Raw genomic sequence first — 69,931 nt, forward strand, 5'->3', positions numbered from 1 at the left:
GGAGGACACACAAACGCTCACATCAGACCGAGTCCGACAGACAGAAGTGTTGAATGATCAGAACGAAAATCAGCCTGAGTTCAACGGATTGGTTTGTTTCCAGGTTTCATTTGGATCAGACAGCAGCACAGTTTCTACGACGACCTAAAAACAAATAACACTCTATGATTCCTCCAAAATAAGAGCATTTATTATCTATCTTCACACTCTGACGTTCAGGAGCGTCTTTAAATGATTCCATAAACTTAATATCAATGGTCTTTGGAAATAACAACCTGCAATCAGCTGTTTCCTACTGACATGAATCAGCTGTCTGCACGTCTCTACTGTCCAGCGTTTTGTCTTCTTTCTCACTGCATGTCTTTTTCTCATGATGAAAAGTGGACATTACTTTCTGTTTCTTATTTAACTAAAAAAAAAAAAAAGCTGAAAATGTAAAAATGAGACACACTCTCCTTGTTATCTTCTTTTTTCCATTAAATTTGCTTTTCCTGGCTCACCTTCATTCCTTCCTTCCTCTTTTCCCTCTCCTGTCCCCTTCTTCCCTCCTCTACGTCCTCCTTTTCTATCCTACTCACCCTCCTCACCTCCTGTCTTACCTAAAGACATCAGCAGCGACAGTAAAGGTCACGGCAGCTGAGTCACTACACAAACTGGATAATCTCTCGTCGGTAAAATAAATCATATTGTGACATCGCAGCAGTTAAAGTGAAGTTTAGAGAGAAGAAAGTCAACACATCAGTCAGGATCCGTCCTTCCTCGTGTCCTCTGTCCTCTGCAGAGGTGATTCTCTGCCTGGAGGTAACGTTGAGACGAGGACTGCTTTGTCTCAGCCAGCAAACTTTACAAGAATTTACCGAATGTGAGCAGCTCAACGACATACAGACAGCTTTTGTCTTAGCTTGTCTGTAACAACTCGCTACTAGCCGAGCTAGCATGCTAACAGCGCTGGCAGATGACAGGCCGCAGACTCACTGAAGTACGACTTTTCCACATGTTTGCATGTTCGTGCTCGTTGAACAGGTGCACTGATGTCGTCTCTTCGCTCTCTGAAATGAGCTGGAGGAGCTCGGCCCGACACAGAGAGCAGAGGAGATGCTGCAGCACGCTCACACCATTTTACAGCGAAACATGAAGAAGTACAGACTTCTAAGTACTATTTTAATAATTCAGTTTGTTTAATACCAGGTTTCGCTGCCTCATACATTCTGCAAACTACACAATAACAAACTGTAAATATCAAAGTGATTTCAGTCGTTTTCTAGAAGACTCACTTTTGGTCCTGACTGTATACGCTCATCACTAAACAGCCAAATTCAACCGTTCCAAACAGCCGATGTGTACATCGTGTACGTATAAATGAAAAAACGGATATTAGAGTACCTGTGTACGTTGCCTCCTTCACTCCATAAGCCAGAGCTCCAGCACCGATCAGCAGTTTGACACCGATGCCTGCGCCCCGAGGTCCTGACGACATCCTGCCTGCTATCTGCCGCAGCTGCTGCAGGAAACCCTGAAACACAAACAACACGGTTTCAGACGAGCAAAGCAGCTCTTGAACAGGTTACAAACCAAACATCACAACACACAGTGGGCTGATTTTAAGGTAAATACCAGTGTGATTCCGTTTCAAATGGAGTTCTTACTGGACACTGGTGACCTTCGTACTGGGAGGCTGACCCTGTTTAACACCTCCCAACAATTTTACTAACTAACTACAAACTCATCCCCACATGTGCAGAGGACCTGCCAAACTCCATTCAAAAGTCCGTGGTTTCAGTGTTTGCCAGCACAAGCAAATGATGGCAGTTAACGTTAGTCAGCAGCGATGGCCTTTTCTTATTTCGTGAGCTCTATTCTGCAATTTGTCTGCGACATAACCTACAGAATATAAAGAATAGACCAACATTTCTATTTGCTTGCTTGTAGTGTCTTCGGATGTCAACCGCCGTGTGAATAGCCTGAATAACATTAGTGGATTAAGACGCAGCTAGTTCGATTATCCTCCTGATTTTTGAGTTTTTTGTACAATTTTAAACTGCTCGATGTATTGTATGTAGATACACATATGCCGAATTGAAGAGGACATTCTACAAACGTCTACAGAGTCTTAAAGCATTATTTCACAATGCGTGTTCATATGCCGATAAGTGGGCCACATTAATGAGCTGGATTTTTAGACGGACACTGGGATCCCTGCTACCTGACGGAACGAAACTCCGAGACGACCTTACATATTCCTGCAAGACTGTTCATGAAATGTGAGCCAACCAACACTAATTATCTTTAACACATCCCCCATCTTTAGTATCAATCTTCATCTTTGACTTGAAGCTTTCTGAATCCAGTTTAAATAACATCATTTTAACTGTAAGCTAGCTTACATCAGCTCGACTCACGTGTGTGTAGCTAACTGCTGTTTTAAACACGCTAATGTCGCGAGCCGGCGTACAAAGAGCGGGAAGCAGCAGATCCGTTTAACCGAACTGAGTGCAGAAATGTGACATATATTCACTTAATACACAATTAAAAGCTAAAAAATCACTTACACCGGGCTCTTTATTCGCCATGCTCGTCCTTTCCGTCTAGTAGAATACCAAGTGAAGAAGAGTACCAAGGTCAGGCGTGATGACGCACTTCCGTGTGTGCGGGGAAACATGGGAAATGTAGGATTTTAGGTATGAACCCCTTTATGCTACACATACATTTAACGTAGGCCTGTGTACAAATAATAAATTAGAACGGAAATACAAATAAAACAATATACACACATGCTGACATAGATACAATATAGAGCTTCTGTACACACGTACACACTCAGAAAGTATGAGCAGCATGACTCTTCTTTCCCTTGCCTCCTCCTTTCCTTGAATGTGCCTCCTCCTTCCTATAACTTACCTTCCTGACCTCTTGGTTTCCTAAATCTTACCCTTCTTTTCCTTCCGGCTCTTCCTTTCTTTTTACTTCCTCTCTTCGGAAGAGACTCTTCCCCATCTCCTCTTTTCATTCCCTTCCACTTTCCTTGTTTTTACTTACTTCCTCCTTTCCTCTCACTTCTTTTAATTAAACTGTGCTTCTTTTGACGCCTGTATAAAAACAGCTGTTTTGTGAGTGGAGTTTGATGCAGTGGCTCTCACTGATGCTGCTGCTTCCTGCTGTTACTGCATCAACAAGATCTGCATCTTGTTTTCATAAGACAAGAAAATCCACCGTGAGCCAGAGAAGTTTGAACAAAGAAAAGTCAACGTAAAAACTTCAGCAGTGTATTAAAGATGTTTAAGAACAACTTCCTGTTGTGGATCTTGTGAAGGAACACCAAAATCACAGTGCTGTGGAAACACACTGTCCATATTTATACGTTTCACTGGTGACTCAATCAACATGACTGTAAATGATAAAATGAAATATCTTTATTTTCCCGCATTATAAAACCACACGAGGTTAAATAGTCATGTAGTAACAATAATAAAAACTATTTGAAAGAAAAAGTGAAATTCTGTTTAATCACTGTAAACACAGAATGTACTGCTGCTGTACGCTGACACAAGATGATTAAAAGTCGAGTGATTTATATTTGTTAATTATAATTTAATCATGTATGCCTTTATAAAACACTTTACAACTCAAATCAGCAGCTGAAGTCGATCGATGGATTCTTCATACTGCAGAACACACACCTGCAAGAGTGTGTGTGTATGTGTGTATATGTTTATATAAATGTGTGTGTGCATATGTACATATATTTGTGTATATGTATGTGTGTGTATATGGGAATATGTGTGTGTGTACATGTGTGTGTTGTCAGCTGTGTGAGGTGCCTGCCCTGAACGCAGCTGCTGCCTTCGCGGCCCTCTGATTGGCTCGGGGCTCAGTTCCTCCTGAGGAAATCACTCCTTTTATAGTTAACGGAGCGTCGAGCGGCTGTTTTCCGGGTTCAGACTCACTCAGCATGTAGAGGAGGCGGACCGCCGGGAGACACCTGGACCACCGCGGACGCGCCGGACCCGCACACACGCTATCGATCCGCACTTATCGATTAGCCATCAGTGAAGGTGAGGAGCGCGACGGGTCGCGTTCGGGGCCGGGAGGGGGGAGTCTGGTGGATCCGGAGGGGGGTTCCGTCCTCTCTGGGTGGATCCTGGTCTCAGATCAGACATGTCAGGTCCTGTAGACTCACCAGGAAAGAGCTGATCTGATTTCAAAGTTCAGTTTGACTCTTTATTGTGTTTATTACGAGGCCCGAGGAGGCGGCCTGCACGGCTGCTCTGAGATCAGATGTTTGAGAAGGTCTGAGCCGAGGCGACACACACACACACACACACACACACACACACACACACACACACACACACACACACACACACACAGTGTGAGGTAACGAGCAGCCGACAAACCTGCATTTAGCAGGTAACTGCAGCTCGGAGGTAACTGTACTTCAAGTACTCCGTCAGAGTTTGCAGCCTGAGGACAGAAATGATGAGAAAACTCAGCAGAGACCATCAAAGCAGAAATATTCAACAAGTATCAGTACCTCAAAGCAGTACCAGCAAACAGCGGGGGAAAGTACTGTACTTGAGTAAATGTACTTCTTTTTTGAGTATTTCCACTTTATGTATCTGTGTACTGTGACTGCTCATCTCACAGGGAAGTGTTGTACTTTTACTCCCTCCACGTTTATTTGACACTGTACATAAAAACATACGATATGTGTATAAGATATGATGCAGTACTACCTATACTACACTACGAATCTACCCACAAGTACACAAAGTATCTAAAATTGCTCCATATTGACAAACTCACACGTTAAAGTGTTCCGATGTGTCTGTGATGAAACACAATAGTGAATAAGGAGTAATAAAACTGTGCTTTTTCTACTTTTACTTGAGTACAGGATCAGAGTACTTCTTCCAGCACTGAGAGTATCTCTGTGTATCTTCAGAAGTATCGATACCATGAAACAATCTGAAGTATTTTAACACTCTGGTATTAATGCTTTCATCTGAGTAAATGCTGAGTACTCCTCCTCCGTCACGGGCGTGATGCAGACCGCCCGGCTCGCCGTGACGCCTCCATCATGTTTCTTCTTCATCGTGCTTCCTGACGTTCTGTCACATCAACTTTGTGCTGTTGCTGGTTGGTGCGTCCGGTATTTGGCATGTTGGAAAGTGACTTCAGCGTCCAATCAGAATGGCTGTTGGTTCGTTTTGTTACGATTGGCTAATTGATTGACGTGGAAACACATCAGCTGTGGTGGAAGACGAGACTCCCGTCCTTCAAATCAAAGTAGAAATACTCCAATGTGACAGTAAACAGCTGCTGCGTTCAAAGCCCCCCCGAAGTGACAGAAGTATAACCAGCTGAGTGTACTACAGGTATCACAGGTTGAAGTACTGGTGATGCAGGTGGATGGTCTCAGAGCTCAGGCCGCGCTCGCCGCTCGTGTGTTCAGTCGTGCTCAGCTCGGCGCGGCGCGGCGTTGTTATTGGCACAGCGTCTCACCTGATCTGAGCTGAGTCTGCTTTACTTCCTCTGGTTTAAATTTAGGCCAAACTTTCAGAGACTTCATCACTTCCTCTTTTGGCTGTTTTTAACGAGAAGACGCTGCTTCAGTTCAGTTTGCAGCTCAACGCCCGTCGCTGTGCACGGCGGCAGAAAGCTCTCAGACAGGCGACTCTCTCTCCTTCACAGTAAGTCGTTTCAGCCTGTTGAACCAGCGTCAGGCGCGGTTTGCTGTGCAGACTCCATGTTTGTTCCTGGAAGCCTTCTGAGCGTCTGCTGCGACGCAGACACGTTTCTGTAACACGGAGGAAACCTTCAGCTCAAACATCAGCGTTCTTTCTGACATCGTTGATGAGGCTCTCTGAAGAACTGTAAAACCAAACACCAGCAGAGCTGATGGCGTTCCCATCAGCCTCAGCTGCGCTCAGCGAGTACTGCTAAATGTTAGCATGCTAACAGCCTTCAAGTGTCAGCCTGAAGGCCTTAAAACAGAAACTCTGAATATCAGATTAGAGAAGCTGCGAACAGCCGATGATGAAGCATTTCTTCAGTCAGTGAAGTTCTGCCTGCTGACCTCTGCTCCTCTCTCCTCGTGTTTGACGTTCATGGTCTGAGGCCTGAAGCTCTGATCTGTCTTCTCACCTCACAAACTGTCCTCTGTAACGTCAAACTCAGCGAATCGGTGTCTCACGCTGCGTTCAAACCAGTTATATTTCCGACAGACCACAGAAAACCTCACAGACTTTCTGCTGTCTTTAGATCAGCGCTTCTCAAAGTCTGGACCTCGGTCCACATCTGGGCCAGGTGGCGAGTCGATCGGGGCCCGGCCCGTGCCGTCCCCTGGCCGCATCGCGGGTCACGTCCAGCTCGCCACAGTCCTGTCCGGACCGCAGAACATTCATGAATTCAGAAAATGGGCACGTCTGGTATACAGTATGTAGTAAAAGTACTTTGTCACGTTCCTTCACTGCTGTCAAACGTCAGGTCCTCAGAGGTTCAGCTGATCTGTCTCTGGATTCTTCTGTGAAAGCAGCATGTTACTTCCTGTCCAGTGAAAACCACGTTTCTCCGTGTGTGTGAATGTTGACGGATGAAATGTTTCTGAACGAGCGGTGGACGCCTCCGCGTGGACGTCTCTGCATGGACAGCCTCTGCATGGACGGTCTCCGTGTGGACGGTCTCCATGTGGACGCCTCCGTGTGGACACCTCCGTGTGGACGCCTCCGTGTGGACGGTCTCCATGTGGACGCCTCCGCGTGGACGCCTCCGCGTGGACGTCTCCGCGTGGACGCCTCCGCGTGGACGCTCAGCGCTCCAGTGATGAGCTCAAACTGAAACTGTTGGGTCTGTGTGTTGGCAGCATGGGGAACCTGATCAAGGTGTTAACCAGAGACATCGACAACAATGGAGGAAACTTCTTCCTGGACTTTGAGAGTGAGCCCCACACACACACACACACACACACACACACACACACACACACACACACACACACACACACACACACACACACACACACACACTGCTCTGAGGAGACAGCAGAGGATGTTTGACCTTTGACCTCTGCTGTCCCCCTGCAGACGCTCAGCCCACGCAGTCGGAGACGGAGGTGTGGGAGAAGGTGAACCAGGTGCTGACGGAGGCTCGGGTCGTCCTGGACGACCTGCAGGCGTACAGAGGAGCAGGGGAGGAAATACGACAGGTGAGTACATTTACTCATGTACATTTGAGGTACATGTACTTCACTCTTTTCTTTTCATGCTACTTTCTACTTCACTCCGTCTCAGGGGAATATTTCTACTTGTTACTTGGACATGAATGCAGGAGTCAATCTTTACTGCACCGAGTACTTTTACTTTGAAGCACATGTGATTATACTGACATACTTTTACTTCAGAAACATTTTCAATGCAGGACCTTTAGTTGCAGTGTGGTATTAGTACACGCTTTGCTACTTTACTACTTCTTTAAATAAGGATCTGAATCTGTTTTCAGGCTTTTACTGTGAAAAGACACAACTGTTTCCTGATGAATGTGTGTGTGTGTGTGTGTGTGTGTGTGTGTGTGTGTGTGTGTGTGTGTGCGTGCTCAGGCCATACAGAGTCCTGGTGTGGAGGGCGTCCAGGAGAAGGCCTGGTCAGCTGTGGTTCCTCTGGTCACTAAGCTCAAAACCTTTTATGAGTTCTCGCAGAAGCTCGGTAAGAACCTGGAGACAAGCCTCAGATGAACGTCTCCTTCTGTCCTCTGGACTCTGTGTGGCTCCTCAGAGAATCAGCAGGAGGTTGATGGGTGTCCACAGGCACCTCTGTGCTGTGGCTGTAATGAGCAGTGCAGCCTGTAGGGGGCGCCAGCAGAGCCTGAGGCTGCTGGAGGAGACGTGGTGAATGTTGGCAGTGTTTCCTGTTCAGGATATGATGTCTGACTTTTACTCATGGCAGAAAACGTACCTGTCCCTCTGTCTCCTCCTCGTCTCCGCCTCTGTCTCCCCTCTGTCTCCCCCTGTCTCCCCTCCCAGAGTCCAGTTTGCGGTGTCTCCTGGACGTCCTCACCAGCTCCGCTTCAACTCCCACTCAGCACCTGGAGCAGAAACAGGCTCTGGCTCGTCAGTTCGCCCACATCCTGCACTTCACGCTGCGCTTCGACGAGCTCAAGGTCTGCTCCTGCTCCAACCCCCTCCTCTTCACCTCCTCTACAACTCCTCTTCTTTACCTCCTCCACTCCTCCTCTTCACCTCCTCTACAACTCCTCTTCGTTGCCTCCTCCACTCCTCCTCTTCTTTATCTCCTCCACTCCTCTTCTTCTTTACCCCCTCCACTCCTCCTCTTCTTTATCTCCTCCACTCCTCTTCTTTTTTATCTCCTTCACTCCTCCTCTTCTTTACCTCCTTCACTCCTCCTCTTCTTTACCTCCTTCACTCCTCTTCTTCTTTACCTCCTTCACTCCTCCTCTTCTTTACCTCCTTCTCTCCTCCTCTTCTTTGCCTCCTTCACTCCTCCTCTTCTTCTTTATCTCCTCCACTCCTCCTCTTTTTTACCTCCTCCACTCCTCTTCTTCTTTATATCCTCACTCCTCTTCTTCTTTACCTCCTCCACTCCTCTTCTTTTTTACCTCCTTCACTCCTCTTCTTCTTTACCTCCTCCACTCCTCCTCTTCACCTCCTCCACTCCTCCTCTTCGTTGCCTCCTCCACTCCTCCTCTTCTTTGCCTCCTTCACTCCTCCTCTTCTTTTTTACCTCCTTCACTCCTCCTTTTCTTTATCTCCTCCACTCCTCCTCTTCGTTGCCTCCTCCACTCCTCCTCTTCTTTGCCTCCTTCACTCCTCCTCTTCTTCTTTATCTCCTCCACTCCTCCTCTTCTTTATCTCCTCCACTCCTCTTCTTCTTTACCTCCTCCACTCCTCCTCTTCTTTATCTCCTCCACTCCTCTTCTTTTTTACCTCCTTCACTCCTCCTTTTCTTTATCTCCTCCACTCCTCCTCTTCTTTACCTCCTTCACTCCTCTTCTTCTTTACCTCCTTCACTCCTCCTCTTCTTTACCTCCTTCTCTCCTCTTCTTCTTTACCTCCTCCACTCCTCTTCTTCTTTACCTCCTCCACGCCTCTTCTTTTTTACCCCCTCCACTCCTCCTCTTCTTTATCTCCTCCACTCCTCTTCTTTTTTATCTCCTTCACTCCTCCTCTTCTTTACCTCCTTCACTCCTCCTCTTCTTTACCTCCTTCACTCCTCTTCTTCTTTACCTCCTTCACTCCTCCTCTTCTTTACCTCCTTCACTCCCCTTCTGCTTTACCTCCTTCACTCCTCTTCTTCTTTATATCCTCACTCCTCTTCTTCTTTCCCTCCTCCACTCCTCTTCTTCTTTACCTCCTCCACTCCTCTTCTTCTTTACCTCCTTCACTCCTCTTCTTCTTTATATCCTCACTCCTCTTCCTCTTTACCTCCTTCACTCCTCCTCTTCTTTACCTCTGCCTCATCCACACCTCCCACTCTTCCTCTGACACGTCCTTTTCATTTTATTGTACTTCTTACTTCACTGCAGTACGTTTATCTGTCAGCTGTATTTGCTGCAGCTCTTCATTTAAATCATTATTATGTTGTAATATTTTCTAAGTGTTATATTTCAGATTCCTGACATTTGCAGTACTTTTCTCGTCTCTGATGTGTTTCTTGTGGCTCTTCTTGAATGAAATACCAGGGAAACTTACTGGATGAGCTGAACGAGTCCGATACTTCGTTATGAATGAAACAATATGAGAAAACCGACTCCAGCAGGAAAATCCTGCTTTGACATGAATGAGGAGACAGTAATCTAATGAGACCAGAGACAAGAGGACAACAGACACAGGGGACACTTTACTGGTCACTCTGTAGTTTTACTTTTAATACTTTTAGTACTTTTGCTGATTATACTTCAGTGAAGTGAATTTTTGAATGCAGTACTTTTACTTGGAAAGGAGCCTCTTTAGACTGCAGTATTGCTGCTTCTCCTGAAGTAAAGGACGTGAACACTTGTTCCACGCTGTCCTCTTCGTCTCTGCTGCAGATGACCAACCCGGCCATCCAGAACGACTTCAGCTACTACCGCCGAACCATCAGCCGCATGCGGATCAACAACCTGTCGGTGAGACGAGCGTCAGAGAGCGGCGAGCCTGCTGTCTGCCCACTGACTCCAAATCAAAATCCTTTTTTAATCTGGACTTTTTGACTGAATCACACGTGGTGACTTTTGGTTTCGTCAATATAAAACTGATCGCTGACCAGTTTTCCATCACGACTTGTTGCTTTTTTTCAGGCCGATGCAGGAAATGAGGTCAACAATGAGCTGGCCAATCGGATGTCTCTGTTTTACGCCAGCGCCACGCCGATGCTGAAGACGCTAAGTGACGCTACGTCAAAGTTCGTCTCAGATGTGAGTCCGTCCGTAGATTTATATTCCAGCTTTTATTGTGGATTTTATGGTTGTTTTATCGACACACTGTACATGTTGATTTTCTGAATTTAATTTTCTTATTTATTCATTCCTTTTGTACAACGTTCATGTTGAATTTTGACTGGACCTTCTTGGTCGCTGCAGGAGACAAAAAGTAAGAGACAGGAAGACAAACACTCAACAGTTCTGGATCGGTTAGTTCAAAGTTAACATTGATTTACAGAAAAAGAAAACTTCATTTAAGGTTTTATATCGCAAGTGCAATGACCATTTCAGCCTGTAGGGGTCACTGACAGCGCTGTGGACTGTTTTCATGCTGGTGATAGCTGTGGCTGGAGGCATGACGTCCTCAGGCTGCCTGTCCCTCTGTCCCATTCTAGTCAAACAGTATCATAACTAATTATGACAAAATCTGGGTAATGTGATGAAGTGATGACCTTTTCTATCCAGAAGGTCAAAGGTCAGCTTCACCGTGACATCATAATGTTGTTCAGAAACACTGTCCTGATTGTGGATCAGTGACTCTGACCTTCAGACTGTCTGATGGTTCAGATCTTCTGTCCCGTCGGCTGAACTTGTCTGTGAAGCGTCCACCTTTTACAGCCTGCAGTGTCTCTGCAGCAGCGTCCATGTTTGAGCGTCGTTGTCCAGCAGAAGCTGGACATTATTCACTGGGACCAGACATGTTGATACAGACAGAACTTCATTTCACCAACAAATACTCTGAAAACCTTCAATTAAACTCCTTCAGAGGCTTCACTACATGTATGATGTGAGTCTGGACAGACATGATGGAAACTGCAAACAACCACGAGGCACAATTCTTGTTGTTGTTGTCATAAAGACCAGCAGAGGTCGCCCTCACTGCATGTTCCTGTGGGTACAAACACTGCAGGGGAGGTAAAACACTCCCAGTGTTTCAGGAACCCTGAAAAGTAGAATCAGTAAAAGTAAAGTTTTCCTGTTTTGTCTTTAAATGACGAGTCTGCAGCAAGAAATAAGTCTTTATGGACTCCTGTATGTCGGAAAGTACGTTCAGGTGAATAATATTTACAGAGTTTACTCCAAGAATTCCCATTAATGATATTTAGTTATTATTCTTCCTGTCATTGTCTCTATATTTGTTTTCTATTTTATATTATGATTTCCCCTTTTTTGATTTATTGTATATTTTTAAAGAAAAAAAATAAGCAAAAGCAGTGGTTGACCGTAACCCCAAAGTACTTTTAATCAAGTACTGTACAGAAAATGTACTTGACTCCACTGGATTTAGCTAATCTGTTCCAAACAGCATGTAAGCTTAGCATGTACTGTCTGTCACAGACTGAGCGACCCAACAATAGATGAAGTAGAATTACCTTCAGCAGTATCTGGAACAATATTAAAATGCTACTCAGACATTAATACAACTGTAATATAGATTAAATATTCTGATAGGTAGTTTTTTTGCATATAGAGTACTTTCTGTACTCCGTTGCTTAAGTTGAAAGGAGTATTTTTACACTGTACAAGTATTACTACTTTCACTGAATTGAAGATTTTAATATTTCCCACCACCTAAAACATCTCCTGTCCGTATGGTTTGACGTTCATGCCATGATTGTTTGAGTCTGAAGCTTTGATGGAGTTCAGGTGACATTTATGAACCTGTCGTGTTTATTGAATCAAACTTTATTGTTCTGTTGTCATGCTGCAGAATCCAGACGTCCCGATTGAAAACACGACGGACTGTCTGAGCACGATGGCCAGTGTGTGTAAAGTGATGCTGGAAACACCGTGAGTCCTGACGTGTTCCTGAAAGCACCATCACAGCCACCTGTCTCAGCCACGAACCAACACTGTGTGTGTGTGTGTGTGTGTGTGTGTGTGTGTGTGTGTGTGTGTGTGTGCGTGTGTGTGTGCAGGGAGTATCGCAGTCGTTTTACCAGTGAAGAGACGCTGTTATTCTGCCTCCGTGTGATGGTCGGTGTCATCATCCTGTACGACCACGTTCACCCAGCTGGAGCCTTCGTTAAGACCTCAAATATAGACGTACGTTAGCGAGACAAGAAAACCTGTTTTCTGAAATGTGTTAAAAGGAGGCCCTGGTCTTACAGTCTGAGTTTGTTGGGCAGGTTGTTCCTGGATTCAGATCCTCTTCCAGTGAAAGCTCAGACCCCTTTAGCCTTAAGGGGTCTGGGCCTGTTAAGACCTCCAGCGTCTTGTTCCTTGTTTCCTGTTTCTAGCCATCTGCTTCAGGATCAGTTAACTCTGCTGTTTGTTCGTTTTCAGATGAAAGGCTGCATCAGAGTGCTGAAGGAGCAGCCGCCCAGCAGTGTGGAGGGATTACTCAACGCTCTCAGGTCTGACAGACTCCACATACTCCACAAATACTGAGTTTAAGAAATCCTAAACATTATTGTCATGTATGAAGTGTCCGAGGGAATAATAGATGAATTGTGATTTTTTTCCCCTCCATTTTGACTGACTTTTACTAAACTCTATCAGTAACCTGATGCTTTTCTGACCTGATGTTCTAATTATTATACTGAATGGTTAATGTGCCTCCTGCATCCCTGCAGGTATACGACCAAACATCTGAACGACGAGGCTACCTCCAAGCAGATCAAAAACATGCTGCAGCCAAATTAACTCAATGCTTCTTCAGCAGAAGTGAAACTGGAACGATACAGGGAGACAAAAGTGTTTTGGTCCAAATTTCAAATGAACTACTGAACAAACCTGTAGCTGATTTTTCTTTGTTTAACCTCAGTCGTTGTTGTTTTTTACTCTTATTTGAGAAAAGTTGTTTTTTTTGTTGTTGTACAAGAGAAAAGAAGAGAAACCCTTTTCCACCATGAGAACCTTTTCTAGAACCCAGGAACTTCTACACTGTAAGAACCTTCTTCTGGTTAAATTCCTCGGCTGCAGTTCCTACCTCAGAACAAAGTCTCTGTGGCCGAGAACAAACTTTTCAGGACTGAACATCACTGAACATCACCGATTGGTCAAGCACACAGAATCTTAAAGGACAAGTACGCTTAATTACAATTTGGGTTTTATTTTAGTAACTCCGGCCATCAGTTTTCTGGGTGATGATAGAACAACCGGTGTGGGAAATAATATTCCTGCTCAGCCTCCTACAGCAGCATGAGCAGTGGGTCTGAAAAATGAACAGTTTTGGTTGTTTCACATGAGAGATTTCTGTTGAAGTGGTGCTCAGGTGGAAAAAATATGTGCTCTAATCAGAGTTAAGCAACATTTGAATCAAACTGAATGACAAGCACTGGGATTGTTTTTATGATAAAGTCCTAGTAAATAATAGCTAAGAGTGCTTTTTCCAACTTCAACAGTCGCTGTTTTTTATATTTGATGTTCAATAGAAAATCCTAAGGTTTTAAACCAAGACGATTAGTTAAGCGTAATGTCAGATAAAACTGATGGCTGCAGAGTTATTCAAATATGTTTGGATGTGCTGTAGTTTTTCTTTAACAGCTTCTTAAATGCAGAAAAGCAGTCGCTCGTCTAACGATGCCTGAATCCTAAATGTCAGCTTGTAATTTTCCTGGTTTGCAGGGGAAGCAAACACAGATGCGCTCGCAGCAAAGAAAAGACAAATCTAACCGTTAGACGAGTCGTTCGTCGTCTCTGAGCGAACATGATTGCTGTACAATCATTTTGAATGTGTGACGCTTTGGAAATTTTCCATCTTAGTTTTAAAATAATTTCTCTAAATAAAAGTCTCTCTGGATCTTCGAGCATCATGTGACCTGCACTTGCTCACTTCCCTAAAAGCCCACACAGCCAAAGGACTTCCTGGTTGCTTCGATGTACATTTCCTGTGGTTTCAGGATTCTTGGGTGGAAAAAGGTCGAAACGCTCAGTAGCCAGTTTGTTTTGGGGAACTGAAGCAGCTCATTCCTCCTCAGAAGATGAGCTGTTGGTGTCTCTAACATCCAGTAAAACTGTGTTTTGTGACTTGTCTCAGGTGAGTTTTCTGCTTTATGTGAAGCCTTCTCTAACTCAGTGTTTCAGTTTTACGAGAGGAGAGGCTTTAGGGACGAGGACTGACTGCAAACATCTGGTTAACTTTCCCCCGACATTAAAGAGCAGCTCACAGCTGCTTCCAGACATTTTCTCTGGGAAGCATCTCTGATTGTCTCTGACAGTGTAGATGAGAAGATCCCAAACATTTCAGCACCTCACGAGAGGAATTTTACTCTGAAATCTCAGTGTGATTTGGAAACAGCAGGAATGATGTGATTTCTGTTTTTGCTGTGATAAACTGGCTACTGAGAGCGGTTTGGGATTAGCTAAGTGGAGGAGAACCACTGTGAGGAAGATGCGGTACTGATGTGACTGATGTGGACTTCAGTGGAACTGCTGACTGGAAATCTTTACGAGCTTTTGTTTGCCTTGTGTGTCGATGCTGCAGTGTCAGGGATTGTATGGCATTAATTGTTTTAAATGATGTTCGTGTTGGCCAAATAAAGTTTTTACATTTGTAAGAAAAATGTGATTCTCCTGTTTTGTTTTGTTTTTGTTGTTTTTTTTAAATCAGCCTTTTTGAAGAGCTAAAATGAGACACTGCTGTTTTCTGTCTCCATTCAATGATGAACCAGTATCTGCTGCAGCGCTGGACAGTCACGTGATCATCTGATCATTTTAACAAAGATTCAGCAACACTGAGAAAAAGAAAACATCCCGTGAGCCTCAGCCACTGCTGCGCTGCAGGAGCTGGACTCCGGATACTGATAATCATTATATAATTGTCCTGTTGGGCCTCTCATCTGCCTCTGACACAGACATTCATTGTGAGTCATTATGAGTCTGGTTACAGTGGTTTGTGTCTTAGCCACAACACAGAACAGTTCCTGTTACAAACTTCCTCTTCTACCCATTTTCCTGTGGAGTACCACAGGGATCCATTTCAGGCCGTTTTATTTTCTATTTTAGACACATCCCCTTTGACTCCTGTCTGTTGACGTGCGTCGTGCTGTCGATGCTGCAGAACTGGTATCTCAGCAGAAGTTCACATGTTGACTGGGAGCGTTTCTGAAGTCGATCAGTGTTTCTCAGCAAACACGTTTCAGTACAGTTAAGAAGTGTTTCACCGGAAAGTTTTACGAACACAGGACGACTTCAGATACTTTGTGGCTGCAGCTTTTATCTCAGTGAAAATTAAAGATGGAAAAATGCTGCATTCCTGCTTCTACATCACAGACTTCAGAGGAGAAGTGATCGAAACAAACAAGAAAAAAGGTTTTCTTCTAAATACAAAGTCCTTCAGTATAATCAGTGCATGGTTAAACATACTCAGATGCAGAGGAAAGAGAAGTCCACATGTGGTGGACATCAGGAGGCTGAGAGCACACATGTATTCCCTTTAAACTGACTGAGGCTTGTTGCTTTCTGTCTCCTCTCTGTTGTCCACAGTCTACAGTCCAGATGCTTGTCCTCGTGCCGGCCCACTTCAGCCTCGTTTCTTTCTGACCTCCTCAGTTCATCCCCTCCTCACACATCGATCGTCTGATCGATCACTCAGAGGCAGATTGTTTGACTGTCGTGTCGGTCATCATCTCTTCCCTCCTGACACTATTTTTAAATCCTTCATGAGACTCATGGTTTCATTTCTGCTTTTCAACCGACACAAAGTGCTCTCTGACTACACGATTGTTTTTATTCCGTCTGGCACGTATTCTGCTGATTTAGCGTATTTACTCGTCATCTTTTATTATATGAATCTATTTTTAACTCAAGTTATCACCAACCAGAAATAAACTGTCTCGACCCGACTCAACGTTTCATGTAAGACACCAGAATTTAACTCTACTCTGATCTTCTCTGAAATTACAGTTAGCTGTGTTTGAAGGAGCAGGAGTAGGATTTAGGAGGGTCTGAATTTCTCTCTTCATATCTACAGAGGCAGCAGGTCTTCTTCCACACAGTCCGCCATGTTTCTACAGCAGCCCAGAGGGGACAGACCTGAAATCCACCGTAGCCTCTCCTACATGCTTGGAAGTGGAGGGTCAGTCTACAGCCTCACCACTAGATGCCACTAAATCCTGCACCCTGCTCCTTTAATAGCAGATTATTTAATCTTGTTGCAAGGTGCATCGGTCTGCCACCTCAGCGTGTGCTCGCAGGTGTTGGGGAGTACGCTGAACGTGTGAGAGCCTTCAATGCTGTTTGAAGACGGCAGGTAAGACCTCAGTGCTGCCGCTCACCTCTGCTGCAGGCTGCAGGACACCTTACGAACATCTGCGCATCACGATCTCCGACAGATGTTGCATTGTGGGCAATAAAAGTGCCAGATTTTGACAAAGAGGAAGAATGTGTGGAATTAAAAAGCTGATCTTTTTATTCCACTGCAGCAGCAGTTCACAGTGACCGCAGCATCGCTCTGAGGCCGGTTCTGGTCTCACCCTGGATCCTGAATCTAAGCTGAAACCTGAAACCACGTCTGAACCCTCCAGCAGCTGTTTGAGGGAGAGAAAGGAGAGAGGACACACACACACACACACACACACACACACACACACACACACACACACACACACACACACACACACACACACACACACGCACGCGCGTGGAATGTGTTGCTTCCTGTCAGATGTTTCTTTCCTGGGAATTAATCACCTCCAAAGAATCTGCAGACATTGTGGGACATGATGAGACCAGGAACCAGTCTCACAGCAGAGACCAGAGAGCGACCCCCCCACGAGACCAGAGGACACTCTGCTCACACACACACACGCACGCACACACACACGCACACACACGCACGCTGTTTGATGCGGTCCTTCATACCTGACTGTTTCTCCTAAACGTCACAGTTTGAAGTCGACCTTTGTCTTTTCTTTGCAGTGATGGAGGAAACTGTTCGCTGCTGAATGTTAGCAAAGCTAATCCGCTCCCACCATCCAGCTGACAGAGCTGCCAACAGCCAATCAGGAGAGCGGATTTTATTGTGTACTATGAGCTTTATTTCTCTGACCGTGTGGAAGTCTGACGCGCTCTCATCGTAGCTTGACGCTGGCAGACACTGTGTTTCTCTCACCTTTAAGCTGCAGTCACGTTACGCTTTGGTCAGGTAAATTTAGCCCAGAACGTCGGGTTTCTGACACAGGTGAGAGGCAGGTATATTCCTCTGCCCCCTCTGCCCCGAAAAGTCGAACATTTGGTCCAAACTGGCCACTCAGAGTCAATCTGCAAAATTCAGATTCACAGAAACTTGAACAAACAACATGTGTGCATATGACTTGAGTATTTCATGATGAACTGTGACAGGATTCAGCAGAAACACTGTGTCTGAGTGCAGAGTGAGCGTACGGTGGCCCGCAGGGACAAACACAGTTGGTAGCGTAGGGTGACTCAAGCCTGCACCATGTTTTACTTTGCTGACTCCAATCAGGTCAAATATTATCATCATCACACCCGACACGTTTCCTTCACCTGCCAGCTAAAAATAAAGCTGAGTGGTTCTTATCGTGGCACACAGACGCTCACACAGGTGGATCAGCTCCCACCAGCACTTCCTGTCATCTGCTTCCACACCGGCAACTGTCAGACTTCATTCATCCAGCTCACCTGGCAAAAGCTCATCCTCCTCATCATCTACATCCTCTTCCTCCTCACCCTTCATTTTAAAGCAGTTTTATGAGCAGCGGTGGAAGAAATACTCACATCTTTCACTTCAGTAAACGCAGCAGGTGTAAAAATACTCTGCTACAAGTTAGTAAAAGTACCAAAGTTAAAGTACAGTCAAGCAGAAAGGCCACACCCAATCACGATCCTCTCACCTGTTACCGGTGGACCTGCGTACCTGTGGAATGTTCCAAACAAGTGTTTTGGGAGCCTTTTGTTGCTCCTGTCTCAACTTGTTTGAAACGTGTTGCTGCATCAGATTCAGAATAAACAGATATTTACAGAAATCACTGAAGCTGATGAGGAAGAACATCAAGTCAAGTTAAGTCCTTCCACCAAACTGGAGAAAACATTTCTGTATGGAGCTGATAAACATGGGTGTCCACACACTTTTGGCCATATTTCCACCTGAATAACGAGCTGAACTTGTTCCCCTGAGCTACCGTCTGGTTTTGTGCTCTACATTTAAACTTTTTCAGTTTTAATCCTCACATAGTCTGAAATTACACACACGCAGCTGCCGCCCATATAAGGAGCTTCCTTCCTCCTGGTCAGAGGGGTCGATGCCAGCAGGAAGCAGGAGACCGCTCCTCTGTTTGACTGATAACGCCGCTTGGCATCGTGGGTAAACACAGGACACATACGGTGCCTTATCAGCGGGCAGTTTGCAGCTTTATCAGCTCAGCAGCTCGAGCTGTCAGGTGTGGAGTTTTACTTTCAGTCTAGTTGGTTAACCAGACAGCAGCTGTCAGATCAGATTACACAAACACTAATACGACTGTTTCCTCTTCATCTCAACCTCCTGCAGCCTCGTTCCTGTCACAGACGCCACAGGATGCAGAACATTTACTGCTGCTATGACACTCCACGGTTCTGCTCATCCAAAACATTCAGGAGGAAACGGCAGCGCCTGGATCGAGTGTTTCTTTCTGCACGTGCAGAAATATGATCTCTTCAGAGCGGCCGTGCACGGAGCTGCTCCGGGGTCCAGGGTCCAGGGTTCAGGGTTCAGGGTCCAGGGTTCAGGGTTTAGGGTCCAGGGTCCAGGGTTCAGGGTTCAGGGTCCAGGGTCCAGGGTTCAGGGTCCAGGGTCCAGGGTCCAGGGTTCAGGGTTTAAGGTTTAGGGTCCAGGGTCCAGGGGCCAGGGTTCAGGGTTCAGGGTTCAGGGTTCAGGGTTCAGGGTTCAGGGTCCAGGGTTCAGGGTTCAGGGTTCAGGGTTCAGGGTCCAGGGTTCAGGGTTCAGGGTTCAGGGTTCAGGGTTCAGGGTTTAGGGTTCAGGGTTTAGGGTTTAGGGTTCAGGGTCCAGGGTTCAGGTTTTAGGGTCCAGGGTCCAGGGTCCAGGGTCCAGGCTCTTGAAGCACACCGTGCTTAAAGGAAGAATCTAAAAAGGATCCGTCTGGTGTTATTGTTCTTGTTTATTACAGTTATTGACTCTCATGTTGCCCTGCGATCGACTGGCGATCGGTTCAGGGTGTACCCCGCCTCTCGCCCGTTGACAGCTGGGATAGGCTCCAGCCCCCCGCAACCCCGAAAGGGATGGCTGGTATAGAAGATGGATGAATGAATGAACTTTAAGTCATGTTTGCTGTGGAGTCATCTGATGTTTGATCTTCTCAGACGTTTGATTGGCTGCTTTTCCTCTCAGTGATCTGAATGTGTTTGTAATCATGTGGAGTTTTGGACTAAACAAACATGGTGAAGGCGACATTTTGGGCTCATTGTGACCACATTTCTCACTGTTTCCATGACATGAATGAGGAGTCACAATAATCTAATGAGATCAGGTAGACGAGGACAAAAGCCTCAGGGGACACTTTACTGCACTGAACACTTTACTGTCAGTACTTGAAGTACACCGTTCTTGTATGGACACTGATGGAAGGACAAATTGTTTGTATAAAACGTGGCCTCAATTCAAAAAGTCCACGAATGTGAAGAACAATGTGACAAACGGCAGCAGGAAGCAGCTCAGCTGTCTCACCTGAGCCGTGAAGAGTCTGAAGAAACGCAGTGGATGTCACAAACCACAGCACATGAAGCTTCTTTTAAAGGCTGCCTGCACTTCTTAGAAAAACTCAGGTGGAGCGTTTGAAGCTCAGGAAACACTGCAGTATTTTTAGCCGCTGTTTGATGTACTTTTACAGAAAATGTTTGACGCGGCTTTCACTTTGTTTCTCTTCACGTCTCAGCTGTCATGAGTGGAAAAACCGTCTTTGGTGATGGAGAGCAGTGAGAGCAGAGACGAAGGCAAGCGAGGTTCATGCTTTTAAACAACGAGGCGAAACAACGTGCTCGAAGAAAGACAATAAAACCAATAACTATGAATAACGAAGCAGCCGTGTTCACCTGAACCTTTGGTTCCACTGAAGGCCATGATGCCTCATGTGAACGCTGAATCTGAATGAACTGGCTGATTGTGGCTTTGAACACTTTGCAGGATGAAAACTGGTTGTGTTTGAAACGTGAGTCTTCAGTGACGATGATGATGATGATGATGATGATCCACTCCACCCATACTTCAGTTGCTGCAGCTGAAGAGAAATCTTGATGTGTGTGACTTCCATCATTTCTTTTCTTGACCCTGTGCTTTGCTCTTTGACCTTTCACAGGACAGGGTAGAGGTCTTCAGGTAGACCAGGACCTTCAGCAGGAGACTGGCGTTCATGTCCTGTGTGAAACCAAAAGTGAATATGGATTTTTGTTGTAACCTATTTTAAGCCAAACCATGATCTTTTCCTAAACCTAACCTCAGCCTAAACTTCACCAAAGTATGACTGTTTCACAACATTAACCGTGTTTATCGTCTCAGTAAGCTTTACTTTGAAAGGCTAACCGGACGTCTCTCACTGAAGGTTAGAAAATTATTACTGCTAACTCGACTGCAGAGCCCTGCTGTTAGTGCAGACACTTGAACTAACCACAGACACTCCACTGTCCTGCTGTTAGCACAGACAGTGAACTAACCACAGACACTCCACTGTCCTGCTGTTAGCACAGACACTTGAACTAACCACAGACACTCCACTGTCCTGCTGTTAGTACAGACAGTGAACTAACCACAGACACTCCACTGTCCTGCTGTTAGCACAGACAGTGAACTAACCACAGACAGTCCACTGTCCTGCTGTTAGCACAGACACTTGAACTAACCACAGACCTCTCCTGGACTGGAGCTGTGGTGTTTATGGGGGATTATGGGAAATGGTGTTCGTTAAACAGGTGCTCGTTGAGATGCTACAGAATAAGCGAAGCGACATGTTAACAGATTTGAGGATGTGATGTTTGAGTCAGTGTGCACGTGGACGCTCGCAGCTTGTGGATGAAGGGATGAAGACGCTTGTATTCACTCACAGCTGAAGTGATGAAAGGCCTCAGGGCAGACGTCACAGTGCAGACAGCCATGGTCGCCTGTCGGTGACGTCTTAACGCCATCGATACTCAGCGAGCATCGAAGCATTGATCCAGCTGTGCTGTCTGTGGACGGGCTGTGGGTTTGAGAGGAGGTGCTGTGGGGAGACACCGGTGACTCACAGCTCGCTCATGCATGCTGATTTATGACACATTCATTCTTTCCAAATTTCACAGCACGTTTCTTTCTTTGCTCACAGATTTTTTCCTCAGAGGGAAAATTCCCCTCAGAAACCTCCATCTGTGATATTTTCTCTCATCTGTCGACCTGAGATGTTCTCTGATGCCCTCAGCAGGGTGCCAACAGAGTACATTCACGCTCAAGTACTCCACTCAAGTACATTTTTGCGGTACTTGAGTGTTCAGTTTACTTCATACTTGTACTCCACCACAGTTCATTTTGTATTTTTAATGTATATTTATTTGATAACTTTAGTTTCTTTGCAAATTTACATTAATATGCAAAATAAAACCAGCACATAAACACTGATGTATTATTGGAGATAAAATCAAATAAAGGTAAAATTCACAATCAGAATATAAAGTTCTTAAAATGATCTCCACCTTTACCAGCTGCAGCATTAAAGTGGTGAACACATGAACGCAGAAATCATTATAGTAAAATAATAAAATACCAATTATGCTACTTTTTTGAAGCTGATACTATTCGTACTTGATAAGTAATATTTTGAATGCTGCACTTTTACCTGTTACAGAGTGTTTCTACTCTGTGGTATGACTACGTTAACTGAAGTAAACGATCTGAGTGCTTCTTCCGTCGCTGCCTCCTCAGGAAAGCTGACGACCTCTGAGGCGACATTTTCGTGGCTCACGTTTCCAAACTTTACATTTTCAAATTATTTTGTGTTTTTTTTTCTTTTAAATGAAATTTTGCCTCATGAAACAACAGGATTTCAAATATTGTCTCTGTATTATTGGCAGATTCTTCTTTCTTCCAGCCTGTGCAGCAGCTTCGTTCGCTCAGCGTCACTCAAACCACAGTAACAGAAAATCGATGGTGTCATTGAGCGACAGTCTCTGGAAACTGAGCGCTGTCCTGTGGTCGCAGCTTTTTCTGCTGGTGGTCCGACAGCAGAGTTTCACTTTCCAATCACGCTCAGGAAGCCCTGCTGCAGATGCACTCAGGGGGGCAGGGTGGGGGGGGACCTTCATGGTATCCCATGGGGGCTCAGCAGGATGGATGGGAAAGTACCGGGTGGTGCCTCGCTGAGAAAATTTGCCGTTGTCAGTGAGGATGTTATGACAACATTTAATTTTACCTGCGTTCGTAGAGGCGGCTCAAAAAAACACCACGTGGGTGGAGAAACCACCATCTGGAGGCCTCGAGCTGCTCGTCGTTGTTTAAAGGCCCCATCAGCTCGACCTGATGACTAAAATCGTCACACAGAGGCAGGCTTTTCAGTTACTGTGGCGGACCAAACTTCATGAATAAAAGTGTGAACTCAGAAGTGGAGCTCAGTCTGCAGGCGCCCACAGTCCTCAAAGAGACGCACAGTGAGTGAGAACACCTGTCGGAGGCGATGGCGCATGTGGGGAAGTGAAGAGAAGTCACTGCAGCTTTGCTGTGCATGACAAAGACATGGGGCGAAGACCTTTTATTCAGTATTTCCTTTTGGCGCGATGGTGGAGCGAGCTGGAACTGCTTTAATAATGTAAGAATAATGTCAATCACTCACTGGCTGCAGCTCCTCAGATGTCAGGATTTGCTGCTTTTTTGTCATAAATGAGACTAAACTGAATATATTTAGGTTCTGGAGATACTGGGAAGTTAAAGACGTCACCTCAGACTCTGTGTTGGTTTGAGCGACCCCATCATATCTAAACCTCTGTGGTGGAATCACTTCAGCCAGCAACTCACTTCAGGAGCAACGTCCTCAGAGGACATGGACTCTCTCTGTCTGTCCATCTGTCTGTCTCTCTCAGTGGCCTGGAGGTGAAGTACATTTTCAACATTGGACAAAAATGAGAAAGAAACGGTCCAGACGTCAAATTTACGAATGATGTGATGTGAAACTTGGCTTTGCTGTGTGAGGTCATGTTAGCAGCTAAATGCTAATCTGGTGTTAGCATGCTGACAGCTGAGGCTGATGGGACGACTTTAGTTCTGCAGGTGTTTGCTCATAAACCAAAGTGTTGGACACATTCAACCTGATGGTGGCACTAGAGGAAAAATCAGAGGATCACCAGAGTTATTAGAGTTCATCCTGAGGGAACGTGAATGTTTGATCACATTTCATCACAATCATTGAACAGTCATTGAGTGTTTCAGTCTGAACACAGCGGTCAAACACAGATCCATGACGCTGGTTTGAAACCTGGAGAGACGCGTCTGAATGAACAGTGAAATGAATCAATGTACATATCTGTGTATTTGATCTCCATCAATGACCTAGCATTCATTAGTTCATCAGGCAAGCAGGCAGAATGACGGAGAGATGAACGCAGCTGCATATATATATATATATATATATGCATATATATATATATATATATATATATATATATATATATATATATATATATATATATATATATATATATATATATATATATATATATATATATATATATATGCATGGACAAAAATGATCGGAGGATGTTGCTTTATTAATGACTTCAGCTCTCTGAGTGACGACACTGACCTTTCTGGTTTCTGAGTTACTGTGTTGTTTTGTGGTTGAATTTTAAGTTGAATGGTTGTCAGCATGTGAAAGCGTGTCAGGGTGTGAATGGTTGCCATAGTGTGAACGGATGTCAGGGTGTGAATGGATATCAGTGTGTGAATCGGTGTCAGGCTGTGAATGGGTGTCAGTGTGAACGTGTGTCAGGGTGTGAAACGGTGTCAGGGTGTGAACGGATATCAGTGTGTGAACGGGTGTCAGAGTGTGAAACGGTGTCAGGGTGTGAACGGGTGTCAGTGTGTGAATTAGGCTTTTAATTCACGATGCTGGAACACAGTTTAACCTTTTGGACTGTGAAACAGACAATGCACGACCTTGGCCTGATTGTCTTTACTCTCAGGAGTGAAAACATGGTGTTGCACTAATTTAAGGCTCCAATTACTTTTTTCATCGCAGATCTAACGTTCAGTCGTCATCCTCTGAGGAGCTTTAGTGTCCTTGTCCCTTCGGTATAACACAAAGTTCACATCTTCTTGTGCTGATGTCCTCCGTCGTCCCCCTGCATGATGCCTGCATGAGCTGGAAAACACGTGGTGATTCTCTGATGACAGAACTAAACGGTGTCTTTTGTATGGACGTCAACATTTACTGTCGCAAACAAACACCAGTTCAGACTTTGAACTTTAGGATCAGGAATATTCACATTTTGCTGTATTTCTGCGTCTACAGAGCAGAAACACATTCATGATCTGAAGTTTGAATAGAAATGTTGACGCACCACAATACTGATATAATCAATTTCGGACAATTTCCCCTTTTTTCCACACTGTGTGACACACCTGGCCATGTAAAAACAGACCTCATCTCATGTCTGCATCCTGCTTCCTGGATCAAAGCACCGTTATGCAGATCATGGCACCAGTTATTACTCTGGAAATCTCCCTGAACTCTGTGGAGTCACCATTAAATCTGGTCTGGGTGTCACCGACGTCCAGCCAGCGCTGCCAGGAAGTCAGTGACTGTGGGCTCTTATTTATACCCCAAACGATGCGATTAAACAGCAGGAGGAGGCTGCCTCTGAGGAACAACACGGGTAATTGATTAACCTCTGTTTCAATTCATTTCACACATTTAACACTTTCACAGCAGCTCTGTTAAACTGTAAAACAGCAGTTTACACACCGACAAACCACCAAAGCTTCCCAGTGAAGATGTCCGTGAACATTTACTGATATGTTCAGGGTCAGTAATTTGCAGCTTTCTTTCTGGGAGGCAGGTTTGCTGTGACAAAGTATGCATCAGTCAAACTGCTGGAAACCCCCTTTGTGAGTTTTTAACCAGAGCAGGCAGGATCTGACCTTCTTTCTGCAGCTCGTCAAACCAGTGCCGCGAAGACAGGCAGAGACACGGAGTGGTTGGAGAGTTCAGGGCCAGTCTGGCAGCTGGCTGCCTTCCAGCGTGGACGCTCACAGCTGATAGACTTCAGATCAGGTGACACAAACCGCTTCACCTGGAGCAGACTGAAGGTAACCGACATTTTCTCAAGGATCTCCAGAAACATAAGGATCAGCTGAGAACCCCAGACCCCCAGCCTCATCTGACTGTGCAGGCAATGACTCACATCAGCCCAAGTCCATGTTCAAAGAACGTTTCCCATCTCCTCTGTCTGTCCCACGGGACCTGAACGCAGCATGAACATGAACCGATGCGTGAGGTGGCTGAGAGGTCCGGAACTGCATTTGTACATGTTGTTTCAAGTACTTCAGGAACCTCCTCTGTCACCTCTAGACCCTCAAAAATGACGCTTAACGCTCCCTAAAACCACCAGAATCCTCAGCACTCCGCCAACCTCTCAACAACCTCACAGTCACCGTTCGCCACTCAGGACCTCCAAAAGTACATCTGAAACCTAGTTAGACCTCCAGAAACTCCTTAGAGACCTCTGTCTCCTCCTGAAGGTTGTTTTAATCCTCCCAGAACCTCTTCAGGGAGGCCAAACCAAATAGACATTTCTAAAACGTGAAAGACTCCAGAACCTCCTGTCTGTCCTCCCTTTCCGAGTCCTTTTCGTTTCTATGTGGGACCTCGGAGCCAAAAAGTGACGGACACGGCTGGGTTTCAGACTGTTTTATGGTGGGAAAAGAAGCTTGTCCATCACTTTTTAGTGTCCCCTGGAAACCTTTCCTGTCATCGTCTGAGCTCCCTGCAGCGTTTGTCTGTCTGGTTGTGTTTAATGGAGCTGCAGTGCGTTGACCTCTCCGGGCCACCGTACTCTGTAACTGCACTGCATTTTAAAGGATCATCAGTGACGTTTGGGGACTTTAGGTTCTGCCAATCATCTTTAAGATGCAGCTGACCAGCGGCGAGGTTTCAGAGAAGCTCATCGCTGACCGTCCTGGACGATGTCGGCATGACTCAGCTGTCTGCACTGACAGCATGACTCAGCAGAGTCGCTGCGATGCGTCACTATTGGCAAAAAGACGGCCGTGACGCAGTCCAGTCATCTAGTCAAGTCACACACACACACACACACTGTAAAACCAGCAGTGATTGTGTGTGTGTGTGTGTGTGTGTGTGTGTGTGTGTGTGTGTGATCAGTTTTACGCTCCATCTTAAACATCTCATGCTGGTGTGTTACACTAACGTGAAGTAATTCTTATTGTCCAGGTGTCCTGTGAGGCATTGTGGGAGGTGAACTCCCAGAATGCACTGTTGTTGTTTACCGAGCAGCTCAACCTTCACCTGGTTTGTCTGAGTTCAGTCTGGAAATCACAACGTGATCACAGCAGCTTCGGGGGTGGGGTGTCAAATATCTGACGGATGAGACCGTCCAATGACACAACATGTCCTTGGGTCCACTGAATGCAGCTCTGATGCTAAACTCAATGCTCCCCCGTGACCTTTGACCTCTGGCTCCTAACACAGAGACTGGTTTAGCAATTAATAGAATATAAGTCACCTTACAATTATCTGGTTTTCACCAAATGAGCAATTTTCCTGTGAAGAAACACGTTTCACACACTTGTGAGTTAGTCAGGACCTCCAACATATGAAGGGCTTTTATTTTGAAGAGCTTGCAAGGCCTCTGATGCACTTCCTCTAGTGCAGCTGATGAATACAAAAATATAAACGATTTGGAAAATGAAATAATAAAAATCCATGCTCTGGGGAGTAATTATTGATTACATTACATTAAACTATTGATCATCACGATCATCATCAGCTGGGACTTAAAGTCATGTGACAGCCAATCAGATGCTGAGCTGAAATGTATTTTTCCTAATCTCACGTCTGCGTTTTGTACAAAACATAAAGAAAAACAATTTTAAATTAAAATGTTCACAGGCTGTCAATAAGAACAACATAAATACAAACAGACACAGGTTGACTGATCACAGACCAGCAGCCACTTCCTGTTTACGTTAGTCATCGTTTCTGGAACTTAACACAAAATAATGAGTCCAGACGCTCTCGATCCAGTCTGTGACATAAAACAGTTAATGTAAAGTCCTCAGCTGCTCCAGTCTGTGTGTCAGCTCTCTGCTCCTCTTCCTCAGCTCGTCCTTCATCGCCAGCAGCCTCCTCTCGTCCTCTCTGACCTCCGCGATGAACTCGGTCGCCTTTTTCAGGATGGCCACCTTCGCCGCCTTGTCGTTGTTGGCCACCGCCGGGACTTCGTCCCTCAGAGCCAAGAAGCTCATCTTCAGCTCGTTCCTGCGCTGCCTCTCCAGCACGTTGTGAGTCCTGCGCTTGTCGTCGTCTTCTCCATCGGACCGCGGACTCCAGCACCTGCGGCCGCCGCTCTGCCTCGCTGCCGCCGCCGTCGGGCAGCTGCTCTCCGCCTTCATGCGTTTCCCAGCAGGCTGCTGGTGGCTCGCCGGGGGCTGCGGGGCGGCGTAGTTGTGCTGATGGATGTTGATGTGAGAGCGTTTCAGCACCAGCGGGGAGGCGTCCGGTCTGCTGCTGGCGTCCCACCGCCGTGACGCCTTTCGCCTGTCCACCGTCACCACATCCACCTCTTCGTCCTCTTCGTCCTCCTCACTGTCTTCCTCTACTTCTTCCTCTTCTTCTTCTTCTTCTTCTGGGGAAAAGAAGGAAAACATTCTGGTGGTCAGTGTGTGGAACAAGTGTTGGTTATACTTCTGCTCTGCTGGTCAGATACTGACAACAACAACAACAACAACAACAGCAGCAGCAGCAGCAGCAGCAGCCACCACTGATTATCAGTAACACTAATAACGTTACTGCAGCACTTTAAGTTTACAGAGTTTCTAATTCAGTGACTGGAGGCAGAAATAAAAGCAGCTGTGCTGAAAATCTGAAGAATTTAACTCTTCATAAAAGATAAACTCTGAAAATAAGACCTGGGCTGTTTGAACATCATTATTATTATTCTTGTTAATAATAACATCCTGTTTCCACCTGATTCGCTGCTGCTGAGCGGCGGTGAGTCCACACACAGTTCTGATGACGCCTCCATCGCCGCTCCATGGCGACTCCTCTCGCTCAGCGTGCTGTACGGAAACACCACAGAGGGGTCGATGCAGTCTGTGGCGGCGGTGTGGAGGTCCTGCAGGTACCCCGCGCCCACCTGAGAGCGGCCCGCCTGCTGATCGGCTGCTCTGTCTGCGGTGGCGCTGGTCGCGGAGGAGTCCCGGCGGGCGCGGAGCGAGGCCAGCCTCTCGGACACCACCTTCTCCAGCTTGGTGGCGGCTGCGAAGCTGCTGCTCCACATGCAGTCCTGGATGATGAAGGACTGGAGGAAGGCCGCCGAGGGGTTGCGGTCCTCGTCCAGCAGGTCAGACACCGCCTCCAGGTGTTCGGCGGCAGACAGCGGGACGTCAGACAGGGAGGGTCTCCGGCTGGGGGAGAGGGGAGGCGTCGGCAGCAGCTCAAACTTCTTCCAGATGTCCTCGCCGGGGCCTGGGAGGAGCTGGCTGCGTGGAGGCAGGTAGAAGTCCTCCTCCTCGCCATCCAGGAGGAAGTAGGGCTGAATGGTGTCATAGTCATAATCATAGTTCCTGCTCAAAACGGTTAACATCGGCGGCATTATGGCTGCCTGTGAGGAGACAGACAGGCAGATATGAGCAAAACAGAAATCACAAATTCTGATCTGAAGAGTATCTGCATGCGAGGCAGACGCCAGCAGCTGCCTCGCTCCACGTTCCTGTGCGAATGTCTAAGAGGGCAGTCAGCAGTGACACAGAGCTGATCATCAAGCTTCTTCAAGGTCTTCACATCAACCACACAGCAACACCAACACTTTAACTATTCAGCGCTCCGACGACGAAACGTGACACAAGGCCCAACGCTGGCGTTAAAAGTCAGTCAGAGACAAAATGATGGGAAGCATGAAGTGTGACGTTCACATCCTCTGTGAGGTGGACAGATACACCAAACTCCATTAAAAACTTTAACAATCCTGAAATGCCTTTTAAAATATGACTCAAAGAGCCGCCTTTCTCAGGACATCCCTCTTATTTGGTGTGTAAATAACCCAGAAACCTCTTTAAATGTCATGTGTTTACAGGGAGGTTTGGCTGACTCGGCTCAACACACTCACACACTTCATCCAAACATCTGTTTCTATTCTTGTCTTTGATGAGCAGTCAACACATAAAATACACTGAAGTATAAAGAGTACTTATCAACAGATGACACCTAAATCCAGTCAGTAAAAATCCACCAAACAACAACAGAAAACAGATATTTATTTGACCAAATGTTATCGGGGTTAGGGTCAGACACACCAGCAGCCGTCATGGCTCAGATGATCTGCTCTCCAGCTGAAGGGCTTTTTGATGACAGCTGTCACCTGTAAATACAGTAAAAACTGTCTGATGAACTGGACATTCACTGTCACACAAAACTTAACCCAGCAAACAGTAAGTTTAAGATTCTTTGGTGTGAAGTTAAAGGTTAGAAGTACTAAATCTGACTCGAATACAAAGATTGATTATCAGGAGAGGACACTGTTCACTCCGGCATATCAAAATAACTACAGAGCACCTGTTCATTACTGTAATAGCTAAAAACTCAGACGCTGTAATAAGTCAGTGCACTCCTCGACAGCTCCCACCAACATTCAGGCTGGCGAGAGAAAACTTCACAAAAACCTCTTCAAATATGACCAAGAAAGAAATTCGGTTATAGTAAATATACTGAGATTATTCTGCCAGATTCAGTGAAAAACAAGGGTTACTCAGGTACTGACAGGTGAGGCACTGGTGCCCTGCAGTTACACCAGTTTCCACCATTAAAATATGAAAGTCCATATTAACACCATGAAACCGCCGTTAGAAATAACAGCTATCTAAACACAGTTTGTGACCATGTTGGAAACTGACCGCACGGGCAAATTCGGCATATTTTCCCACTGATTTGGCGACAAGCTGTCCCCGTGCGGGACAAAACTGTCCCGTAGAGACCCGACAGACAGCGGAAAGAGTTGCATAACGTTACCCGTTAGATTCTACTGAAACTCACCGTTATGACTCCCGGAGGAAACTTAACGCGCAGGCTGAGTGAAGCGCAGATGTTCAGACCGCGTTTAATCCAGCAGGACCGGCCGTGAAAAATAAATCCTCTCTCAATCAATAATCGATAGACGTAATCTATCAATGTGCAATCTGAACGCCCCGCTGCTTCTCTGCGCGTGACTCACCGCAACCGGCCGCGGGACATTTAATACTCCGGTCGGCCTTTTTTTTTTCTTCATCCGCCCACGTCACAATTTTCGCGCCAAATGTGAGCTACGTAGTAAATTAAAACGACTCGTGAGCGTCTTAGCAGCAGCGTGAACACGAATTAAACTGTTCCCATATCAACAGACAACTTTCTAAAAACTTAAATAAAACTTTGAGCACAAACGGAGAAATAAGATGTATTAAATATGGGGACTATTTTACTGCGCGGAGGTGTAGTGAAGCGGTGATGTCAGAGGGTGGTCTGTGGCCAGTAAGTGATGCTGAGGCACAAAGTTCCGGGAATTCAGCTCACATTCAGCCATGAAGTCATAAAAATATAAATAAATAAAATACAGTAACAAAGAAGAAAGGGAAAACTGAGAGGAAAAAACAAACAACAACAACAAAAAAACAAATAATGAAGTAAGTGAAATGAAGTATTCAAAAAAGATCATAAAAATATCAAATGAAAAATAAAATGCAAAAAATTACAAATAACATAAAATGACAGAATAAAAGTATGATATAATAAAAACGGGGAAAAAGGGAAAGTTTAAAAGGAAAAATGTGCTTAAGTCTACTGTCACTGGGCTACTGTCGCCAAGTGCTTGCTCATGGGGGAATTGTTGGTTTCTTTGTAGATAAAGAGTTTGGTCTGTACCAGCTCTATATGGAAAGTGTCCTGAGACAACTTCTGTTGTGATTTGGCGCTATACAAATAAAATTGAATTGAATTGAATTGAATTGAATTGAATTAAAGTAAAATAACAAAATAAACGCTGATATAAAAATAAAATTTACAATAGATCATAAAAATATCAAAGGAAAAATATAATACAAAAAAACCCCCATTACAAATAAAATAACACAAAATGACAGGGAATAAAAGTATGATATAATAAAAGTAAAAAGAACAGGGAACTTTTACAGGAAAAATGTGCTAAAATTAAATAACAAATCAATGAAATATCACAACACAGAACATGGCAGAAGCAGGTAACCAAAAAGATTATCTAGTGACTAACACTACAACACAACTGGATATGACTTTGAAAATTCCAGGACATCAGTGAAGGTTTGTTTACATCAGTGATGGATGTAAACAAAGCAGAAAAACAGGCTCATGGTTCCGGTTACAGTGAGTTTCGTCCTGTGGTGCTGCTGCCCTCTGGTGGTCATAGAGGCTCACTGCTCCAATCGACAGGTTTTATTCTTTACTGATCATTTCTTCCCATTTGATCATGTAAAATGTACTCCTAATGTACTCTGTAAAAGTACTCCATTACAAGTACAACTCCTGCATTGAAAATGTTACCTAGGTAAAATTATGTAAGTATACTATTATATATATATTGAGTGCTGTGAATCAATTAAAATATTTAATCGCGATTATTCTCATGAATGTCATAGTTAACTCGTGATAAATTGCAAATTAATCACACATTTTAATCTATTCTATATGTCCCTTGAATTATCATTGTAAGTGTTATGCACGTGCTAGAAAGCAGGACTCAGATGCAGAGAGAATGTCTCACAGTTTATTTAACAATGGTGCAAACGAAAATATTATCAGCCAGATGGCGTAATTCAGAGCGAAGATGTAGTCTCTGCTGGAGGACACTCGACAGCTTCTAATGAAGAGAACACAGAACTCAGTTAAGGGGAAAGCACAACAGGCAAGGAGGAAAACAGGTGCTGGAGGGAAACTCAACAGACACCGTCACAGTCACCAATCTCCACAGGAGAAACACTCAGGCTGACTTCTGATGCTGCTGTGGGAGAGAGCCGGACAGGCAGGGTAATAATGAACGCGCTGCACGAGGGCTCGGCGGCTGAAGTGCGCGTAGCACGGGCCGAGAGATCAGATCTGTGGCGAGACACAAATGCATGAGCAAAGGATCATCTGGCCCCAGAGTATGGGAGAAGCACGCTTAAGAAGGAGAACCCTAATGAGGGAAGATTAATGACAGGTGTGTCGGATCGCCGCTCGCCCCAGAGGAGATCAGCCAGATGCCCGAACCACCTCAACTGGCTCCTTTCAACGCAAAGGAGCAGCGGCTCTACTCCGAGTCCCTCACGGATGACTGAGCTTCTCACCCAATCTCTAAGGGAGACGCCAGCCACCCTCCTGAGGAAATCCATTTCGGCCGTTTGTACCCGCGATCTAGTTCTTTTGGCCATGATCCAGCCCTCATGACCATAGGTGAGAGTCGGAATGAATATTGACCGGTAGATCGAGAGCGTTGCCTTCTGGCTCAGCTCTCTTTTTGTCACAACGGTGCGGTAGAGCGAACGCAATACTGCCCCCGGTGCTCCAATTCTCTGACCAGTCTCGCATTCCATTGTCCCCTCACTCGTGAACAAGACCCCGAGGTACTTGAACTCCTTCACTTGGGGCAAGGACTCATTCCCTACCCGGATTAGGCAATCCATCGGATTCCTGCTGAGAATCATGGCCTCAGATTTAGAGGTGCTGAACCTCATTCCAGCCGCTTCACACTCGGCTGCGAGCCGATCCAGTGAGTGCCGGATGTCACAGACCGACGATGCCAACAGGACCACATCATCTGCAAAAAGCAGTGATGAGACCGTCAGCACACCGAACTGCAGACCCTCCTCCCCCTGGCTACGCCTTGATATCCTGTCCATGAATATCACGAACAGGATTGGTGACAAGGCACAGCCCTGATGGAGGCCAACCCCCACCAGAAACAAGTCCGACTCACTGCGTGATGACACCTAAATCACTGCGTGAGTACCCGAACACAGCTCTTGCTTTGGGCATATAAAGACTGGACGGCCTGAGAAGTGACCCCTCACCCCATATGCCCGCAGCACCTCCCACAATATCTCCTGGACTTTTGAACTATTGAACTATTTTATACAGGACTGCAGCTATTGATTATTATCAATTACGGATTAATCAGAGGATTATTTTCTTGAAACAATTGTTTGTTTTTGTAAAAATTCTGAAAATAGTGAGAAATGTCGTCACAATTTCCGCTGAGACAATGATTGTTTAGTCCAACCAACAATCCAAACCTCAGAATTATTACAAAAATAGTCAAATTATTGAAAAAAATTGCTGCCAATTAGTTTTCTGTTGATTAGTTGTTTCACCTGTTCGTGCCTCGCAGAGAGTTTTAATATTCGTTCCTCCGTATTTCTGTCATATTAATTTGTTGACATTTGTTATTGAACTTATGCAGCTGCTGTCAAGAGGGAAATATTCCCAAGATGACCAAACCGTCAATTGACAGGTTTTCTGAAAATCATTTTCTTTTCCAAAGCAACAGACGCAGCAGGACGACGAGCTGCAACTCACAGCACAACTGCAGTGAAGCAATGAGACAAAACACAGGTGAATCCGGTTCCCTCCAATCATCAGACAGGTGGTACCCATCAGTCAGGTAAATGTCCATCTTTCAGAAAATCTACGTTTATAATTTCTCTGTGTTTGGAGGATAAGAGGATGCTGCATAGTCGTGTTGGTGGTGTTAATGTGGAATAACTATTGGTTTCCCTTCGTGATGACTGCTGACTGAGATAAGGGATGAGATTAAATAGATCCTGTCCTGACTCGTCTGATCATCTGATTTCTGCTCCTTCGCTCAGATGGTGGGTTCAGTGACCCTTGTTCAGTGGTTTCATGCACACATTCAATCAGACACACAATCAATTAGTTTGAATCTCAGCTGTCAGAGAAAATAATGATAGATCTCCGGATTGATTACCATCAAGATAATTACAGTTTTATTGAAGCTCGTTGTCAAACAAATAAACATCAATGTGATCATAGATTACTGTACAAATGTACAAAGTGTTGAGAACAAAATGTCTCCGATGGAGGACGGTCTGCTGCTGTCTCTCTGAAGACTCGTGCAGTGGAGGAGAAACAACAACATCCAAATAAATCAATGCAAATATTCAGCAAACATGTAGAGCACAGAGAAGTTTCTATTTTCATGCAGAGAAAAGTCAGTTCAGGTCAACAACAATCATCCTGAGCAGTGATGGCCTCCATGGCTGAACCCGCTGTCCCTTAAATGACTTCTGACTGTTGGAGTTCACAGAACTCAGCAGAGTCTCCAAAAGACCAAAACCGAAGTCCAGCACAGAGAGGCTGAGTGAACGTGGTCTGGACTCTGTGGAGGAGAGTCATGGTTTCAGAGACGCTGTAGAAGGACAGAATACCTGCACTGTGATCCAGGTACACTCCAACTCTGGAGGACCGAGGACCTGAGACGGGAGTTTGCACATTGTTGTACCTAAAGTTATAACTGTAGTTGTCCCAATATGACGCCCAAGATTTGTCATTGTATCCAAATCTAGAGTCATTCGAGCTCTCTGCTCTGCTGATATTCTTGTATGCGACTGCTACACAAACTCCTCCACCTCTCCTCTCCACCTCCCAGTAACAACGTCCAGTCAGACTCTCTCTACTCAGGACCTGACAGCAATCAGTGAATCTGTCTGGATGATCAGAATAAGACTGTTCTTTACTCATTGCTGTTCCTTTTCTGTTCCCCTCAGATAATAACATATATGTGTGTGCTGAGTTTGGATCCAGTGTGATTTCACGTGAATATTTTAAGAATTCAGCTCTGGTCTTGGGCTCTGGTGCTGACAGTAAAACATCCACTTCAGTCACTGTCTCTGAGACGTTTGTCCATTTGTCCCTCAGAACAACTGTGTCGTGGCCTTTATGTTCATCCACAGAGCAGAGATAACAGATACACTGCTGATCAGTGCGGCAGAACATCTTCATCACCTCATCGTGACGAGAGCAGATGTTCTCCTGGAGCTTCTTGGAGGGCTCCACCAGCTTGTGTTTTTCAAAGGCAGGCAACTCATAATGAAGCTGGAGGTGTTTCTCACAGTAAGAGGCCACACAGACCAGACAGGACTTGAGGGCTTTCAGTTTCCTCCCAGTGCAGAAATCACAGGCCACATCTTCAGGTCCAGCATAGCAGTGATCAGCAGGAGCAGCTTGGAGTCCAGTCTTCTTCAGCTCCTCCACTAAAGCTGCTAACATGGTGCTTTTCACCAGGACAGGCCTCGTTGTGAAGGTCTGCCTACACTGAGGGCAGCTGTGGATTTTCCTCTCATCCTCTTCATCCCAGTGGGATTTCACACACTTCATGCAGTAGCTGTGTCCACAGGGAATAGTCACTGGATCCTTCAGTAGATCCAGACAGATCGAACAAGAAATTGCTTCCCGGTCCAGCTGAACTCCTTTCTGCGCCATTTCACCTCTCAGTGTCAACGACTGTCCGAGTTTCACTTCCTCAGAAGTGAAAGCAGTTTGAGCTCTGATCTAAACAGCATGTGTCTCTGCAGTGAATGAGGCCTGTCAGCTCCTGCACTTCACCACATGTTGGTTACACCCATCTTCAAAGTGCAGATCTGAAGGGGAGGGAACCAGGAAGTATGTGGACAGAGTGGAGCTGCTGTGTTTGAGAGCAGGAGGAAGAGGGAGGGGTTATCAAGCTCTGATGCATTCAGGAAGAGGAGCAGCTCTGAATTTCACTGTGTTTCCTCGTTGAGCACAAAGCTTCGGTTAAAAACCTGCTCCCCATCTGAGAAAAGCAAAGGTTCAGTTTTCTCTTCCTGGTTAAAACAGCTGACTGACAGCAGACAGTTTTCAAACCAAACTGTCATGAAACACTTTGTTCTCACATGTTTAATCATCCGCTTCGAAGCATTTATGATAAAACTATCTAAACTAACTAACTAAACTGTCTTGAGTGGTCAACCAACCAACTATAACCATGATATTTTGGGGAAATGGAAGAAGGTTTGGGGCTGCACGGTGGTGCAGCAGGTAGTGCGCGTGCCTCACAGCAAGAAAGTTGCCGGTTTGATCCCCGGGTCAGGCGGGGCCTTTCTGTGTGAAGTTTGCATGTTCTTCCCGTGCATGCGTGGCTTCTCTCCGGCTTCCTCCCACAGACCAAAAACATGCTCATTAGGTTAATTGGTGACTCTAAATTCCCCCTAGGTGTGAGTGTGAGCACGAATGGTTGTTTGTCTTTACATGTGGCCCAGCTCAGGGTGTACCCCGCCTCTCGCCCATTGTAGCTGGGATAGGCTCCAGCCCCCCCACAACCCCGAAAGGGATAGGCGGTATAGATAATGGATGGATGGATGGATGGAAGAAGGTTTGAGGTGGCGAACGCTCAAAGTCAGACGAGGCATCGTGCTGCTTCTGGCGAGTTAACTAACGAGTGTTAGCACCAACAGGTGAAGCTTGATTGACGGGTGGATGTCATAATATTACTGGTTGAAGATGGTTGGTTCAAGCCGACATGAGCTCACATCAGATTTGTTCAACGGGAAGTTTACATGATAGGTTGTTTGCATATGACATCACTCTTTTGTTGTGGCGCAAACTGCAGATGGAGGGCAGGAAGTGACTGGAAGCCAATGTTTGGTTACAGCTGCTCAAACCAATCACACGAGAAACCACGAGGAGCTTTTATCACGTGCCAAAAGCGTTGCTCATAAAGGTGAAAAAAAATGCAAGAAATTGACTGAAAAACGTGGGAAAAATGTCTTGTGTACTGTCTGTGGCTGAGAGGAGCCAAGCTGGATAATGCTGTGACATCACCTATTGTTCTAAATCTATGTGAGCGGTCAGCCGAGCGACCAGCCGTCTGTAAGCGTCCACAGGTGAAGTGCTTTGTCTTGTTTCAGTGAGCTGGCTCCCTGACAGAGCAGAGCCATTGTTACTGTCACGAGTCACACCTGAGCCACACCTGCTGCAACAAGTACAAAGGTCTGCTCCCAGAAATACCTGTTTGGTAGTATTAGTATTAGTAGTAGCAGTGGTAGTGGTGGTGGTGGTGGTGGTGGTGGAAGGTAAATTCATTTGTATGACACACTTCACACACTGAGCTTGTTTCAAAGTGCTTCCATTGCCTGAAAAGAGGAGAACACAGTGACTGTTGACGCCCTCCGGCCTGATGCTCGCTCTCAGTCTCTTTGAAAGCTGCTGTCTCCGTCCTCTGGAGACACTCTGTCCATCCACTTTGGTTGATTCCTTTCTCATGTTCCTCGCCAACATCTGCACGCCATATTTCCCACACAGCCACAGCACACCGCTGACCTCAGCTCTTTTGGAACTGATATTTTTTACAAATCATTTCATTTTTGGTGGCTCTGCCTTTATTTCAGCTGGTCACAATGAAGAAGCTGATTTAAAGATAAAATGTACAGCGTATAAAATGTGTCACAGTCACTGTCATCATGCACACAAGCTCCAGCCCACAAAGGCTCATGAGACAGAAAAACACAGCTGCTGTGTGGAAACATTGGTCAGACGTGAAGTGACGACTACCTTCAAACTCCACCAGAAAAATCAGCCGCTAACTTTTCCTTCTTGGCTGTAGAAACTTGACTTCATTGACTGCTTTTTGCCTCTGGAGTGGAGTCCCAGTTATTGAACCTCTGCGGGGTCGTTATCAAGCTCATTGACCCCACCTGACTCGTTAGTGCTCCTGGCTGTGTCACAGCAGTCACCTGAGGACAGGTGTGAACAGCAGTGGTTGCAGCTGTAACATGAGGTCAATGATTGTTAAAGGGAAGGGATGAAAGGACAGCGTTGTAGGTGGAGGACGAGTGGTGTCCTCCTCTTCCTCTGTTGAGTGCTGGTTTCCCTGAATGAAAGGCAAGTCAGTTAGTCGAGGCACAGAAGTAGAAGGACTATTAGTACTAATAGGAGCAGAGGAACCCAGAGGCAGCAGCAGCGACGCTGTCTGATAGCTTTGTGTGTGGATTAGTGTGGCCTTGTAGCCACCAGAGGGCAGCAGTGTTCAGGATTTGTTCCGCAGTGCAGCATCTTCAGTAAAAGTGGTAGTTGCAGTATTAGTGTGAGGTGGTGATGCAGTGTGTGGTTACAGACACTAGAGGGCAGCAGTGTGACGGTTATAATCCTGACAGCAGCAACAATGTGGACATTTTTCTGGCAGACATTTTGAGCCGTGACAGCAGGAAATGAATGTGGAGTAATTAATAACATTAATAACTGCTGCTGTTCACCTCTGTGTTCCAGTTCTGGGGCCTCAGATTCATTCATGCTGACTGGTTAACATGTCATGAGAGCCATCATTGATGTGAGGACTGACACCTGAAGTGCACTTTGACATGTCTGCTGCAAGACATCAGGACAGGAGAAGCAGTACTATCAGTACCTGTGGTAGTAGTAGTAGTAGTAGTAGTAGTAGTATTAGTAGTAGTAGATTGTGTAGCACAGTTCACACTCTGCTTACATACACTCAGCTTAAAAAAAAAAAAACAGGAACAAAACAAAACACATAACACAAAAAAACATAAAAAGCAGAGGTGGAGGAAGTATTCCCTCCTTTATTGAAGTAAATACACTAATACCACACTGTAAAAGTACTCTGGTAGGAATGAAAGACATATCTGTTCCTTTTCATCCATCCATCCATTATCTATACCGCCTATCCCTTTCGGGGTTGCGGGGGGCTGGAGCCTATCCCAGCTACAATGGGCGAGAGGTGGGGTACACCCTGAACCGGTCGCCAGCCGATTGCAGGGCGTTCCTTTTCATTATATTGATAAATTTTATTGACGCTGTTCATGATTATGGGCTGCACGGTGGCGCAGCAGGTAGTGTGCGTGCCTCACAGCAAGAAGGTTGCCAGTTCGATCCCCGGGTCTGTGTGAAGTTTGCATGTTCTTCCCGTGCATGCGTGGGTTCTCTCCGGCTTCCTCCCACAGACCAAAAACTTGCTCATTAGGTTCATTGGTGACTCTAAATTGCCCTGAGGTGTGAGTGTGAATGTTTGTCTGTCCTTGCATGTGGCCCTGCAATCGGCTGGCGACCGGTTCAGGGTGTACCCCGCCTCTCACCCATTGTCGCTGGGATAGGCTCCAGCCCCCCGCAACCCCGAAAGGGATAGGCGGTATAGATAATGGATGGATGTTCATGATTATATCAATAATTCAATTATTTATATTATATTTACTGTTTATCTCTCTTTCTCCTTTGTTGTTTTTATATTTCCTGTTGTGATTTTGTTTTTATTTTTTATTATTATTATTAATAGTGGTAGCAGTGTTAGAGGCAGCAAAAATTAGGAGAAGTATTAATGTATTTCTTAAAATCTTTTTTATTTATTTATTCATTTCTTTCTTTCTCTTCAGTTTAATCATCTATTCAGTGATCTGCTGACATCTGATAGAGCTCACTTAAAGACAGTGGTGGACAGTTTGAGGTACTTGTACTTTGAGTATTTCCATCTTGTGCTGTTTTATACTTCTACTCTCCGACAGCTCAGAGGGAAACGTTTTACTTTTCACTGTGTAGAAAATTGACATCAGGAGGGTTTTTACAGGCAGAAGCACGACTGTGGTGGAAAACCACACAGCAGCTTGAGCTGAGCGTCGATCAGCAGCAGCAGCCTTATCTGTCCGCCGCAGGGGCTCATGGGAGGTCCCAGGACCTGTTAGGAAGCACGTGGCCCTCCTGTGATCTCTCAGCTCGTCCTGGTTTGGCCTCTGCTGCATCAGAGCCACACTTCTCCCCAGGTTCACCAGAGGAAACACCACTGCACAAAATGCTTCTCCTCCCAGCTGCTGCTCTGTGCTGCCTGTGTTCAGGTGAGTGTTTCCAGCCAATCGGGAGCCAGAAAAGTCCACCTTTCACCCACACTGTCGCGCTGACCTTCGTCTCTCTGTCTGTGTCTCTGCAGCGCTGGCAGCCATGGCAGCAGAGCTGATTCAGAATGATTTAACATTGACCAGGAGAGTTGGTGAAAAAGTCTCCTTCAGCTGTGGAGGAACTGACCAGTGTGACTATGATTATGTTTACTGGTACCAGAAGAAAGACACAGAAACATTCAGAGTTATTCTTGATATTGACAGGAGTAGTGGTGGAATTTATTCAGGTTACAATCATCCTCAGAAAGATGATTTCTCAGCTGTGAATAAACAGAACGGCTGTGAGTTGCAGATCCAGAAAGCTAAACTCAGTCATTCAGCCTCCTACTACTGCTCCTGTTGGAAGAGCGATCTCCACAGTGAGAAATGATCCCTGCAGCCTGAACAAAAACCAACAGATGAGCAGATGTCAAACAGTGTTTGTGACAGGAAGAGAGCAGTAAACCACAGCCCAGGTTCACATATTTCAGCTCCATCTCAGCCAGAGGCACAAGCACACTGAACTGACAGATTCATCTCATATTAGATTCATTCAGATTTCCATCAGATGTTCCAGCAGGATTTCTGTAGTTTGACACAGTGAGGACAAACGAGCAGCACAGAAACACCACGAAATGATTTGTGGAATCGCGGGGGGGCTGGTGATTGGGAGGACCAGGAGGTTTCCCACTGGCTGTTCCACAAACTGAAGCAATGAAGGAACAAACAAACACACAAACGAACAAACACGCTATACAGGTGTAGTGTTCACCATGTTCACCATGTTATTTTAGCATGTTAGCATGCTAATGTCACCCACTCTCTCTACACCTGCCGCCTGCAGGAATCTCTTTACCTCCCCTGAGACTCTGCGGTGTGTTTCTGATGTGTGGTGGGGAGTCGTGAGGAGAGGAGGAAGCATCGGACGCAGAGTTCTGGATTGTGGTCGAGACCTGGTCGCTCTCTATTGGCTGACAATGACAGCTCTTGTCTCTGCTGCTGGACACCACAGTGGCTCCTGAACTCCAGGTGTGGAGACCCTTCAGGGAACCAGTGTGTCAAAGTTAGTTTGTGGGGACGAGTTCACAGTGATGAAGAAGGTGAATCATAAGAGTCTTCACAGCTACAAACATGCTAACCTAAACAAGCTGCAGGGCAAAGTTAACACTCTTCAGCGGAGTTTGATGCTCAACAAGCAGCTTTCACAGTTTCTGACAACCGACAACATGACATGAAAAGTCAGAGGAGCACCAGAGTTTTTAGAGTTCATCCTGAGGGGAACATGAATGTCTGAACCACATTCAATGGTCGTCCATCCAATAGATGTGAACATGAGAGAAACAAATCATGGAGCTGAAATCTGAGTAGTGCAGCGGGAACTCAGAGTCCAGCTGAGGGAGGCGAAGCAGCAGAACAACAGCATGAAGGAGGTGTGGGACGGGATGAAGATCATCACCGGCTGCAGCTCAAAGCGGGGTGTCACCATCGAAGGAGATGTGGGGAGAAGGAACCAGCTAAACAACTTCTTCAACAGGTTTGACCCCCCCAACTCATTCGCACCTCACAATATTTGCACCCCCCTCCCCACCCTCTGCTCTCCCTCTCGACACCAGCGCAGAGGAGACCCCCCCCCCACCCAAGATCACAGCAGCCCAGGTGTGCAGAGAGCTGAGGAGGCTTCATCCCAGCATGGCAGCAGGTCCAGATGGAGTATCCCCTCGACTGCTGAAGGCCTGCGTGTTGGAGCTGGGACACCCCCTACAGCACATCTTCAGCCTGAGCCTGGAGCAGGGGAGGGTCCCTCAGCTGTGGAAAACATCCTGCATCATCCCAGTCCCAAAGAGACCACAGCCTGAGGAGCTGAATGACTTCAGGCCAGTCGCCCTGACATCACATGTGATGAAGACCGTGGAGCGGCTGCTGCTACACCACCTGAGGCCACAGGTGCGCTCTGCCCTCGACCCTCTGCAGTTTGCTCACCAGGTGAGAGTGGAGGAAGCCATTGTCTACTCGCTACACTGATCCCTCTCTCACCTGGACAGGTGCAGCGGTGTGGTGAGGATTATGTTTTTGGACTTCTCAAGCGCCTTCAACACCATCCAGCCTCTGCTCCTCAGAGATTAACTGACAGAGATTGGAGTAGGCTCACACCTGGTGGTCTGGATTACAGACTATCTGACAGGCAGACCTCAGGATGGAGGGCTGGGGGGCCGCAGGTCTGACACCGTGGTTTGCAGCACAGGAGGACCGTGGAGGACCGTGTTCTCTCCAGTCCTGTTCACCCTGCACACATCAGACTTCCAATACAACTCAGAGTCCTGCCACGTGCAGAAGCTGGCAGACGACACTGCTATCATGGGCTGCATCAGGAGTGGACAGGAGGAGGACTACAGGACACTGATCCAGGACTGTACGGACCTACAAATACCTGGGAGTGCAGCTGGATGATAAAATGGACTGAACTGCCAACACAGATGCTCTGTGCAGGAGAGGACAGAGACTGTCCTTCCTCAGAAGGCTGGCGTCCTTTATTGCATGCCTTTTACTTAAATTTGTGGAATATGCTGGACTTTGTGAATTTCCCTTGGCGATGAAAAAAAGTATCTATCTATCTATCTATCTATCTATCTATCTATCTATCTATCTATCTATCTATCTATCTATCTATCTATCTATCTATCTATCTATCTATCTATCTATCTCTGACACTGGTTCATGGTTTGGACTCGTTCACCTCAGCTGACACATTCAGCAGCAGACGGTTTTTGTCTCACTCTGTTTCACTGTGGGGGGTTACTACCACCGCATCTTTGGCTCTGGGACTAAACTGTACGTAACAGGTAAGAATAAACTTTCTTTTTCCTTCAGTTGTTCTATTGAACAAGTTGAAAATGTGTTTTAATGAGTTTCTGCTGCTTCAGACTTTCCATGTTGCTTTGTTGATAATTAGCAGAGAATTCTTGCAGCCGTGCAGCTTTTGTCACATAAAAAGGTTCAAAACTCATGAAAAGATGTTTAAATCTCACTGCACAACTCAAGTTTTTCTTTATTTCTGCAGGACATCAAACTGATTCATCCAGAAAAAGTTTGATATGAGCAATGTTACAAATATGAAGTATTTGATCATCTCAGTAATTCAGCATCATCTCTTGTTTTAATGAAACAAGATAATATGTGAAAAAGTAAAGTGAACAAATGTCAGTAAATGTATTTTGAAAAGCTGAAGACTTTAAATCTGTTCTATTAATAAGTCATTTTTAAAGGGTAAAATCGAGCTCATGGAAACTGTATTTTATATGATGGTACATATGTCTTTAAGTGGAAGATATATTTATACATGAAGACAAACAGACACTGAATATGATGCTATCATTCATTTATGCAACATGATTCATTTATGCCTGCTAATTTAAATATTTCTATACATGACAGATGATAATTTAATGTATAATGTCACGCATACAAATATATTTCACATTAACATACAAGAACATTTAATATAAATATAAACAGTAAATGAGGCTTAATATAATTTGAAATATGGAAAAGTAAATATATTTAAAGTATGTGGCCATAAAAATCATGTATTACACAATGTACACAATGTAATTTGATTATTAATTATATTATATTATATTATATTATATTATATTATATTATATTATATTATATTATATTATATTATATTGTATTATATTATATTATATTATATATGAATTTCCACTCAAGGATCAATAGATTTTGACATTTTTAAATGAGAGTTTATTATATTGAAGACAAATCATTTTAATCTTGTATAAAAGTTGAAAATATTGATGAATTTCTTGTTTGTTTTTGAATGATTGGATTTAACTTTGTGCTGATAAATATTTAATATTCTTAATATGTTGTAATCATCGACATGACAGTTGAGTTTCACGTGAAGATAAATACGGTCTTTGTTCTAAAATGTGTTTTCATCCTGATGGAGACAAAATATTTTTCATTCTATCAAACCAAATTTCCTAAATATATAGTTTGATATTGTCATATATTATTAGTAATAAATGTGACATTATGCTGAATGGACATGTTTTATTGAAATGAAGAATTTCCAAATCCATCATTGTCTTTGTTCCTCATGTAACATCTGCTGACATCAGCTGCTCATTGTGTTTGATATGAAGCTGAATACAGTCCATGCAGTGAACTTTGTGCTGTATTGATGAGCAGTTTAGTGATCAGAGTCCACGTAGTTTCCAGGATCAGACTGAATGCAGTGCAGTGCTGTAAGCTGCTGCTGACTGTGTCAATGTGTGTCTGTGCTGCTCGTTGCTGCCGTCAAACTTCAGACGAGCCCATAGCGAAGCCCGTGGTGAGCGTGTACCCGGCAGCGTCCGGAGCCCGCCTGGAGGGCCAGAGCTCCCTGCTGTGTGTGGCCTCAGCCATGTTTCCTCCTGTGGTCCGCTTCTCCTGGAAAAGACGAAAGGACAACGGTCCTCTGGAGAAGCTGCCCCCTGATGAGACGGAGCAGCTGGAGCTCAGAGGGTCGGGACGCACCGTCGCCTCCTTGCTGATCCGTCAGAGACCAGAGAGCACATATAAATACAGCTGCTACGTCGAGCACGAGGGGGGCACAGCGGAGGCCCCACCAGAACAAGGTGATGAAGGCTCGCTGACTGTGTTCAGCAGTAAGGGCTGCATGTCAGTCTGTTTACTTTCTGCTCATCACTTCCTGATCCTGAATTAGAATGCAATATTTTTGTCTTTGACGATAGTCACTGTGTCAATTCAATTCAATTTTATTTGGATAGCGCCAAATCACAACAGAAGTTGTTTCAGGACACTTTCCATACAGAGCTGGTTCAGGCCGAGCTCTTTTATTGACAGAGACCCAACAATTCCCTCAGGAGCAATCACTCGCCGACAGTGGCGAGAAAAAACTTCCTTTTAACAGGCAGAAACATCAGGCAGAACCAGACTCTGGGTGGGCGGCCATCTGCCTCCACCGGTTGGGTGAGAAGGAGAGCAAGAGGGAGAGGGAGAATAAGAGACAGACAGAGAGTCAGACAGAAATGCAATCAAAGTAACAGTGACAGTGGATATGATAATAGTAGTAGCAGTTGCAGTGGATGTCAGGCAGAGTCATGACAGCTGACGTAGCTGTAATCCACAATACAGATTCAGCCATTATTCATGAGTCTCTGCACTAAAGCGCAGAGACTCCGGGGAAAAAGCTAAATTAGTAACTCGCCGTGGTAGGACATGAAAGCGTGCAGATGGAGAGGGACAGAAGGACAGAGGAGCTCGGTGTGTCTTTGGAGGTCCCCCGACAGTCTAATCCTATAGCAGCATAACTAGGGGCTGGTCCAGGACCAGGCTGAGCCAGCCCTAACTATAAGCTTTATCAAAGAGGAAAGTTTTAAGACGACTCTTAAATGTAGAGACAGTGTCTGCCTCCCGGACAAAGACTGGAAGATGGTTCCACAGGAGAGGAGCTTGATAGCTAAATGCTCTGACTGTGTGTGTGTGTGTGTGTGTGTGTGTGTGTGTGTGTGTCAGTGTCCTTCCAGTCTCAGTGCAGGGTGAAGCTGCTCCTGCTGCTGTACTCAGTGCTGATCGTCAAGAGTCTGGTGTACTGCTGTGGACTCTCTCTGCTGATGATCCTCAGAAACAAGGGACCGTCCACCAACTGCACACATGCTGACTGACTGTTTTCTGCTCGCCATCAAATCTCATCCCTTCATCTCATCTATCATCCTAAAATATAAATGCACATACGCACATATAGATCTGCAGTTACTGAGTGTACATTCTGTGGTAAAGTGTTATTTTGATTCTCTGCTTTATTTCCTCTTTTCATTGTGGTTTTTCTAATAATAGAAAATGAAGCTGAATCATTGGCTGCCTGCTGGATATTTTATTGTTTGTGCTATTTTGTCTCTTCTTGTCTTTCTTTTGAATACATGATGCTGAGTGTGGCGGGTTTGTCAAACTCTTTCACTCAAACATTCTCAATAAAGTGAAAAATCACAGCGTGTTTCATTAACTTCTTTGTTTTCATGGACCTCAGTTTGGCTTCAGATCAGATCATCAGAAACAGAATCAGCTTCATGGACCATGTATGTTGGCAGCTACAAGTCATTTGACTGTGGTTGGAAGCAGCTCTCCACATACTTTCACACAGCAGCAAGAACAAATGTACAGGAAGACGTGAACATCAGTAAACAGCTGAACAAAGACAACAAAGCTCGTTAAAGAAGAGCTCACATGAACACGGAGCTGTTATATCTAAGTCAGTCGGTGTGGGTGTGCCACCAGGTTCAGTGCTGACCCCCTTTTCTCACTGTGTCAGTGTGGATGTAAACCTCTACGCTGATGACACTGTTGTTTCCACACATGAACAAACAGCAGAGTGAGCTGCTTTGAAGCTACAGCTGCAATAAAACAATGACACAGCAGCTTGATCAGTCGGGCTGAAGAGTGAAGAGATGAATTAGAAACTGTCTTTGAGTTGATGTTGTATGAAATGTGTGAACGCTCTGGTCCTTTCCCACATGTATAATATGTTGTATTGTGTTACATGTTGGGGTCAGGATGCAGGAACTGTCACTAAACTGTCACCTTTACACAGTCAATAAAGCTGTTTGAATGAAAGCTCTTCACTGTCAGAGCCAGTGTGAGGTAATAAAGTGGGATCAGAGCAGACTTCAGGAGGTTGAACATATCTGCTTTTATTTCAGCGTCTCAGCTCTGAGTTGAGGATTTGAGCTGTTTCTCTCACAGATGAATCAGACAGATCAAAGCTGAGACAGTGAGCACTGAGTGCTGAACTCAAACTCAAGTTCCTGGAATGATTGTTGAACCAGAGTCCATGGTTGTAGCTGTCATTGTGTTATTCATGTGAAGAAGCAGAGCTAACGGTGAAGAGGCTGCAGAGCAGAAAGCCACACAGCCGTCTGCTGCAGGAACGGAAGTGCTGATTGGCTGCCAGCAGCTTTTTATGAGTCCTAATAACCACTGAGAACAGATTCATATCTGCTGCTGTTCACACTCACCACCTCCTCTCCTGCATACACTAAACTCATTATTTGCAGTCAGTTATTATCGAAGCATCTTGACAACATCCTCAATGTTGAGTCAGTCTTCCTGTTTGTTACAGTGCAGCAAACTGAGAGAGGTCAACCTGACAAACACAGACAGGATACTAAAAGAAACGAGACTGAAGACTGAAATCAACTCCATGTCAAACTAAATTCATCCACTCATCCTCAGTGCTCTTCACTTGTAATTAATCATTACACACATAAGCCTGACACACAAGAGTGTTAGGTTTTCATCACTTTTGGGGACATTACACAGACTGAGAATCATTTCCTGGAGACGTACCCTCACCATAACCATAACCATGACCAGTACTTGCGTAACCCTAAAGGTTTTCATGATGGGCATTTTATCCTCACAAGTCCAGCGAGTCCCCACAGTGTGACTGTGTAAACAGACTTTTGTCCCCACAATGCCAGCAATACAGAAACACACACACACACACACACACACACACACACACACACACACACACACACACACACACACACACACACACAAACACCTACAGACAGACGCACACACACATACAGGTCTACAGCTATGGATATTTCACAATCATTCACCTTCATAGTTAGTGAGGGCTGGCTCAGGCTTGTCTAGGATCAGCCCTTAGTTACGCTGCTGTAGGATTAGACTGTTGGGGGACTTTCAGAGATACACTGAGCTCCTCTGCTTCTTCTCTCCCTCTCCAGCTGCTCGCTGTCATGACCGACCAAGACTTTTTCCTAACTTAGCTTCTTCCCCAGAGTCTTTGTGCTTTGTCATCTTGCAGGTTCCCGTGGCTCGTGTCTAAACCTGAATGATGGATTACAGCTACAACTCCTACCATGACCCTGCCTGACATCCACTGCAACTGTTTGTACTGTGAGCCATACAAGGAGGTTTTTCCTCGACACTGTCGCAGAGTGAAACAAGCGATTTGAATGAATCTCAGACAGGATGGCCTCACTTTTCCTTCCATCTTACTTTCTGTCCCTCAGCCCCACAGAGGACATCCTCTCCTCACAGAGGTGGAGAGTTTATGACAACCGTCCACGTGATCACACGTCTCTCTTGGACACAGTGAAAGCTGGATGTGTGGACATATCTGCAGAAGGTTGTCAGGGACGGATCGGCCATCGCAAAGGTTCTTTCCCAGGTGTTTGACAGCAGAGGACAGAAGGTGTGACATGGACGAGAACTTGTGGTCAAATGCAGAAGACAGGCTGGACGAGCACTGTTTTTATATGTGTAGTTCTCTTCTACAAGTATGTGCTGTAGAGTGAATGTGCAGAGTTTTGTTTTGCATCACTGGAAGTTCTTCAGTGTCATTTTGTGCAGTTAGAATTTCTCTCTGCAAAATAAACCAAATAAAGCTGATTGAAGCAGGCTGCAACTTTTCTGTGTAACAGCAGCAGCAGTAATCGTAGAGCAGTCGTAGTATTAGTAGAAGAAGAAGAAGAAGAAGAAGAAACATCCTTTATTTGTCACAATGAGCACAACATGCAGAGTTGGGGGGGGGGGGGGGACTGCACACGCCATGCATATGTGAAATTCTTTCTCTGCATTTGACCCATCCTTGGTCCGTCCTTCCTCCGTGGCAGACCAGGAGCGGTGGGCTGCCAGCCGACCGGCGCCCGGGGACCAGTTCCTTTTGTCACCATTGGTCAGGTGGTGATCTTCTTGCATGTTTTTAGTGGGGGTATTTTTATGAAGGACACCCCAGGTGAACACGGGGAGAACATGCAAACTCCACACAGAAAGGCCCTTTTTCCTCGAGCAGCAGGCACCAAAGACATGGTGGAGGACACGCCACCAGCGTCCACAGCGGGAATTGAACCGGGACGTTCTAGCTGTGAGGCGACAGTGTTACCACTTGTGTCACGGTGCCACCTGTATGAGGTGGTGATGCAGTGTGTGGTTACAGACATTAGAGGGCAGCAGTGTGACAGTTATAATCCTGACAGCAGCAACAATGTGGACATTTTTCTGGCAGACAATTTGAGCCGTGACAGCAGGAAATGAATGTGGAGTAATTAATAACATTAATAACTGCTGCTGTTCACCTCTGTGTTCCAGTTCTGGGGCCTCGGATTCATTCATGCTGACAGGAGAAGCAGTACTATCAGTACCTGTAGTAGTAGTATTAGCAGATCATGTAGCACAGTTCACACTCTGCTTACATACACTCTGCTTTAAAAAATCAATAAATTAAAGAATCAATAACAACAACAGAAATGATTCCGTTGAGTTTATCTGGATTCATATAATGTGCACATTGATACCAATAACACTGATAATAACATCATTAATTCTAACACATATCGACATACCTGTTCTCATTATTTCTTCTTTTCCTGTATTATTATATTGTTCATGTTTATTTATACTGTTTATTGTATATATATTATTTATTCTGTCATATTTACTCTTTGTTTCGTTCTCCTTTGTTGTTCTCTTATATTTTATATTATACTTACAGTATCATGTATCATTGAAGATATAATAATAATAATAATAATAATAATAATGATAATAATTTATATTATTATTATTATTATTATACTGGAGTCAGTATTGAAAGTAGAAAAAATTGGGAGTAGTGTTTGTGTCCTTTTAAATTGTTATTTATTTATTTATTGAATTTTTCTCTCTCTTCAAGTTCATCATCTATTTTTTATTTATCTCTGTTCCTTTACTCTCTTTTAGTCGCCTTTCTTTCACCCATCGACCTCAGAGACTGACTGTTCAGAACACACACACACTCACACACACACACGCACACACACACACACACACACACACACACACACACACACACACACACACACACACACACACACACACACACACAGCTAACATCACTCTGTTGTGTGATTCTCTGTCAGATTCGATGAAGTGTGAAGTGTTTTCTCTCTTCTGACTCTTCTTGTCTTCATTATGTTGTTTTGTCTTTTTGTCTCAATAATTGTAAAAAAGATGATTTTCCTGTTGGAGTTGGTGGAGGTGGAGCTCATTTTCATCTCTTTTGTAAAGGACTGAAACTAATCATTCTTTTCATTCTGGATCAATCTGCTGATTAGTTTCATTGATCTGCTCAGTATCGACTCGTTTTCATGTTTCAGGTGTAAGTTTGTGATCTGCTGACATCTGATAGAGCTCACTTAAAGACAGCGGTGGACAGTTTGAGGTACTTGTACTTTGAGTATTTCCATGTTGTGCTGTTTTATACTTCTACTCTCCGACAGCTCAGAGGGAAACGTTTTACTTTTCACTGTGTAGAAAATTGACATCAGGAGGGTTTTTACAGGCAGAAGCACGACTGTGGTGGAAAACCACACAGCAGCTTGAGCTGAGCGTCGATCAGCAGCAGCAGCCTGATCTGTCCGCCGCAGGGGCTCATGGGAGGTCCCAGGACCTGTTAGGAAGCACGTGGCCCTCCTGTGATCTCTCAGCTCGTCCTGGTTTGGCCTCTGCTGCATCAGAGCCACACTTCTCCCCAGGTTCACCAGAGGAAACACCACTGCACAAAATGCTTCTCCTCCCAGCTGCTGCTCTGTGCTGCCTGTGTTCAGGTGAGTGTTTCCAGCCAATCGGGAGCCAGAAAAGTCCACCTTTCACCCACACTGTCGCGCTGACCTTCGTCTCTCTGTCTGTGTCTCTGCAGCGCTGGCAGCCATGGCAGCAGAGCTGATTCAGAATGATTTAACATTGACCAGGAGAGTTGGTGAAGAAGTCTCCTTCAGCTGTGGAGGAACTGACCAGTGTGACTATGATTATGTTTACTGGTACCAGAAGAAAGACACAGAAACATTCAGAGTTATTCTTTATATTGACAGGAGGAGTGGTCAAGTTTATTCAGGTTACAATCATCCTCAGAAAGATGATTTCTCAGCTGTGAATAAACAGAACGGCTGTGAGTTGCAGATCCAGAAAGTTCAACTCGCTCATTCAGCCTCCTACTACTGCTCCTGTGCAAAGAGCGATCTCCACAGTGAGAAATGATCCCTGCAGCCTGAACAAAAACCAACAGATGAGCAGATGTCAAACAGTGTTTGTGACAGGAAGAGAGCAGTAAACCACAGCCCAGGTTCACATATTTCAGCTCCATCTCAGTCAGAGGCACAAACACACTGAACTGACAGATTCATCTCATATTAGATTCATTCAGATTTCCATCAGATGTTCCAGCAGGATTTCTGTAGTTTGACACAGTGAGGACAAACGAGCAGCACAGAAACACCATGATGGAACCAGACAAGAGGAAACAAGAGACACAGAATACAGATAAAAGGCTGAAACAACAAACATCTGTCATTTTTCATTCAGGCATTTTGGACAAAACAAAACACAAACTGCAAAGAAGATCTGTGAGATGAAGATGAGAATCCTCGTCTTCGTCCTGCTGCTGGAATAAAGTCCATTCCTCCTCACAACACTAATGTGCTCTGAATGAAAAGACTTCCAGCAGCACTTGTTGTTGAACACCTTTCAGCAGATTTCACCACATCATTTCACTTCATGACATCTGAAAAGACAAATCTTGGACACGTGTCAGCTCAGGACTTTGTCCTTCTAGCAGCAGGTTGTGAGGACGCTGATTTTGTTGGACAGATGTCCATCAGTTTCCTGTGGATGTTTCTGGTTCCCAGAAGAGGAATCCTTTGAACATTTAAGGTGACCTCCTGACCTTCCCTCTAGCGCCACCATGAGGACAAAAGTGTCTCTACAGCAACACTTCAGCAGCTTGAACGTGAATTTCCTCATTTTAAATAAACTGAGTGAAGACTAAAGAATTCAGCCCTTTGTAACGTTTAAATCTGCACAGATCAATATTTTAAAGTGAACAACGCGTGAAATGATTTGTGGAATGGAGGGTGGACTGGTCACTGGGAGGACCAGGAGGTTTCCCAGTGGCTGTTACACAAACTGAAGCAATGAAGCAACAACCAACCAACCAACCAACCAACCAACCAAACAAACAAACAAACAAACAAACAAACATGCTCACAGAGGGAACATGTTCATACAGGTGTAGTGTTAACTATGTTCACCATGTTATTTTAGCATGTTAGCATGCTAATGTCACCCACTCTCTCTACACCCACCGCCTGCAGGAATCTCTCTACCTCCCCTGAGACTCTGCGGTGTGTTTCTGATGTGTGGTGGGGAGTCGTGAGGAGAGGAGGAAGCATCGGACGCAGAGTTCTGGATTGTGGTCGAGACCTGGTCGCTCTCTATTGGCTGACAATGACAGCTCTTGTCTCTGCTGCTGGACACCACAGTGGCTCCTGAACTCCAGGTGTGGAGACCCTTCAGGGAACCAGTGTGTCAAAGTTAGTTTGTGGGGACGAGTTCACAGTGATGAAGAAGGTGAATGTTCGAGTCATCACAGCTACCAACATGCTAACCTGGACGAGCTGCAGGACAAATGCTAACGCTCTTCAGTGGAGTTTGATGCTCAACAAGCAGCTTTCACAGACCTCAGTCTGACAGAGTTCTGCAGCAGGTTTGTGCTAAGCTAACAGCTAAGAAGCTGAAACCTCATCCAGAAGGAGAATTTGTGAAGGAGAGCCTTGTTGCTGCTGTGGAGCTGAGAGCAGCAGACAAAGTCAAACTGTTAGGTGTCCGTTGTCCTGTTTGCTTTTGCTCCCATCCTCAGTTTCCCCTCCCATCTGGTTTCCCCTGGCTGGGCGTGGCTCCTGTCACTCTCCTGATCTCCACACTCCTGCTCTGCCTCAGCAATCTGCGCACACCTGACTGTCGTTACTCCAATCACTGCAGTACAAGAGCTTGGTTCCTCTCTCCATTCTTCGCCAGTTTGTTGTTGATTCACCAGTGGTAACGTCCAGGCCTTTCGATCCCTCTTGTTTGTTGTCTTCTCACAGCGACCTGCCTTTTTGCTCTCCAGTCTGCCACGCTCAGCTTCACGCCTCAGCCCCAGCCTTTTGTTCCCTTTCACCTCCAGACGGCCTCGCCACGGATCCCCCCTCCCTCTCAGTATTGTAGTGTTTTTTTGTGTTTTTTGGAAATAAACTTGTGGCCTTGATCTGCATCGATTCCAGCTCTTTGTTATACGTTCACATGAAACAAACTGTCCAAAGTGTGAGTTTGTCTGAGTAATTCATGAGATGAAGGAAAAGCTGAGTGAAAACAGTGATAGACAGTGTCTGTGTGATGTGACCTTCATGGCGGACGTCACCAAGAAGCTCTCAGAGCTGAACCTCGAGCTGCAGCAGCTTCTCAGCTCTCTGCTGAAGCTAAAGAGGAAACACTGAGCATGTTCCTGCTCTGAAGAACAGAAGCTGCTGTGACCTCTGAGTCTGCTGCTGAGGTGAAACTCCTTCAGGTGTTTGGTGAGAAGTTTCAGGACGTGAAGAGTCGACAAAAGGAACTGAACATGTTTGCTGTTTAAGGTGGAAACAGATGACGTTTCTGACAACTGACAACATGAAACCACTGAGCTGCAAAGCAACGAGCTGCTGCTGAGAGCAGCTCTGTTCAACACTGACTCGTCATCATCATCATCATCATCATCATCACAATCATCACCAGGACCAATGCCAAGAGGGACCAGGAGGCCTGAGACCACCCTGATACAGTGAGCCTCTTCCTCCTTCTCAGGTTCTGCCCAATCACGACCAGGACAACACATGAAATAAATCTCATGTGTACAACAACAACAACAACAACAACAACAACAACAACAACAACAACAACAACATGTAAAATTTGGACGACTGTGTCGCAGACTGTGAACACACATGAAGAATATGAATCAGGGAGGACGTCGAGTAACTTCCAGATGTCAAACAGACAGAATCCATCCGTCCATCCTGTGGTCCAGGTCCAGTGGACAGACAGACATTAGCGTCCATAGAGCAACACTGCTGGTGTGTGAAAGACAATGAAAGCAGAGACAGTCATGTTGATGTGAACATCAGAGAAACACATGATGGAGCTGAAATATGACACTGGTTCATGGTTTGGACTCGTTCACCTCAGCTGACACATTCAGACGGTTTTTGTCTCACTCTGTTTCACTGTGGGGGGTTACTACCACCGCATCTTTGGCTCTGGGACTAAACTGTACGTAACAGGTAAGAATAAACTTTCTTTTTCCTTCAGTTGTTCTATTGAACAAGTTGAAAATGTGTTTTAATGAGTTTCTGCTGCTTCAGACTTTCCATGTTGCTTTGTTGATAATTAGCAGAGAATTCTTGCAGCCGTGCAGCTTTTGTCACATAAAAAAGGTTCAAAACTCATGAAAAGATGTTTAAATCTCACTGCACAACTCAAGTTTTTCTTTATTTCTGCAGGACATCAAACTGATTCATCCAGAAAAAGTTTGATATGAGCAATGTTACAAATATGAAGTATTTGATCATCTCAGTAATTCAGCATCATCTCTTGTTTTAATGAAACAAGATAATATGTGAAAAAGTAAAGTGAACAAATGTCAGTAAATGTATTTTGAAGAGCTGAAGACTTTAAATCTGTTCTATTAATAAGTCATTTTTAAAGGGTAAAATCGAGCTCATGGAAACTGTATTTTATATGATGGTACATATGTCTTTAAGTGGAAGATATATTTATACATGAAGACAAACAGACACTGAATATGATGCTATCATTCATTTATGCAACACGATTCATTTATGCCTGCTAATTTAAATATTTCTATACATGACAGATGATAATTTAATGTATAATGTCACGCATACAAATATATTTCACATTAACATACAAGAACATTTAATATAAATATAAACATTAAATGAGGCTTAATATAATTTCAGTAATGAAAAATAATTATATTTAAAGTATATGGTGATAAATATGATGTATTACACAATGTACACAATATAATTTGAACAATACATTGTAATATTATATTATATTATATTATATTATATTATATTATATTATATTATATTATATTATATTATCCATCCATTATCTATACCACCTATCCCTTTCGGGGTTGCGGGGGGCTGGAGCCTATCCCAGCTACAATGGGCGAGAGGCGGGGTACACCCTGAACCGGTCGCCAGCCGATTGCAGGGCCATATATTATATTATATTATATTATATTATATTATATTATATTATATTATATTATATTATATTATATTATATTATATTTTGACATATTTTAATGAGAGTAAACTATATTGCAGACAAATCATTTTAATTTTGTCTAAAAGTTGAAAATATTGATGTATTTCTTGTTTGTTTTTGAATGATTGGATTTAACTTTGTGCTGATAAATATTTAATATTCTTAATATGTTGTAATCATCGACATGACAGTTGAGTTTCACGTGAAGATAAATACGGTCTTTGTTCTAAAATGTGTTTTCATCCTGATGGAGGCAAAATATTTTTCATTCTATCAAACCAAATTTCCTAAATATATAGTTTGATATTGTCATATATTATTAGTAATAAATGTGACATTATGCTGAATGGACATGTTATATTGAAATGAAGAATTTCCAAATCCATCATTGTCTTTGTTCCTCATGTAACATCTGCTGACATCAGCTGCTCATTGTGTTTGATATGAAGCTGAATACAGTCCATGCAGTGAACTTTGTGCTGTATTGATGAGCAGTTTAGTGATCAGAGTCCACGTAGTTTCCAGGATCAGACTGAATGCAGTGCAGTGCTGTAAGCTGCTGCTGACTGTGTCAATGTGTGTCTGTGCTGCTCGTTGCTGCCGTCAAACTTCAGACGAGCCCATAGCGAAGCCCGTGGTGAGCGTGTACCCGGCAGCGTCCGGAGCCCGCCTGGAGGGCCAGAGCTCCCTGCTGTGTGTGGCCTCAGCCATGTTTCCTCCTGTGGTCCGCTTCTCCTGGAAAAGACGAAAGGACAACGGTCCTCTGGAGAAGCTGCCCCCTGATGAGACGGAGCAGCTGGAGCTCAGAGGGTCGGGACGCACCGTCGCCATCTTGCTGATCCGTCAGAGACCAGAGAGCACATATAAATACAGCTGCGACGTCGAGCACGAGGGGGGCACAGCGGAGGCCCCACCAGAACAAGGTAATGAAGGCTCGCTGACTGTGTTCAGCAGTGATGGAGCTTCATGTGGACACGCTGTCACAGAGAGCAGAGGAGCAGAGGACGGACATGTCTCACCGCCACTTCAAACATCTGACTCCTTTTCTGTTTCAGAGGTTCCAGCTCCAGCAGCTTCCTGTCCTCCAGAGACGAAGCCAGCAGACCCAGCAGCTGTGCAGCAAGCTGACTGTAAGATCACCTGCTGCCTCTCTGCATGGACAGCTCCAATGTCCTGCTGCAGTTAGGGCTGCATGTCAGTCTGTCCACTTTCTGCTCATCACTCAACCATTTCAACACACGCTCCCTGATTGTGTCAAAGTGTCCAACAGCACAACTAATCCAAACGAGAGAGCTTTCACTTCACAGTCTGATGAATCAGTGGGTTTTAGGGCATCTGTCCTACACTGAGGACTCTGAGGGTGCTATAAAAACTGTGAGGATTACATGTTAAAGCTCCAGTATAAATGCTTCTGAATTAAGAATGAATGGAAGTGAAAGGTGTCTCTGTTAGTTGTGAATCCACAGAGAATCATCACCAACTCTGCAGCTCTACAGAGCTTTTAAGCCTCTTTTAGCTCCCAGCTTTTTTTAAAACTGGAAATTAAGTCATGTTTGGGGACCCTAAAGAGCTCATTGAGGCCCCGGTTGTTGTATTTAATAAGGTCCTTTGAGCTTTCCTTCAAACTGTAGCCGACGCCTGTCTTCATGTAAAGCTGTTTGTCCCGTCTGGAAAGAGACAAGATCAGACTTCATTGATCTCACACTGGGGAAATTTAGTTGTTACAGCCAGCAAGTTATAAAAAGTAAGCACAGTGGCATAACGAGGAGAAAATGAAAATATAGAAGTATACAAGACACAGAATAGAATCACGACTAAGTATATGTACATCTGTACAGATTAGAAACAATCGTAAATGCCAAAATAGAAAAGTTTTACTCATGAAGATCTGATGATGTTTTGATGAAATTTAATGTGTTGAACAGACTGAAACAATGTGTGTGTGTGTGTGTGTGTGTGTGTGTGTGTGTGTGTGTGTGTGTGTGTGTGTGTGTGTGTGTGTGTGTCAGTGCCAGAGGTTCCAGCTCCAGCAGCTTCCTGTCCTCCAGAGAAGGAGCCAGCAGACCCAGCAGCTGTGCAGCAAGCTGACTGTAAGATCACCTGCTGCCTCTCTGCATTGAGGACTCTGAGGGTGCTATAAAAACTGTGGGGATTACATGTTAAAGCTCCACTATAAAGGCTTCTGTATTAAGATTGAGTTTGAACGACTCTACGCAGCTTTTTAGCCTCCTTTAGCTCCCAGTTTTTGTCTTTGATAAAACAGAAAGTGTTTGGGGCCCCTAAAGAGCTCGTTGGGCCCTGAATTGTTGTATTTATTAAGGTCCTTTGAGCTTTCCTTCAAACTGTAGTCGACCTCTGTCTTCATGTAAAGCTGTTTGTCACTGTGAGAGAAGACTGACTTGTGTGTGTGTGTGTGTGTGTGTGTGTGTGTGTGTGTGTGTGTGTGTGTGTGTGTGTGTGTGTGTGTGTGTGTCTCAGTGTCCTTCCAGTCTCAGTGCAGGGTGAAGCTGCTCCTGCTGCTGTACTCAGTGCTGATCGTCAAGAGTCTGGTGTTCTGCTGTGGACTCTCTCTGCTGATGATCCTCAGAAACAAGGGACCGTCCACCAATGGCACACATGCTGACTGACTGTTTTCTGCTCGCCATCAAATCTCATCCCTTCATCTCATCTATCATCCTAAAATATAAATGCACATACGCACATATAGATCTGCAGTTACTGAGTGTACATTCTGTGGTAAAGTGTTATTTTGATTCTCTGCTTTATTTCCTCTTTTCATTGTGACTTTTCTAATAATAGAAAATGAAGTTGAATCATTGGCTGCCTGCTGGATATTTTATTGTTTGTGCTATTTTGTCTATTTCTTGTCTTTCTTTTATATATATGATGCTGAGTGTGGCGGGTTTGTCAAAGTCTTTCACTCAAACATTCTCAATAAAGTGAAAAATCACAGCGTGTTTCTTTAACTTCTTTGTTTTCATGGACCTCAGTCTTGCTTCAGATCAAATCATCAGAAACAGAATCAGCTTCATGGACCATGTATGTTGGCATTTATCAGTCATTTGACTGTGGTTGGAAGCAGCTCTCCATATACTTTCACACAGCAGCAAGAACAAATGTACAGGAAGACATGAACATCAGCAAACAGCTGAACAAGGACAACAAAGCTCGTTAAAGAAGAGCTCACATGAACACGGAGCTGTTATATCGAAGTCAGTCGGTGTGGGTGTGCCACCAGGTTCAGTGCTGACCCCCTTTTCTCACTGTGTCAGTGTGGATGTAAACCTCTACGCTGATGACACTGTTGTTTCCACACATGAACAAACAGCAGAGCGAGCTGCTTTGAAGCTACAGCTGCAATAAAACAATGACACAGCAGCTTGATCAGTCAGGCTGAAGAGTGAAGAGATGAATTAGAAACTGTCTTTGAGTTGATGTTGTATGAAATGTGTGAACAGTCTGGTCCTTTCCCACATGTCCTTATATGTTGTATTATGTTACATGTTGGGGTCAGGATGCAGGAACTGTCGCTAAACTGTCACCTTTACACAGTCAATAAAGCTGTTTGAATGAAAGCTCTTCACTGTCAGAGCCAGTGTGAGGTAATAAAGTGGGATCAGAGCAGACTGCAGGAGGTTGAACATATCTGCTTTTATTTCAGCGTCTCAGCTCTGAGTTGAGGATTTGAGCTGTTTCTCTCACAGATGAATCAGACAGATCAAAGCTGAGACAGTGAGCACTGAGTGCTGAACTCAAACTCAAGTTCCTGGAATGATTGTTGAACCAGAGTCCATGGTTGTAGCTGTCATTGTGTTATTCATGTGAAGAAGCAGAGCTAACGGTGAGGAGGCTGCAGAGCAGAAAGCCACACAGCCGTCTGCTGCAGGAACGGAAGTGCTGATTGGCTGCCAGCAGCTTTTTATGAGTCCTAATAACCACTGAGAACAGATTCATATCTGCTGCTGTTCACACTCACCACCTCCTCTCCTGCATACACTAAACTCATTATTTGCAGTCAGTTATTATCGAAGCATCTTGACAACATCCTCAATGTTGAGTCAGTCTTCCTGTTTGTTACAGTGCAGCAAACTGAGAGAGGTCAACCTGACAAACACAGACAGGAAACTAAAAGAAACGAGACTGAAGACTGAAATCAACTCCATGTCAAACTAAATTCATCCACTCATCCTCAGTGCTCTTCACTTGTAATTAATCATTACACACATAAGCCTGACACACAAGAGTGTTAGGTTTTCATCACTTTTGGGGACATTACACAGACTGAGAATCATTTCCTGGAGACGTACCCTCACCATAACCATAACCATGACCAGTACTTGCGTAACCCCAAAGGTTTTCATGATGGGCATTTTGTCCTCACAAGTCCAGCGAGTCCCCACAGTGTGACTGTGTAAACAGACTTTTGTCCCCACAATGCCAGCAATACAGAAACACACACACACACAAACACACACATTGATGCATACACACACAAACACCTACAGACAGACGCACACACACATACAGGTCTACAGCTATGGATATTTCACAATCATTCACCTTCATAGTTAGTGAGGGCTGGCTCAGGCTTGTCTAGGATCAGCCCTTAGTTACGCTGCTGTAGGATTAGACTGTTGGGGGACTTTCAGAGATACACTGAGCTCCTCTGTTTCTTCTCTCCCTCTCCAGCTGCTCGCTGTCATGGCCGACCAAGACTTTTTCCTAACTTAGCTTCTTCCCCAGAGTCTTTGTGCTTTGTCATCTTGCAGGTTCCTGTGGCTCGTGTCTAAACCTGAATGATGGATTACAGCTACAACTCCTACCATGACCCTGCCTGACATCCACTGCAACTGTTTGTACTGTGAGCCATACAAGGAGGTTTTTCCTCGACACTGTCGCAGAGTGAAACAAGCGATTTGAATGAATCTCAGACAGGATGGCCTCACTTTTCCTTCCATCTTACTTTCTGTCCCTCAGCCCCACAGAGGACGTCCTCTCCTCACAGAGGTGGAGAGTTTATGACAACCGTCCACGTGATCACACGTCTCTCTTGGACACAGTGAAAGCTGGATGTGTGGACATATCTGCAGAAGGTTGTCAGGGACGGATCGGCCATCGCAAAGGTTCTTTCCCAGGTGTTTGACAGCAGAGGACAGAAGGTGTGACATGGACGAGAACTTGTGGTCAAATGCAGAAGACAGGCTGGACGAGCACTGTTTTTATATGTGTAGTTCTCTTCTACAAGTATGTGCTGTAGAGTGAATGTGCAGAGTTTTGTTTTGCATCACTGGAAGTTCTTCAGTGTCATTTTGTGCAGTTAGAATTTCTCTCTGCAAAATAAACCAAATAAAGCTGATTGAAGCAGGCTGCAACTTTTCTGTGTAACAGCAGCAGCAGTAATCGTAGTAGCAGTCGTAGTATTAGTGTGAGGTGGTGATGCAGTGTGTGGTTACAGACATTAGAGGGCAGCAGTGTGACAGTTATAATCCTGACAGCAGCAACAATGTGGACATTTTTCTGGCAGACATTTTGAGCCGTGACAGCAGGAAATGAATGTGGAGTAATTAATAACATTAATAACTGCTGCTGTTCACCTCTGTGTTCCAGTTCTGGGGCCTCGGATTCATTCATGCTGACTGGTTAACATGTCATGAGAGCCATCATTGATGTGAGGACTGACACCTGAAGTACACTTTGACATGTCTGCTGCAAGACATCAGGACAGGAGAAGCAGTACTATCAGTACCTGTGGTAGTAGTAGTAGTAGTAGTAGTAGTAGATTGTGTAGCACAGTTCACACTCTGCTTACATACACTCAGCTTTAAAAAAGAAAAACAGGAACAAAACATAACACAAAAAAACATAAAAAGCAGAGGTGGAGGAAGTATTCCCTCCTTTATTGAAGTAAATACACTAATACCACACTGTAAAAGTACTCTGGTAGGAATGAAAGACATATCTGTTCCTTTTCATCCATCCATCCATTATCTATACCGCCTATCCCTTTCGGGGTTGCGGGGGGCTGGAGCCTATCCCAGCTACAATGGGCGAGAGGTGGGGTACACCCTGAACCGGTCGCCAGCCGATTGCAGGGCGTTCCTTTTCATTATATTGATAAATTTTATTGACGCTGTTCATGATTATGGGCTGCACGGTGGCGCAGCAGGTAGTGTGCGTGCCTCACAGCAAGAAGGTTGCCAGTTCGATCCCCGGGTCTGTGTGAAGTTTGCATGTTCTTCCCGTGCATGCGTGGGTTCTCTCCGGTTACTCCCACAGACCAAAAACTTGCTCATTAGGTTCATTGGTGACTCTAAATTGCTCCGAGGTGTGAGTGTGAATGTTTGTTTGTCCTTGCATGTGGCCCTGCAATCGGCTGGCGACCGGTTCAGGGTGTACCCCACCTCTCGCCCATTGTCGCTGGGATAGGCTCCAGCCCCCCGCAACCCCGAAAGGGATAGGCGGTATAGATAATGGATGGATGTTCATGATTATATCAATAATTCAATTATTTATATTATATTTACTGTTTATCTCTCTTTCTCCTTTGTTTTTATATTTCCTGTTGTGATTTTGTTTTTATTTTTTATTATTATTATTAATAGTGGTAGCAGTGTTAGAGGCAGCAAAAATTAGGAGAAGTATTAATGTATTTCTTAAAATCTTTTTTATTTATTTATTCATTTCTTTCTTTCTCTTCAGTTTAATCATCTATTCAGTGATCTGCTGACATCTGATAGAGCTCACTTAAAGACAGTGGTGGACAGTTTGAGGTACTTGTACTTTGAGTATTTCCATCTTGTGCTGTTTTATACTTCTACTCTCCGACAGCTCAGAGGGAAACGTTTTACTTTTCACTGTGTAGAAAATTGACATCAGGAAGGTTTTTACAGGCAGAAGCACGACTGTGGTGGAAAACCACACAGCAGCTTGAGCTGAGCGTCGATCAGCAGCAGCAGCCTTATCTGTCCGCCGCAGGGGCTCATGGGAGGTCCCAGGACCTGTTAGGAAGCACGTGGCCCTCCTGTGATCTCTCAGCTCGTCCTGGTTTGGCCTCTGCTGCATCAGAGCCACACTTCTCCCCAGGTTCACCAGAGGAAACACCACTGCACAAAATGCTTCTCCTCCCAGCTGCTGCTCTGTGCTGCCTGTGTTCAGGTGAGTGTTTCCAGCCAATCGGGAGCCAGAAAAGTCCACCTTTCACCGACACTGTCGCGCTGACCTTCGTCTCTCTGTCTGTGTCTCTGCAGCGCTGGCAGCCATGGCAGCAGAGCTGATTCAGAATGATTTAACATTGACCAGGAGAGTTGGTGAAGAAGTCTCCTTCAGCTGTGGAGGAACTGACCAGTGTGACTATGATTATGTTTACTGGTACCAGAAGAAAGACACAGAAACATTTAGAGTTATTCTTTATATTGACAGGAGTAGTGGTGGAATTTATTCAGGTTACAATCATCCTCAGAAAGATGATTTCTCAGCTGTGAATAAACAGAACGGCTGTGAGTTGCAGATCCAGAAAGCTAAACTCAGTCATTCAGCCTCCTACTACTGCTCCTGTTGGAAGAGCGATCTCCACAGTGAGAAATGATCCCTGCAGCCTGAACAAAAACCAACAGATGAGCAGATGTCAAACAGTGTTTGTGACAGGAAGAGAGCAGTAAACCACAGCCCAGGTTCACATATTTCAGCTCCATCTCAGCCAGAGGCACAAACACACTGAACTGACAGATTCATCTCATATTAGATTCATTCAGATTTCCATCAGATGTTCCAGCAGGATTTCTGTAGTTTGACACAGTGAGGACAAACGAGCAGCACAGAAACACCACGAAATGATTTGTGGAATCGCGGGGGGGCTGGTGATTGGGAGGACCAGGAGGTTTCCCACTGGCTGTTCCACAAACTGAAGCAATGAAGGAACAAACAAACAAACAAACGAAGAAACATGCTCACAGGGGGAACATGTTCATACACGTGTAGTGTTCACCATGTTATTTTAGCATGTTAGCATGCTAATGTCACCCACTCTCTCTACACCCGCCGCCTGCAGGAATCTCTTTACCTCCCCTGAGACTCTGCGGTGTGTTTCTGATGTGTGGTGGGGAGTCGTGAGGAGAGGAGGAAGCATCGGACGCAGAGTTCTGGATTGTGGTCGAGACCTGGTCGCTCTCTATTGGCTGACAATGACAGCTCTTGTCTCTGCTGCTGGACACCACAGTGGCTCCTGAACTCCAGGTGTGGAGACCCTTCAGGGAACCAGTGTGTCAAAGTTAGTTTGTGGGGACGAGTTCACAGTGATGAAGAAGGTGAATCATAAGAGTCTTCACAGCTACAAACATGCTAACCTAAACAAGCTGCAGGGCAAAGTTAACACTCTTCAGTCGAGTTTGATGCTCAACAAGCAGCTTTCACAGTTTCTGAAAACCGACAACATGACATGAAAAGTCAGAGGAGCACCAGAGTTTTTAGAGTTCATCCTGAGGGGAACATGAATGTCTGAACCACATTCAATGGTCGTCCATCCAATAGATGTGAACATGAGAGAAACAAATCATGGAGCTGAAATCTGAGTAGTGCAGCGGGAACTCAGAGTCCAGCTGAGGGAGGCGAAGCAGCAGAACAACAGCATGAAGGAGGTGTGGGACGGGATGAAGATCATCACCGGCTGCAGCTCAAAGCGGGGTGTCACCATCGAAGGAGATGTGGGGAGAAGGAACCAGCTAAACAACTTCTTCAACAGGTTTGACCCCCCCAACTCATTCGCACCTCACAGTATATGCACCCCCCTCCCCACCCTCTGCTCTCCCTCTCGACACCAGTGCAGAGGAGACCCCCCCCCCCACCCAAGATCACAGCAGCCCAGGTGTGCAGAGAGCTGAGGAGGCTTCATCCCAGCATGGCAGCAGGTCCAGATGGAGTATCCCCTCGACTGCTGAAGGCCTGCGTGTTGGAGCTGGGACACCCCCTACAGCACATCTTCAGCCTGAGCCTGGAGCAGGGGAGGGTCCCTCAGCTGTGGAAAACATCCTGCATCATCCCAGTCCCAAAGAGACCACAGCCTGAGGAGCTGAATGACTTCAGGCCAGTCGCCCTGACATCGCATGTGATGAAGACCGTGGAGCGGCTGCTGCTACACCACCTGAGGCCACAGGTGCGCTCTGCCCTCGACCCTCTGCAGTTTGCTCACCAGGTGAGAGTGGAGGAAGCCATTGTTTACTCGCTACACTGATCCCTCTCTCACCTGGACAGGTGCAGCGGTGTGGTGAGGATTATGTTTTTGGACTTCTCAAGCGCCTTCAACACCATCCAGCCTCTGCTCCTCAGAGATTAACTGACAGAGATTGGAGTAGGCTCACACCTGGTGGTCTGGATTACAGACTATCTGACAGGCAGACCTCAGGATGGAGGGCTGGGGGGCCGCAGGTCTGACACCATGGTTTGCAGCACAGGAGGACCGTGCTCTCTCCAGTCCTGTTCACCCTGCACACATCAGACTTCCAATACAACTCAGAGTCCTGCCACGTGCAGAAGCTGGCAGACGACACTGCTATCATGGGCTGCATCAGGAGTGGACAGGAGGAGGACTACAGGACACTGATCCAGGACTGTACGGACCTACAAATACCTGGGAGTGCAGCTGGATGATAAAATGGACTGAACTGCCAACACAGATGCTCTGTGCAGGAGAGGACAGAGACTGTCCTTCCTCAGAAGGCTGGCGTCCTTTATTGCATGCCTTTTACTTAAATTTGTGGAATATGCTGGACTTTGTGAATTTCCCTTGGCGATGAAAAAAAGTATCTATCTATCTATCTATCTATCTATCTATCTATCTATCTATCTATCTATCTATCTATCTATCTATCTATCTATCTATCTATCTATCTATCTATCTATCTATCTATCTATCTATCTCTGACACTGGTTCATGGTTTGGACTCGTTCACCTCAGCTGACACATTCAGCAGCAGACGGTTTTTGTCTCACTCTGTTTCACTGTGGACTTCATCTTTGGCTCTGGGACTAAACTGTACGTAACAGGTAAGAATAAACTTTCTTTTTCCTTCAGTTGTTCTATTGAACAAGTTGAAAATGTGTTTTAATGAGTTTCTGCTGCTTCAGACTTTCCATGTTGCTTTGTTGATAATTAGCAGAGAATTCTTGCAGCCGTGCAGCTTTTGTCACATAAAAAAGGTTCAAAACTCATGAAAAGATGTTTAAATCTCACTGCACAACTCAAGTTATTCTTTATTTCTGCAGGACATCAAACTGATTCATCCAGAAAAAGTTTGATATGAGCAATGTTACAAATATGAAGTATTTGATCATCTCAGTAATTCAGCATCATCTCTTGTTTTAATGAAACAAGATAATATGTGAAAAAGTAAAGTGAACAAATGTCAGTAAATGTATTTTGAAAAGCTGAAGACTTTAAATCTGTTCTATTAATAAGTCATTTTTAAAGGGTAAAATCGAGCTCATGGAAACTGTATTTTATATGATGGTACATATGTCTTTAAGTGGAAGATATATTTATACATGAAGACAAACAGACACTGAATATGATGCTATCATTCATTTATGCAACATGATTCATTTATGCCTGCTAATTTAAATATTTCTATACATGACAGATGATAATTTAATGTATAATGTCACGCATACAAATATATTTCACATTAACATACAAGAACATTTAATATAAATATAAACAGTAAATGAGGCTTAATATAATTTGAAATATGGAAAAGTAAATATATTTAAAGTATGTGGCCATAAAAACCATGTATTACACAATGTACACAATGTAATTTGATTATTAATTATATTGTATTATATTATATTATATTATATATGAATTTCCACTCAAGGATCAATAGATTTTGACATTTTTAAATGAGAGTTTATTATATTGAAGACAAATCATTTTAATCTTGTATAAAAGTTGAAAATATTGATGTATTTCTTGTTTGTTTTTGAATGATTGGATTTAACTTTGTGCTGATAAATATTTAATATTCTTAATATGTTGTAATCATCGACATGACAGTTGAGTTTCACGTGAAGATAAATACGGTCTTTGTTCTAAAATGTGTTTTCATCCTGATGGAGACAAAATATTTTTCATTCTATCAAACCAAATTTCCTAAATATATAGTTTGATATTGTCATATATTATTAGTAATAAATGTGACATTATGCTGAATGGACATGTTATATTGAAATGAAGAATTTCCAAATCCATCATTGTCTTTGTTCCTCATGTAACATCTGCTGACATCAGCTGCTCATTGTGTTTGATATGAAGCTGAATACAGTCCATGCAGTGAACTTTGTGCTGTATTGATGAGCAGTTTAGTGATCAGAGTCCACGTAGTTTCCAGGATCAGACTGAATGCAGTGCAGTGCTGTAAGCTGCTGCTGACTGTGTCAATGTGTGTCTGTGCTGCTCGTTGCTGCCGTCAAACTTCAGACGAGCCCATAGCGAAGCCCGTGGTGAGCGTGTACCCGGCAGCGTCCGGAGCCCGCCTGGAGGGCCAGAGCTCCCTGCTGTGTGTGGCCTCAGCCATGTTTCCTCCTGTGGTCCGCTTCTCCTGGAAAAGACGAAAGGACAACGGTCCTCTGGAGAAGCTGCCCCCTGATGAGACGGAGCAGCTGGAGCTCAGAGGGTCGGGACGCACCGTCGCCATCTTGCTGATCCGTCAGAGACCAGAGAGCAAATATAAATACAGCTGCGACGTCGAGCACGAGGGGGGCACAGCGGAGGCCCCACCAGAACAAGGTAATGAAGGCTCGCTGACTGTGTTCAGCAGTGATGGAGCTTCATGTGGACACGCTGTCACAGAGAGCAGAGGAGCAGAGGACGGACATGTCTCACCGCCACTTCAAACATCTGACTCCTTTTCTGTTTCAGAGGTTCCAGCTCCAGCAGCTTCCTGTCCTCCAGAGACGAAGCCAGCAGACCCAGCAGCTGTGCAGCAAGCTGACTGTAAGATCACCTGCTGCCTCTCTGCATTGAGGACTCTGAGGGTGCTATAAAAACTGTGGGGATTACATGTTAAAGCTCCACTAGAGCTTTTTAGTCTCCTTTAGCTCCCAGTTTTATGTCTTTGATAAAACAGAAAGTGTCTGGGGCCCAAAAGAGCTCGTTGGGGCCCTGAATTGTTGTATTTATTAAGGTCCTTTGAGGTTCACTTCACTGTAGCCGACCTCTGTCTTCATGTACAGCTGGTTGTCTGTGTGAAAGAAGACTGACACGTGTGTGTGTGTGTGTGTGTGTGTGTGTGTGTGTGTGTGTGTGTGTGTGTGTGTGTGTGTGTGTCTCAGTGTCCTTCCAGTCTCAGTGCAGGGTGAAGCTGCTCCTGCTGCTGTACTCAGTGCTGATCGTCAAGAGTCTGGTGTTCTGCTGTGGACTCTCTCTGCTGATGATCCTCAGAAACAAGGGACCGTCCACCAATGGCACACATGCTGACTGACTGTTTTCTGCTCGCCATCAAATCTCATCCCTTCATCTCATCTATCATCCTAAAATATAAATGCACATACGCACATATAGATCTGCAGTTACTGAGTGTACATTCTGTGGTAAAGTGTTATTTTGATTCTCTGCTTTATTTCCTCTTTTCATTGTGACTTTTCTAATAATAGAAAATGAAGTTGAATCATTGGCTGCCTGCTGGATATTTTATTGTTTGTGCTATTTTGTCTATTTCTTGTCTTTCTTTTATATATATGATGCTGAGTGTGGCGGGTTTGTCAAAGTCTTTCACTCAAACATTCTCAATAAAGTGAAAAATCACAGCGTGTTTCTTTAACTTCTTTGTTTTCATGGACCTCAGTCTTGCTTCAGATCAAATCATCAGAAACAGAATCAGCTTCATGGACCATGTATGTTGGCATTTATCAGTCATTTGACTGTGGTTGGAAGCAGCTCTCCATATACTTTCACACAGCAGCAAGAACAAATGTACAGGAAGACATGAACATCAGCAAACAGCTGAACAAGGACAACAAAGCTCGTTAAAGAAGAGCTCACAAGAACACGGAGCTTTTATATCTAAGTCAGTAGGTGTGGGTGTGCCACCAGGTTCAGTGCTGACCCCCTTTTCTCACTGTGTCAGTGTGGATGTAAACCTCTACGCTGATGACACTGTTGTTTCCACACATGAACAAACAGCAGAGCGAGCTGCTTTGAAGGTACAGTTGTAATAAAACAATGACACAGCAGCTTGATCAGTCAGGCTGAAGAGTGAAGAGATGAATTAGAAACTGTCTTTGAGTTGATGTTGTATGAAATGTGTGAACGCTCTGGTCCTTTCCCGCATGTCCTTATATGTTGTATTATGTTACATGTTGGGGTCAGGATGCAGGAACTGTCACTAAACTGTCACCTTTACACAGTCAATAAAGCTGTTTGAATGAAAGCTCTTCACTGTCAGAGCCAGTGTGAGGTAATAAAGTGGGATCAGAGCAGACTGCAGGAGGTTGAACATATCTGCTTTTATTTCAGTGTCTCAACTCTGAGTTGAGGATTTGAGCTTTTTCTCTCACAGATGAATCAGACAGATCAAAGCTGAGACAGTGAGCACTGAGCGCTGAACTCAAACTCAAGTTCCTGGAATGATTGTTGAACCAGAGTCCATGGTTGTAACTGTCATTGTGTTATTCATGTGAAGAAGCAGAGCTAACGATGAGGAGGCTGCAGAGCAGAAAGCCACAAAGCCGTCTGCTGCAGGAACGGAAGTGCTGATTGGCTGCCAGCAGCTTTTTATGAGGCCTAATAACCACTGAGAACAGATTCATATCTGCTGCTGTTCACACTCACCACCTCCTCTCCTGCATACACTAAACTCATTATTTGCAGTCAGTTATTATCGAAGCATCTTGACAACATCCTCAATGTTGAGTCAGTCTTCCTGTTTGTTACAGTGCAGCAAACTGAGAGAGGTCAACCTGACAAACACAGACAGGAAACTAAAAGAAACGAGACTGAAGACTGAAATCAACTCCATGTCAAACTAAATTCATCCACTCATCCTCAGTGCTCTTCACTTGTAATTAATCATTACACACATAAGCCTGACACACAAGAGTGTTAGGTTTTCATCACTTTTGGGGACATTACACAGACTGAGAATCATTTCCTGGAGACGTACCCTCACCATAACCATAACCATGACCAGTACTAGCGTAAACCTAAAGATTTTCATGATGGGCATTTTATCCTCACAAGTCCAGCGAGTCCCCACAGTGTGACTGTATAAACAGACTTTTGTCCCCACAAAGCCAGCA

At 44.8% G+C, this 69,931-nt stretch overlaps 7 protein-coding genes across 8 annotated transcripts in view; 4 read left to right on the plus strand and 3 right to left on the minus strand.

Moving 5' to 3' along the window:
- Positions 1-2,618, minus strand: part of LOC139339325 (prohibitin-2-like) — a 12,179-nt gene extending 9,561 nt beyond the window's left edge. Inside the window, exons 1-2 of the mRNA XM_070974881.1 lie at positions 2,550-2,618; positions 1,384-1,513 (exon numbers count right to left, since the gene is read on the minus strand). Coding sequence (XP_070830982.1) covers positions 1,384-1,513; positions 2,550-2,570 — 151 coding nt within the window. The 5' untranslated portion in view covers positions 2,571-2,618. The remainder of the gene's footprint in view (positions 1-1,383; positions 1,514-2,549) is intronic.
- A 1,305-nt stretch (positions 2,619-3,923) lies between these two features.
- On the plus strand, positions 3,924-14,913 carry LOC139339442 (CYFIP-related Rac1 interactor B-like). Its single transcript, XM_070975062.1, has 11 exons — positions 3,924-4,052; positions 6,863-6,936; positions 7,083-7,204; positions 7,595-7,700; positions 8,018-8,154; positions 10,042-10,119; positions 10,291-10,407; positions 12,125-12,204; positions 12,333-12,459; positions 12,700-12,770; positions 12,990-14,913. Exons 2-11 carry the CDS (start codon positions 6,864-6,866, stop codon positions 13,057-13,059), a joined length of 981 nt encoding a protein of 326 aa, XP_070831163.1. The 5' UTR covers positions 3,924-4,052; position 6,863; the 3' UTR covers positions 13,060-14,913.
- Positions 14,914-27,133: 12,220 nt separating this feature from the next.
- On the minus strand, positions 27,134-30,805 carry LOC139338572 (transcriptional regulator Myc-2-like). 2 transcript variants are annotated; one of them, XM_070973719.1, is made up of 3 exons: positions 30,594-30,805; positions 28,530-29,166; positions 27,134-28,182 (listed from the first exon to the last, which is right to left on the minus strand). In XM_070973719.1, exons 2-3 carry the CDS (start codon positions 29,155-29,157, stop codon positions 27,605-27,607), a joined length of 1,206 nt encoding a protein of 401 aa, XP_070829820.1. In that variant the 5' UTR covers positions 29,158-29,166; positions 30,594-30,805; the 3' UTR covers positions 27,134-27,604. The 2 variants fall into 2 exon arrangements, with proteins under 2 accessions (XP_070829820.1, XP_070829818.1); XM_070973717.1 differs by having other exon boundaries at positions 27,134-28,188.
- A 3,722-nt stretch (positions 30,806-34,527) lies between these two features.
- On the minus strand, positions 34,528-36,169 carry LOC139338573 (E3 ubiquitin/ISG15 ligase TRIM25-like). The gene has a single exon (XM_070973720.1). The coding sequence runs from the start codon at positions 36,039-36,041 to the stop codon at positions 34,836-34,838; it is 1,206 nt and encodes a 401-aa protein (XP_070829821.1). The 5' UTR covers positions 36,042-36,169; the 3' UTR covers positions 34,528-34,835.
- Positions 36,170-40,332: 4,163 nt separating this feature from the next.
- Positions 40,333-46,467, plus strand: LOC139339418 (immunoglobulin lambda-1 light chain-like). Its single transcript, XM_070975030.1, has 5 exons — positions 40,333-40,417; positions 40,510-40,826; positions 43,248-43,296; positions 44,788-45,096; positions 45,998-46,467. The coding sequence occupies exons 1-5, from the start codon at positions 40,375-40,377 to the stop codon at positions 46,144-46,146; spliced, it is 867 nt and encodes a 288-aa protein (XP_070831131.1). The 5' UTR covers positions 40,333-40,374; the 3' UTR covers positions 46,147-46,467.
- Positions 46,468-51,011: 4,544 nt separating this feature from the next.
- On the plus strand, positions 51,012-58,269 carry LOC139339416 (immunoglobulin lambda-1 light chain-like). The gene is made up of 6 exons (XM_070975027.1): positions 51,012-51,096; positions 51,189-51,505; positions 54,573-54,621; positions 56,257-56,565; positions 57,658-57,732; positions 58,121-58,269. The coding sequence occupies exons 1-6, from the start codon at positions 51,054-51,056 to the stop codon at positions 58,267-58,269; spliced, it is 942 nt and encodes a 313-aa protein (XP_070831128.1). The 5' UTR covers positions 51,012-51,053.
- Positions 58,270-62,712: 4,443 nt separating this feature from the next.
- On the plus strand, positions 62,713-68,115 carry LOC139339417 (immunoglobulin lambda-1 light chain-like). The gene is made up of 6 exons (XM_070975029.1): positions 62,713-62,797; positions 62,890-63,223; positions 65,637-65,680; positions 67,113-67,421; positions 67,554-67,628; positions 67,967-68,115. Exons 1-6 carry the CDS (start codon positions 62,755-62,757, stop codon positions 68,113-68,115), a joined length of 954 nt encoding a protein of 317 aa, XP_070831130.1. The 5' UTR covers positions 62,713-62,754.
- The last annotated feature ends 1,816 nt before the right edge of the window (positions 68,116-69,931 follow it).

This window comes from Chaetodon trifascialis, chromosome 11 (genome assembly GCF_039877785.1).
Source record: "Chaetodon trifascialis isolate fChaTrf1 chromosome 11, fChaTrf1.hap1, whole genome shotgun sequence".
Taxonomy (NCBI): Eukaryota; Metazoa; Chordata; class Actinopteri; order Chaetodontiformes; family Chaetodontidae; genus Chaetodon; species Chaetodon trifascialis.

Excerpts from the sequence above, each read along its gene's own strand:
- LOC139339442 (XM_070975062.1), top strand. The coding sequence starts at position 6,864 with ATGGGGAACCTGATCAAGGTGTTAACCAGAGACATCGACAACAATGGA. Across the intron at positions 7,701-8,017 it reads TGAGTTCTCGCAGAAGCTCG|AGTCCAGTTTGCGGTGTCTC; the intron begins GTAAGAACCTGG and ends CTCCCCTCCCAG. Across the intron at positions 10,408-12,124 it reads CGTCAAAGTTCGTCTCAGAT|AATCCAGACGTCCCGATTGA; the intron begins GTGAGTCCGTCC and ends GTCATGCTGCAG.
- LOC139338572 (XM_070973717.1), bottom strand. The coding sequence starts at position 29,157 with ATGCCGCCGATGTTAACCGTTTTGAGCAGGAACTATGATTATGACTAT. Across the intron at positions 28,189-28,529 it reads GCTCAGCAGCAGCGAATCAG|AAGAAGAAGAAGAAGAAGAG; the intron begins GTGGAAACAGGA and ends TCTTTTCCCCAG.
- LOC139338573 (XM_070973720.1), bottom strand. The coding sequence starts at position 36,041 with ATGGCGCAGAAAGGAGTTCAGCTGGACCGGGAAGCAATTTCTTGTTCG.
- LOC139339418 (XM_070975030.1), top strand. The coding sequence starts at position 40,375 with ATGCTTCTCCTCCCAGCTGCTGCTCTGTGCTGCCTGTGTTCAG. Across the intron at positions 40,827-43,247 it reads ACTGCTCCTGTTGGAAGAGC|GGTTACTACCACCGCATCTT; the intron begins GATCTCCACAGT and ends TTCACTGTGGGG. Across the intron at positions 43,297-44,787 it reads GACTAAACTGTACGTAACAG|ACGAGCCCATAGCGAAGCCC; the intron begins GTAAGAATAAAC and ends GTCAAACTTCAG.
- LOC139339416 (XM_070975027.1), top strand. The coding sequence starts at position 51,054 with ATGCTTCTCCTCCCAGCTGCTGCTCTGTGCTGCCTGTGTTCAG. Across the intron at positions 51,097-51,188 it reads TCTGTGCTGCCTGTGTTCAG|CGCTGGCAGCCATGGCAGCA; the intron begins GTGAGTGTTTCC and ends GTGTCTCTGCAG. Across the intron at positions 54,622-56,256 it reads GACTAAACTGTACGTAACAG|ACGAGCCCATAGCGAAGCCC; the intron begins GTAAGAATAAAC and ends GTCAAACTTCAG.
- LOC139339417 (XM_070975029.1), top strand. The coding sequence starts at position 62,755 with ATGCTTCTCCTCCCAGCTGCTGCTCTGTGCTGCCTGTGTTCAG. Across the intron at positions 62,798-62,889 it reads TCTGTGCTGCCTGTGTTCAG|CGCTGGCAGCCATGGCAGCA; the intron begins GTGAGTGTTTCC and ends GTGTCTCTGCAG. Across the intron at positions 63,224-65,636 it reads AGCGATCTCCACAGTGAGAA|TGTGGACTTCATCTTTGGCT; the intron begins ATGATCCCTGCA and ends ACTCTGTTTCAC.